General features: G+C 45.0%; 2 protein-coding genes across 4 annotated transcripts; one reads left to right on the top strand and one right to left on the bottom strand.

Annotated features, from left to right (window-relative positions):
• Positions 1 to 13,625: 13,625 nt before the first annotated feature.
• mrpl10 (mitochondrial ribosomal protein L10) lies at positions 13,626 to 27,698 on the bottom strand. Of its 3 annotated transcripts, none has more exons than XM_085966546.1 (5): positions 27,537 to 27,698; positions 22,344 to 22,513; positions 19,897 to 20,061; positions 17,720 to 17,864; positions 13,626 to 15,781 (listed from the first exon to the last, which is right to left on the bottom strand). In XM_085966546.1, the coding sequence occupies exons 2-5, from the start codon at positions 22,446 to 22,448 to the stop codon at positions 15,519 to 15,521; spliced, it is 678 nt and encodes a 225-aa protein (XP_085822672.1). In that variant the 5' UTR covers positions 22,449 to 22,513; positions 27,537 to 27,698; the 3' UTR covers positions 13,626 to 15,518. The 3 variants fall into 3 exon arrangements, with proteins under 3 accessions (XP_085822672.1, XP_085822669.1, XP_085822671.1); XM_085966543.1 differs by lacking the exon at positions 27,537 to 27,698 and adding an exon at positions 25,935 to 26,040; XM_085966545.1 differs by lacking the exon at positions 27,537 to 27,698 and adding an exon at positions 25,746 to 25,924.
• A 31,803-nt stretch (positions 27,699 to 59,501) lies between these two features.
• On the top strand, positions 59,502 to 65,645 carry LOC147101253 (uncharacterized). Its single transcript, XM_085966542.1, has 4 exons — positions 59,502 to 59,663; positions 62,628 to 62,735; positions 63,431 to 63,583; positions 65,172 to 65,645. The coding sequence occupies exons 1-4, from the start codon at positions 59,502 to 59,504 to the stop codon at positions 65,337 to 65,339; spliced, it is 591 nt and encodes a 196-aa protein (XP_085822668.1). The 3' UTR covers positions 65,340 to 65,645.
• The last annotated feature ends 3,947 nt before the right edge of the window (positions 65,646 to 69,592 follow it).

Here is a 69,592-nt window from a genome sequence, read left to right as displayed (position 1 = left end):
ACCACTTTGCAACAAGTAGGGACAATTTATTAAGTATATAAAAGCTTACTTCTACGTCATTGCGTCCTCTCTTGCTTGTAGTTCTGTCTTCTCCGCTGTAGCAATCAGTGTTCGGCTTGTCCTTGTTATACAGTCCTGAGTGCATAATCTGCTCATGCACGAGCCCTTGATTGGCTCTTCGAGCGCATGATCTGTCCATGATTGGTCCCCGTCGGCTTAGTCCTGGCCCCCGCCTAGTGGCCAACATAGAGTCTCTCCATGTGATGTTTTGCGTACACAAGTAAATTTCATTAATCACACATACGAGTTAATTTCAGTAATCACACACAGGAGTTAATCACATTAATTACACAAGCACATTTTAGCGGTTACAGACCAGATCAAACCGAGGCAAGGATAGGCAGTTTCAGGCATGTACACAGTTTGAGGTCAAGGGTTCGCTCAGAGCCTAAACTCCAACATTAAAATTGCCCCTGTACATGATTTACCCACAGAAATTGAAAACTAACATGATTTTCTTACACTGCTCTCAGTCATAAATCTCTTACATTTAATCTTACATTATGTCACCTAGTTGTAAACTCCTCAAATGCTGGAAACAGTCTTTGTCTATCTTCTCTGTTCCACCCCTTTATAATTGTAAACACTTCTATCAAATCACCCCGTCATTTCTTCAGTTCTAATTAAAACCACCTCAATTTTTCAAATCGTTCTTTGTAATTGTATTTTCAAATCTTCCCTTGACACCTCCGTCCTTACAAACTACCGCCCGATCTCCAACCTCCCTTTCCTCTCCAAAGTCCTTGAACGTGTTGTCGCCTCCCAAATCCGTGCCCATCTTTCCCGGTACTCCATGTTTGAATTCCTCCAATCAGGTTTCTGCCCCTGCCACCGTACCGAAACGGTTCTCATCAAAGCCACTTGACTTTGCCACCTCGTCCTTCTCGGCCTGTCTGCAGCCTTTGACATGGTTGACCACACCATCCTTCTCCAACGCATCTCCAACTTTGTCCAATGGGACTGCACTCGCCTGGTTCCATCCTTATCTATCTAATCGTAACCAGAGAGTCACCTGCAATGGCTTCTCTTCCTGCTCCCGCATCATTACCTCTGGTGTCCACCAAGGATCGATCCTTGGCCCCCTCCTATTTCTCATCTGCATGCTGCCCCTTGGCGACATCATCTGAAAACACATCAACAGTTTCCACATGTACACTAACGACACCCAGCTCTACCTCACCACCACCTCTCTCAACCCCTCCACGGTCTCTAAATTGTCAGACTGCTTGTCTGACATCCAGTACTGGATGAGCAGAAGTGTTCTCCAATTAAATATTGGGAAGACCGAAGCCATTGTCTTCGTTCCCCGCCACAAACTCCGTTCCCTAGCCACCGACTCCATCCCTCTCCCTAACATCTGTCTGAGGCTTATCCAGACTGTTCGCAACCTTGGTGTCATATTTGACCCTGAAATGAGCTTCTGACCACATATCCACGCCATAGCTAAAACCGCATATTTCCACCTCCGTGACATCGCCCGTCTCCACCCCTGCCTCAGCTCATCTGCTGCTGAAACCCTGATCCATGCCTTTGTTACCTCTAGACTTGACTATTCCAACACACTCCTGGCTGGCCTCCCACATTCTACCCTACGTAAACTTGAGGTCATCCAAAACTCCTGTGCCCGTGTCCTAACTCGCACCAAGTCCCGTTCACCCATCATCCCTGTGCTTGCTGACCTACATTGGCTCCCGGTTAAGCAACGCCTCGATTTTAAAATACCTATCCTTGTTTTCTAATCCCTCCATGGCCTCGCCCCTCCCTATCTCTGTAATCTCCTCCAATCCCCCCAAGGCATCTGCGCTCCTCTAATTTTGCCCTCCTCTAATTCTGCCCTCTTGAGCATCCTGATTTTAATTACCCAACCATTGGTGGACGTGCCATCAGCTGCCTAAGCCCTAAGCTCTGTAATTCCCTCCCTAAACCTCTCTACCTCCCTCTCCTCCTTTAAAATTATCCTTAAAACCTACCATTTTGATAAAGCTTTAGGTCATCTACCCTAATTCCTCCTTATGTGGCTCGGTGTCAAGTTTTGTTTTATAACACTCCTGTGAAGCGCCTTGGGACGTTTCACGATGTTAAAGGCGCTATATAAATACAAGTTGTTGTTGTTTGTATTCCCTTATACCAAGCAGCATCTTAGTAAATCTGCACTGCACCCTATCGATTGCCTCAGCATCCTTCCTATATAGTGTGGAGTGAGAGGAGCGGCTGGAGAAAAAGATAAGCCCGAGATCCTGGAGCCCGGAGGGAACGCGAATGTCAGGGAGCGAGATAAAAAAAAACGAAAGTGACGTCAGCACAAGGGAAGGAGCTGACTGGTGAGTAGCTGGTGATTTTTTAAAAAAGTCTTGAGTTAATTTCTGTTAAGTTAGTTAATAGTCTATTAAATAGAGGCATGACAGGGCACCGCAGTCCCGTGGAATGCACATCTGGTGCCATGTGGTAACTCCAGGACGCTTCCCGTGTCCTGGACAGCCACATGTGCAGGAAGTATCGTCAGCTGGAGGAGCTCGAGCTCCAGATTTCGGAGCTTGAGCAGCAGCTGGCATCACAGCGGCGCATCCGCGAGGCTGAGAGCTACGTGGATAGCACGTTTCAGGAGGTGGTCACCCCGCATCTAAAGAGTGTGCAGGCAAAGAGGGAATGGGTGATCGCCAGACAGAAAAGGAGGACCAGGCAGTCAGTGCAGGAGTCCCCTGAGTGTATCTCACTCTCTAACCAATATTCAGTTCTAAATACTGGTGAGAGCAATGGTTCCTCTGGGGAGTACAGCCAGAGCCAAGTCCACGGCACCACAGGTGGCTCAGTTGTACGGGGTGGGGGGAGGAGGAACCTGTACAGGCCGGACAGGTTGCATCTCAACAGAGCAGGGACCAATATCCTGGCGGGGATGTTTGCTAGTGCTGTTGGGGAGGGTTTAAACTAATTTGGCAGGGGGATGGGCACTGGGATGTATCATTCGAAAGGAGAAACAAGGTGCACAAAGGATTGGGAGAGACAGATAGCACTAGAGTAAGAAATAGTATGTTATTAGGTGGGGTCAGACTAAGAGAGAATACAAGAAGGTCTAAAATAGGTTTACAGTGCATGTGTGTAAATGTATGAAGTGTGGTAAATAAGGTTGGTGAGCTGCAAGCACAAATAGCCACATGGGATATGACGTCATGGTGATATTGGGTATTAAATATTCCTGGATATAAGGTGTTTAGGAAAGATAGGGAAGGAAAGAAAGGAGGTGGGATGGCAATATTGATTAAGGAGAATATTACAGTGCTGGAGAGAGAGGAAGTCCGGGAGGGGTCAAGGACAGAATCTATATGGTTCGAGTTAAGAAACAATAGAGGTGCCATTACACTACCAGGTGTATTCTATAGGCCACCAACTAGTAGGGAGGATAGAGAGGAGCAAATTTGCAGGGAAATTATAGAGAGGCGCAAGAACTATAGAGTAGTGATAATGGGAGACTTCAACTATCCTAATATAGACTGGGATAGTAATAGTGTAAAGGCAGCGAGGGGGAAGAATTTCTGAAGTGTGTTTAGGAGAACGTTCTTGATCAGTACGTTTCCGGCCCAACGAGGAAGGGGGCATTGCTGGATCTGGTTCTGGGGAATGAGGTGGGTAAGTGGAGCAAGTGTCAGTAGGGGAACATTTAGGGAACAATGGTCATAGGTATAGATTAGCTATGGAAAAGCACAAGGAGAAATCTAGAGTAACAATACTTAATAGGGGGAGGGCCAATTTCAGTGGTTTGAGAACGGATCTGGCCCGGGTAAATTGGAATCAAAGATTGGCAGGCAAAACTGTAATTGAACAATGGGTTGCCTTTAAAGAGGAGATGGTTCGGGTACAGTCGAGGTACATTCCCATGAGGGGGAAAGGTAGGGCAACCAAAGCCAGAGCTCCCTGGATGCCGAAAGAGATAGAGAGTAAGACAAAGCAGAAAAAGGGGGCGTATCACAATGTCAGGTTGAGAATACACATGAGAACCAGGCTGAATATAGAAAGTTCAGAGGGGAAGTGAAAAAGGAAATAAGAGGGGCAAAGAGAGAGTATGAGAATAGACTGGCAACTAATATAAAAGGGAATCCGAAAGTATTCTATCGGCATATAAATAGCAAATGGGTAGTAAGAGGAGGAGTGCGGCCAATTAGGGACCAAAAAGGAAACCTACGCAAGGAGGCAGAGAGCATAGCTGAGGTACTAAATGAGTACTTTGCATCTGTCTTTACCAAGGAAGAAGGTGCTACGAAAGTAATAGTGAAAGAGGAGGTAGTTGAGTTACTGGATGGGATAAAAATTGATAAAGAGGAGTATTAGAAAGGCTGGCTGTACTTAAAGTACATAAGTCACCAGGACCGGATGGGCTGCATCCTAGGACTCTGAGGGAAGTAAAAGTGGAAATTGCAGAGATACTAGCCATAATCTTCCAATCCTCCTTAGATGCGGGGGTGGTGCCAGAAGACTGGAGAATTGCAAATGTTACACCCTTGTTCAAAAATGGTGTAGTGATAAACCCAGCAACTACAGGCCAATCAGTTTAACCTCGGTGGTGGGGAAGTTTTTAGAAATGATAATCCAGGACAAAATTAACAGTCACTTGGACAAGTGTGGATTAATTAAGGAAAGCCAGCATGGATTTATTAAAGGCAAATCATGTTTAACTAACTTGATTGAGTTTTTTAATGAGTTAACAGAGAGGGTTGATGAGGGCAATGCTGTTGATGTGGTGCACATGGACTTCCAAAAGGCATTTGATAAAGTGCCACATAATAGGCTTGCCAACAAAGTTGAAGCCCATGAAATAAAAGGGACAGTGGCAACATGGATACAAAATTGGCTAAGTGACAGGAAACAGTGAGTAGTGGTGAACGGTTGTTTTTTGGACTGGAGGAAGGTACACAGTGGTGTTCCCCAGGGGTCGGTACTAGGACCACTGCTTTTTGTGATATATATTAATGACTTGGACTTGGGAGTACAGGGCACAATTTCAAAATTTGCAGATGACACAAAACTTGGAAGTATAGTGAACAGTGAGGAGGATAGCGATTGACTTCAAGAGGACATAGACAGGCTGGTGAAATGGATGGACACGTGGCAGATGAAATTTAATGCAGAAAAGTGCGAAGTGATACATTTTGATAGGGAGAACATGCAGAGGCAATATAAACTAAAGGGTACAATTCTAAAGTTATGATGAACCTTTATAAAACACTGGTTCGGCCTCAACTGGAGTATTGTGTCCAATTCTGGGCACCACACTTTAGGAAGGATGTGAAGGCTTCAGAGAGGGTTCAGAAAGATTTAGAAGAATGGTTCCAGGGATGAGGGACTTCAGTTACGTGAATAGACTGGAGAAGTTGAGGTTGTTCTCCTTGGAGCAGAGAAGGTTGAGAGGAGATTTGATAGAGGTGTTCAAAATCATGAGGGGTCTGGACAGAGGAGATAGAGAGAAACTGTTCCCATTGGTGGAAGGGTCGAGAACCAGAGGACACAGATTTAAGGTGATTGGCAAAAGAACCAAAGGTGACATGAGGAAAAACTTTTTTACGCTGTGAGTGGTTATGATCTGGAATGCACTGCATGAAAGGGTGGTGGAGGCAGATTCAATCGTGGATTCCAAAAGTGAATTGGGTAAATACCCAAAGGAAAAAAAATTGCAGGGCTACAGAGAAAGGGTGGGGGAGTGGGACTAGCTGTGGTGCTCTTGCAGAGAGCCAGCACGGGCTCGACGGGCCGAATGGCCTCCTTCTGTGCTGTAACCATTCTATAATTCTAACTGTGCACAGTATTCCAACTGTGGTCTTATTACAGTTTTATAAAGATTCACCATTACATACCAACTTTTATATTCTATATACCTCATTATAAACCCAGTGTTTCATTAACTTTTTTAAAATGATCTTATCCACTTGAGGTGCTACTTCTAAGGTTTTGTGAACCTGTGATCTGCTACATCACCCAGATTTCTCCCATTCAAAGCACGATTGTTACTTTTTTTGAAACCAAAATGTCCCACCTCACATTTTTACGGACATTCCATCTGCCACTTGTTTGCCATTTCTTATCAATATCCCCTTATCGCTTCCTTTGGTCCTCAGAATTATTTACTACCCCTCTTTTTAGTATTATCTGCAAATTTGGACACCACTCCCTCTAGCCCTATATCCAAAATCAATAAATGAAGAGTTGGTGAAAGCCCACAGTTTCTGGCAGCCTATAAGTTCCTGGATAAGTTGTACCTTCAGGACCTCACTAGGTCATCAACTTCACCAAAGTTTCCCCAGGTTGGCAGGTCTCTGGAACACTCATACTAAAACCCTTGGTCCCTGACCTCCTTTAAGACTCTCCTTGAAACCCACTACTTTGATCAAGCCTTTAGTCATCCCTCCTAAACACTCCTCCTTTGGCTCGACATTGGTCTTCCTCCAGCCTCTGTTGAACACCGTGGAACATTTTTCTACATTAAAGAGGCAATATTATTGCTGTCTGTACTTCTCAAAGCTGCCTCGCCAAGCTCTGAAACTGCGAGGCATTGCGATTACTTATGGTGCACAGCACAGCATTGAGATGAAGCACTGTCGTCATTAGTGAGACTTATCTCTTTGCCCAGTTATAACTTGTCCTTATTTTATGAAAACAAATCCCAACATTTAATTTCAAACTAAATTTAGATCTGCATTATGCACTCTTATAAAATGTAACTGTGTTGGAAACCGATGCTGAATGCTCACTAATGGAAATGAAACATTCCAATTCAGGGAATACAAAAACCTGAGAGTTAAATGTGCTTGGAGTTCATCCAGAGAATTGTAATGATTTATGATTAATATAGCAGTAAAGACACTTGACTCATTCCAATTGGAATGGAAGTCTGTAACTGGGGTTAGCACAGATTGTGAAATGCACAACTCCAGACATAGACAAATTGAGGAAGAGAGTCATGGCTCAAGTTCTGCTGTTTGCTCTCCCGATGATGAAAATTCATTAAAAAAAACTTTAAAACACCTTAATAACTAATAACACAAGAGTAAGGCTGTCCCAAAGCACTGCACAGCCAATGAAGTACTTTTGAAATGTAGTCACTGTTGTAATGTAGGGAAGCAGAGCAGCCAATTTGTGCAGATCAAGGTCCCAGAAACAGCAATTAGATAAATGATCAGAAAAATCTGTGGGTTTTTTTTTATATAGTGATGTTGGTTGCAGGATAAATGTTAGCCAGGACAGCGGGAGAATTCCCCTGCTCTTTGAATAATGCCATAGAATCTTTTATGTCCACCTGAAAGCGCAGCTGTGGCCTTGGTTTAACGTCCCATCCAAAAGACTGCATCGGCAACAGTGCAGCACTCCCTCAGTAATGCACTAAAGTGTAAACCTAGATTAGTGCTCAAGACTCTGGAGTGGGGCTTGCACCCATGACCCTCTCACTCGGACAAGGGGGCTCCCACTTTTATAAATATAATAAATACTTCCAGTGACTGGTTTACATTCCTGAAGCCCTCTATCAAACTAGACTGCCCAAACCAAAATATCAGGTGACTTAACTGTTGATATACACCAAAAGCAAACATAAGGTATTAGGACCTACGCTTAGAAGTTTTGTTCACACAAACTATGAGACACACTTTTGATGCATAAGTGGGTCTCGTAGTTGGTGTATACAATTCAGCCAACCTCCTAAACCTGGAGTTCTTAGAGCTTTTCCCATCTTATCCATCCTGTCTGCATTCAATTTCTCTAAGTCCCATGAACCAGAATCAAATTCATGAGACATTTATTCTTGTTACAGCTCGATCTTCCTGCACCCTTGCACAAAAATGAATAAATTAATTAAACCATCCAATTTACTGGTTTGCAAATTATGTTGTTAAAGGGTTTATCTCAAGTGTTAGAAGATAATCCACAACCATTTGCGATAATTACCCACCATATAAGATACTAATTAATCAATTACCTACTGAATTTGGAGTCTGACAGCCAGCTTATTACACCAACAATGAAGTTTTTAAACTTTACCCCACTCTAAGATTCTTGGACATTGGTTGCAAATAATCTTTATTGAGCTTGACCATATCTTGACAGACTCAATGTCTCAAGCAAGTCATAGAGAAACAAACAATATTACCCACTTTTCCTCTGGATAGAGAACGTAACCTTCATCAATTCTTTCGTTCTTGTCTCTCTACAAATTGCGAAGGAAAGCTTAAGGTCTTTATAGGGCTCTAGTCACGCACAGCCATCCCTAAAAGATCTGTTGATTGTTTGTGATATAGGCTACCCTCTTATCCGGGAGACTATTGACCCCTTATTCTGCCTTCCTTGTTAATGAAAGACCTCTGCTTGCTGACAAAGCTTTTTCTTGCTAAATGCCATCCATACCCTGAAGAATTCTGGGAATGAGCAACTCTGACCATTGTATTATTTCTAACTGCACTACAAGTTTACAAACTAATTATAAGTGAAAAGAAAGCAAAATCCTTAATCATATGAGAGTAAACCAAATCCTATGTGTATGAGAGAGTAGGGTATCTTGCACTAGCTGAAATAAACAATTTGCCTATAATTATAGTCTCACTCAGACTGGTGTGGGGAATGGAAACAAATATCATACAATAAAAGGTGTGTTGAAACTGAGATTAAAGTATATAATTGGGCAAAACAGAGGAAGATTTATTCTGTATCCAGTCCAGGCTGGATCTAACGTGTGAGGGTTGATGCAGTCACTGGATCTGAAAGTTGGAAAAATACTCAGTTGTGACTTGCCTTGCCATGATGAGTATAAAATTCGTCAAAAGGAAATTCTTGAGTGCTGTAGTAATAGGAGCGCAGCAATCCTAAATGTACAGGCTGGGAAGTTGAATTAATGAGTGCATTGTTCCAATATGTGGACAAGCTACAGAGAAAAGGGAAAATAAGACAGCCTGTCCTTATTAGCCCATGGCCATTTCACAGTGCTTTTGTCATGCTCACACCTTAGAGTTTCTATAAGCAAAGCTAGTCTCCTATTAAGGCAAAACCTGCATATGGACTACCACGATCAGGTTTGGCAATTACCCTGTAATCATGCTATATTGATCACTGGGAAATACATGGGATACCCTCCACCTTTGCCCATCCCTTCCAAAAGATAGAAAATAACACACCGTAAGACCAGTGTGTACAGGCTAAAAGTATTTGGTCATATTTAATTACGAGTTAAATAATTATATAGAAGCAGTTCAACATAGCAAAAAGCATGACATTTAATAAAACAATGATTCATAAATAATCAATCAATCCACAAATTAATATATTCTTTAAAGAACATGTTTCTACAGCATCTGAAAAACAACAGGTTTTCTGGATGAGTCAGGTTGGCTCCTGGTAGACCTTCAAGCTTCCATATTGTACGTGGATGGCACAAATCCCAGTTCATGTATAAAATTCAGATCCCTTGCCAGAACTAAATCAGAGCAATGACAGCTGTGATATATTCCATGATAGGATAGGTTTCAAGTTACAGCTATTTCTTTATGATGTAAACATACTGAGAGCTCAACAGATCTTATACCTTGTAAGGTGACATGTTACGGTCGGGTTACGGCTATTTTCTGCATACATTACCCTCAATAGATCAGCAGAAAGATTAGAATTAACCATTCAAGTCTGTCAATCTGCATATGTTAATATTTCAAATCAGCCATTCCAATAACCAAACAACTTTTTGACTTAATTGGTTTCCCAATAAAAGCACTGAAGCAACAACGTAAGCCCATTTAGGACAGATGTTTCAAATTAACTAGGTTTAATTGCTTGCAGTTATACGTATTTGCCACTGAACGAAAGACTTCTCTGAGTCCAACTGGCTGCAGCCATTTGTAAATTGGATTTACCTTAGCTAAAATAAATACTGAAATTGCCCCGTCACAAATGTGTCAAATTTTGTTTAATAATGTGCCTGTGAAACGTCTTGGGACGTTTTACTATGTTAAAGCCGCTATGTAAATACAAGTTGTTGCTGCCTCAAACAGCATTGCTACTTAACAGGTCACTAAATGCACTGTGCAGACACTTCCCTGAAGCAGAAAACACAGCAACCATATGTTGTACATTATTAATTTAAAAAATAGTCAATTCACATGTATTAGAAAGGCTCTGGTTGTCTTAAGAAAGAACTTACATTTTTTTAAGCACTTATGTCCCTCGGGGAACCAAAAGCACTTCACTTACAACAAATTCCTTTGACGTGCAGTCACCATTGTTAGATAAACACAGCACCATTTTGGACACAGCGAGTTCTCAAATGGCAATGAGTTGAATAACCAGTTAATCTGAAATAACAGAAATTGCTGGAAAAATTCAGCAGGCCAGGCAGCATCCGTGGAGAGAGATAGAGAGTTAACGTTTCAGGTTGAAGACCTTTCGTCAGAACTGGAAAAAAAGCAGGAAATGGAAAGCAAGTTTAGGGGCTGGGAAAAGGGGGAGGGCATTTAAGAACAAAAGGGAAGGTCAGTGATAGGATAGAAAGCAGGAGAGATTAAGAGACATTGAGAGATATTCAAGGCAAGAGGTGGTGGTAATGGGACAGGTTAAGGAACAAAGGATGGCTCTAGATGAAGTGTGAATTGCGCTGGCAGAATGAAGGACAGCTGCCATGTGGGAGGGAAGAAAAAAAGGGGCCAAACAAAAAGTGTGGATAAAAAATATATATGTGATAGGGGCCGAGGCTATGATCTGAAATTGTTGAACCCTATGTCGAGTCCAGAGGGCTGTAAAGTGCCTAATCGAAAGATGAGGTGTTCCTCGAGCTTACACTGAGCTTCCGTGGAACAATGCAAGAGGCCGAGGACGGTGAGGTCTGCGTGGGAACGGACACGGTCGAGGGCCGTGTCAACCACAGTAGAGGGGAATCCTCGGTTGAGGAACTTCTTCAAGGTGGGCATTCCTAGACTGCTTTTTTGTGATGTTGGTTGAAGGAAGAATGTTGCCCAAGACATTAGAAGAGTTCACCACTCTTCAAATAATGCTAACGTCCACCTGAATGTTTAACATCTCACATAAAGGACAGTGCCTTCTGTGATGAATAATATTGCATTTTTGGGTCTTTTCAGCCTCTCCTACTTCAGCTTCTGTATCGTTAGATTACTCTCATAGGTGAGTCATAGCTCCCTACGGTTTTAAGAATATTTTCACTGGCCCCAATATCCAGATAAGTTTCCGTTAGCATGCCCAGGTCAGTATCTTTGTTTTATTCCTTTAGCTCATAGATACCTTTGCAGGAATTTTCTTCTACCTTCAAACAGCGATAAAGCTTTACAACGACAGACCTACTTCAGGTTTTTAACAACTATGCCAATTTATTGAATAAAAGGTGAAGCATATAAAAGTAATAACATTTACAGTAGAAATACTAATCAACTCATTAAAGCAAAAATAAGAGGTCACAATTTGCACGCTAAGCTATTCTTTTGTAGGTAATTTTTATATGCAGTTCTTTCCCTTCTTATAGTCTTTTCTAACTACAGGAACTAGCTAGTCTCACTTCTTTCTCTGAAGATTTCAACTAAATCAACTCAGCTCAGCTTGTTGAACAGCTTCAGCTCATTAAATGTCCCTGGAAACAGTTGTGAGAGCTTCCTGAATAACTGTCAACCGCATTAAAAAGTCAGTCTTAATATAACTGATCAAATCATATAGTAACTGAGATCTGGCGCCTCAAGCAAGACAAAACAGCAACATTCATAATGAGCTGGTTTGTAAGCTCCTTGTGACACAGTTAAAGAAACCTCTACTTCACTTTTTCCCCCACCACAACTCCCTCAGCACTAGAAGTGTCAGCCTAGATTTTGTGTTCAAGTCTTGGAGTGGAGCTTGAATTCACAACCTTCCGACTCAGGCAAAAGTGTTAGTAAGCATGACTTGTTTCACTGGTAACTGTAGCTCCACAGATGAAACACTATAATCCCTAGCATTGTCAGTAAGAGCCTAGTATTCTTCAATTTGTGCAACATACTGTCATAACTGACTCATGTAGGAATAAATTGACTTAGAATTTACAAAATGAATTGCTGTTACTCACTATTATTGCATGATCCTGTTCCTGGGACTAGGGACAGGGTCACTGGCACGGCTTAAGCTAAGCTAGAGCCAGGCCTGGTTAGTACCTGGAGGGGTGACCATCAGGGAAGACCAGGTGCAGAAGGTCACGGAAGGAGCCCCGAGGAGGGGGCGGTTGGTGAGAAGGTCACGGAAGGAGCCCCAGGAGGGGCGGCTGGTGAGCAGGCCCAGGCGTTGGGCTGAAGATTGTCGGAATGGTGGAAATGGAATGGCGGCGCGCACAGACGCAGCGGCTTTGCTTCTCCCAGGACGGTGCTATTTACGTTTAATGTTAATGTTATTTGTACTGGACTCATGGGAGCTTGCAAGATTACATTTCGTTGTTCATGTACTTGTGCATTGTACAATGACAATAAAGTTGAATTATTATTATTATTATGATGAAGAATCCAGTCCATAAATTATGCTTTCATTGAGGGGTCTGGAGAGTGCTAAATTTTAGATATTAGCGCTTCACCTCTGGGACACAAGTTCAAATCCAGTCCACACTGACAGAACGAAAGCCCTGTCTGCTGGCTGTAAAGGTACAACGCCAAATGAGTTCCAGTTCCTAGTGGACAGCATAAAGCTGCCCATAATTCAGCGCAAATTGGCAGTCTCACTTGTAAAGGCCACAGGACGGCCAGTGTGGGAAATGAGTGCACACAATTGCAGTAGGGCTGCACCGGAGGTCAGTGCTGAGGCACACTTTGAAGCAGGGTAAAGCAAATTTACTCCGTATCTAGCCATGCTAAAACGGACCTTGGAGTGCCTAATGCTGACTCAATGATTGCCTGAAATGGGCAAGTTTAAAAAAAAAAATTATTCATTCTTGGGATGTAGCCATCGCTGGCAGGGCCCTAGTTGCCCTCGAGAAGGTGGTGGTGCGACGCCTTCTCGAACCACTGCAGTCCGTGTGGTGCTTATTATACTTCTTTGTAGTGGTTTGATACAACTGAGGGGCTTGCTAGGCCATTTCAGAGGGCAGTCAAGAGTCAACCACTTTGCTGTGGGTCTGGAGTCACATATAGGCCAGACCGAGTAAAGACAGCAGATTTCCTTCCCTAAAGGACATTAATGAACCAGTTGGGTTAACAACAATCTGACAGCTTCATGGTCACCTTTACAAATACTAACATTTTATTCCAGATTCATTTAATTGTTTCTTTATATATATAAAAAAAAACTGAATTCAAATTCACAAACTGCCATGGTGTAATTTGATCTCAAGTATACTAGTCCAGGCCTCTGGATTACTAGTCCAGTAACATAACCACTACACTACCGTACCCGTAATGCCCTAGGACGAGCATTGCTGGCCTTGAGTACAAAATTCACAGGGGAAAAATAACTAAGTTTTGATTTTGCATGCTAAGGAGCAACTTAAATATGTAGATATTTTTACACAGCCTCGACAAACAAGTACGGCATTGTAAATGCTTAAAAGGAAAAATGCACTGTTCCATAAAAACAGAAACGGAAGCACATTTAAAAGCAGCACTTTATTGCGTAGGTTTTGAAATACACAGTGGTAATTCAATTATTGTCGCTGTTCTATTAAACTCAATCTATTCAGCAAATCTACATTCATTTATTATTTCCCCTGGCTGTCCCAGACATGAATGCACGTTAATCACACCCGTCAGCTGCAGATGTTCAGAGCAACATGAGCCGTGTGCAACGTCTCCACAATATTGCAAGTTATTGCAGAAAGCGACACTTACTTAGAGAGTCAACTTATTCCCCCGGAATGCTTTTCTACAGTTGACCATTACTTTGGAGCAAGGCCCTTCAGGAGACAGCGATTAGGGCTTGTCCATTCTTTGCCTTTACTTTTTCCCTCCCTTCCCTTAAGGCAGTGACTCGCGCTGTGGTACAGTTCCACAGTGTGGTAAACCACTGTTTGTATACTGTTTGCATTCCATTGTGTACATGCCTGGACATGCCTCGGCTGACTCCTCCCACAAGTCCTAGTATAAAGGTGGCTGCTCCCCAGCCCTTTGTATTTCTGGACCGGTCGACCACTCGAGGCAGACCTCCATTCTTTTGTTAATAAAAGCCTTTAGTTACTCTTCTAACTCTCAGTCTTTTATGAGTAATTGATAGCACATCACACAGGCACCACTGTTCCACCAATACTTTGCCCAAGTGGTCATTCTTCTTGTGTAAGCCAAGACAGAGAGTCAGCAGGCTAGTGGATCACCATCTTTACCCGACATCCACACATATACACTGTCGAGCATGAGTTAACAGATAGCAATTACCAGCAAGGATCGGAGCATAATTTTTCCCCTCTCTAGCCCGAGGGGGGGGTGCGGGGGAGTAGAAATTCAGCTCAATTATAGCAACTCTACTGAAATCAGCAAACTCAGCATGGAGGAAGAATTAAATTTCTGTCTACTTTTTGATTGGTAAAACCAAAATGAACACAAGAGTCCACTGTACAGAATAGAACTCTCTTTTCCCTGCAGTACACAGTCTTGTATACTATTTAAACCTCCTGGGCATTGCCCTACAGATTCCTCTTCCAAAATTCTGAAAAGAGTCAGTCACCCCAGACCCATCATGGATTGCAGTCACAGTGTGCAACACATTTAACAGTATTTGAAGATGGTTATATTCTCTAGGTTCTACAATATTCTAATAGGGCCATGAAAAATGCAAGTGTCATTTCAGAATGCGTGTGTTAAAACAAGCTGGTCCAGTACATTTGCATTGCCAGTGTTCCAACAGGATCATATCTTAGAAACAGAAAATGCTGGAAATACACAGGAATTCTGCCAGCCTCTGAAAGAGAGGTAACGTTCCATTATAAAATTCAAAACATTAACATTCTCTTTCCTTTCTGGTTCAGGTACATTTCCAACACTTTCAATTTCAGGTATCCAGGCGACTGCTTTTCCTTTTTATCCCACAGCAAGGTAACCTAGGAGACTAAAGCTAGCATAGTCGGTCAATCCTAATTGTTGAGCCAAACTTCACAATTGGTCCTCGTTGAATTGGACTGGTGCACCGATCGAACTGTACCTGCAAAATTAACATAAGCGGATGGAAGATCATTTGTATTTAACTGTTTGTAGTATTATAATTTTCCGAGGTTCAAAATTTGCCTTTTGTTCATAAATTCTGGGAACTGCTTTAATTTATATCCATGCAGAAGTTCAGTCTCATTTACAATGACACAGACACTGTAAAAGCAATACATTCGGGAAGAGGGAGACGTGTGCTGGAAAAACTGTTGCTTCCCCAATAATTAAACAATCCTTTACATCTTGTGTTTTATTTCCTCTTCAATCCAGTTATGTGGGGAGATGGAGCGGGAACCCCACGAACAGAGAGAAAGGTATTTTGTCACAGGAAATGGCCAAATACCAGCAGCCCTAAGATCCTTCGCTCCCCTGCGTTTCCTTCTGCTCGAGGTTCTCTGTCTCTTTCGGCCCAGTGACAGCTTCATTCTGCTGTCTCAAGTATTGCTCTAGTAAGGCAGCGAGGCGCACGGGGCCAGTCTGCAGGAGCTGGCACGTCTGAGACGTCATAAGAGTCAGGCCGCCTACAACCTCCCCACGGATGATCTGCATTCCTGGGAGCCTGGAGTAGTTAACCACTCCCTGTCTGCTGAAGAGTGCATCGTCGATACAAGCACCTGCACAGGAAACAGACAGCACAATCAACAGGGACGAATCGCAACGTACTATTTACAGCACAGAAACTGGTCTATGCCGGTGTTTATGCTCCACACGAGCTTCCTCCCACCTTACTTCATCTCACCCCATCACCATATCTAAAGACGGCACCTCCGACAGTGCAGCACTCCCTCAGTACTGCACTGGTGTGTCAGCCTGGATTGTATGCTCAAGTCACTGGAGTGGGACTTGAACCCGTCGGGGAACATAGGGTCTAATGAGAGGGAGGAACTGAATGGAATCAGTATTTGTAGGGAAATTGACGGGATTGAAGGCCAATAAATCCCCAGGGCCTGATAATCTACATCCTAGGGTACTTAAGGAAGTGGCCCTAGAAATAATAGATGCATTGCTGGTCATCTTCCAAAATTCTATAGACTCTGGAACAGTTCCCATGGATTGGAGGGTAGCTAATGTAACCCCACTATTTAAAAAAGGTGGTAGAGAGAAAATGGGGAATTATAGACCGGTAAGCCTGGGATGGCAGGAATGACGTATGAAGAGAGATTGGGTCGATTGGACTTGTATTCGCTAGAGTTTAGAAGAATGAGAGGGGACCTCATTGAAACTTATAAAATTCTAACAGGACTAGACAGACTAAATGCAGGAAGGATGCTCCCGATGGCGGGGGAGTCCAGAACCAGGGGTCACAGTCTAAGGATAAGGGGTAAGCCATTTAGGACAGAGATGAGGAGGAATTTCTTCACCCAGGGAGTGGTGAACCTGTGGAATTCTCTACCACAGAAGGCTGTGGAGGTCAACTTATTAAATATATTCAAGAAGGAGTTAGATATATTTCTTAAGGCTAAAGGGATCAAGGGATATGGGGAGAAAGCAGGGACAGGGTGCTGAATTTGGATGATCAGCCATGATCTCATTAAATGGCGGAGCAGGCTCGAGGGGCCGAATGGCCGACTCCTGCTCCTATCTTCTATGTTTCTATGTTAACCCACGACCTTCTGACTATCACGCGAGAGTGCTACCAACTGAGCCATGGCTTTCAGTTGAATCTTAGCACCCTGGCACTTGTATTAGGAACATAGGAATTGCTAGGCAAAAAGAAAATCTAGTACGCCTTCTATGTCCTGGCAGTCTTATGATACACTAAAGGAGTTGTTGGGAATCAATCTCGATCAATGAGTCTACAACAGACCCGGACATGAGGCAAGGAAAACCCCCAGTGGTGGAGAGCTTTGGGAACCATCGGCCCAAAGTCACCATTTTCCTCCCAAGCATGCTACACTTACCACGTCATGTCTTAAATTACTCATACACTGTATCCCAAAATGGTACTTTCTGAAAGAAATCTATCCAAGTTACATTTAGCTTAATCAATACTAACTACTTCCACTGTCTCCTGAGGGAGTCTGTTCCACAGATTGACCACTCACTCACTGAAATATTGTTTCTGCAAACTATGTTCAACAGAGATGATGAGCAGCAAGCCAGCAATAAAATCAGAATGAATGTTTAAATGTATTTTATGCCCAAACACCAATAATTCCCTTTTACTGTGTGTGGGTGTGTGACCAGAGGGTAAAGACATGACAAACAGTGGCGGTCAATAATAAAGAATATTAAAAAAGAGCTGTAACCCTCTACAATGAAACAGGTTTTTGGTGGGATCCACTAATCTAGAAGGTAATCTGAGTTTCACAACTATTTGCATTAAATGTAAGCATGAAATTTATGAATGAGTTTCTTGAATACAATGTCATCTTCAGTCTAGTGATGAAAAACTGTTAGACTAAAGCTCCCGGCTCTGTGAAAGAGAAGGTGCAAGTTAATGAAAGGTGTGATTAAGTTGATGAATCAGACACAACTGGACATGACAAATAACCACGGCAGGAGGTTCCGATTTGAACCGAGCTCGGCCATTGCTCTAAAGCAGCTCTTACCCAGTAAACTGATCCGAGTTGTACTGCGCACGGTCTGCAGCAGCTCTTTCGCTTTGGGCTCCTTACTCACAATAATGATATTGTGGCCAATAAACAAGGGCAGCAGGTTCTTGTACTTGGTGTCTGCTACATATGAACGCAGAATCTGGGAGAGAGAAATAATCAGTGACATTACAAGATGTCAACATGCCATCAATAAGACTTGCATTTATATAGTGCCTTGTAACATTAAAATACCACATATTGACGTGACTTAAACAGTCAATACAGGTAGACTATCCTTTATCCGAAAACCTCGGGACCAGCCGTGTTTCGGTTTTCGGAAAATTTCGGATGGTGGGTCGGCGGGGGGGGGGTTGGCGGGGGTCGGGGTCGGCGGGGGGGGTTGGGGTCGACGTCGGCGGGGGTCCGCAGTCGTGGCTTGTCCGTCACTGCTAGCCTGGAATGCAATGAAGTTCCGCATTTCCACCAACAGGTCGTCGTGCTCGGTCGGAACAGGGGCCGGCACCGCCGCGGGCTCAGAGCTCTCGTTGCTTTCGAGCCTTTGGAAGAGAGTCAGGTGGTTCCGTGGGGGGGGGTCGTGCGCACGACTTACGCTGACCCTCTGCTCAGCGTAAGTCGGCGGGGGTCCGCGGGGGGGGGGGGGGGGGGGGGTCCGCGGGGGTCGGGGTCCGCGGGGGGTCGTGCGCATGACTTACGCTGACCCTCTGCTCAGCGTAAGTCGTGCGCCACTCTGGTCATGTCGTGCGCACGACTCACACTGACCGAAAAAACCTTCGGTTTTTAGAGGGTTTCAGTTTTCGGAAGTTCGGATAAAGGGTAGTCTACCTGTATCTACAAACAGCAATGTGATGCACGGCCAGTTTTACTGTTCTTAGTGTCAGCCTTGGCTCAGTGGTAACAATGTTAACTCTAAATCAGAAGGTTACGGGTTCAAGTTCCACTCCAGAGACACGAGCATATAATCTAGGCCGACACTTCAGTGCTGCACTGTTGAAGGTGCCGTCTTTCAGAAAAGACGTTCGCTCTTTCAGGCAGACATAAAAGATCCCATGGCACTATTTGAAGAAGTGCACGGTATTCTGGCCAACATTTATTCCTCAACCAACACCACAGATTATCTGGTCATTTATCCCAATGCTGTTCGTGGGGAGCTTGCTGTGTACAAATTGACAACCAAGTTTGCCTACAAAACATTGGCCCCATTTCAATCGTACACTCAGGCTTCATAACCTCAATCAAAGCTGCAAGTGAATCCTGATCAGCACCATAAACTGAATATAGGTCTTATCTCATCATCTCTATTTAAACTTTATATCTAATATTACATAAGAGAATTGAAACTATCTAAAATATATTAAAAACCTTGCATCTGCAAGAACTTCTTGTAATATTGTCCCATAATAAATTCTTACATTCACATTTATAATGGATGTAAACTTGTCCGGCTGTAATTACACCTCTCCAGTGGAAGCACTGCAGCACCACTGCTGGCAAGGGGGTGCAATTACAGCGTGACAAGTTTACATAGACTGTTTCCATTATAAATGTGGACATAGGAATTTATAATGGAAATATCAAAGTGACAGAATGCATAACTTTGAAATGGGTACGGAATCACATCTGTGCACCCTGGATCGATTATCCCCCCTGTCTCTAACCCAGCTCCACCCGAAAGCTACACTTGTTGTGACGCTCCATGAGCAATGCCACTGGAGGTCGACCAGTAGATTTTTAATTTTAAAACTTTGAATGGGAACTAATTTTCTTTTTGGTTTGTTGTCTGCCCACATCTTCTCAAGGGTACAGTGCCACAGACATTGGCAACTGTTCCCTTTACCTCATTCAAATACTATTCTTCACACGAACTCAGACTACAAGTGTAGATGGCATTAGTACCAAGTCTTCACCCATCTACACACGTGTGATTTTCAGTCCAGGCTACTAGCTTGGGTCACACACGGACAACATCCACTAGGCAAGATAACAGAGAGCTACCGATACTTGTGGAGACTCCAAGAAGAGTTGGCGCCTTCTGGAGAAGAGGGAGAATAGTCGCGGGAATCCCTGGGAGTAAAAATAGAGTAGCTAGGAAACAAACACTACTAACCAGGCTGGGGTAATGCCATGAACGGTCAGTTCTAGAATGATATATAGGATGCAAAGTAAACACAAACCTGGTTAGGGAAGAACTTCAGGCGAATATCGTGTTTCAGTAATCGATGTCGAAGAAGCCTCAGCTCCTCAGAAGTGATGGAGTTGTTCTGGAAAACTGCCACCATTTTATTCTCTCTGAATGTTATTTCCACTTCGCGCCATAGAAGCTTTTCTAAACTAGTTGGCTAATGAAGAGATTTATACAAACATTTATACACTGCGCCTTATCAACTAACAGAAAACAGTGAAATGCTATTACATGCACAGAAGAGGTAAACGCTCTGGTTAACAACCAGCAGTAGATTGTATTATAGAATCACAGAATTATACAGCACAGAAGGCCATTCGGCCCATCGTGCCTGTGCCGGCTCTTTGAAAGAGCTGTCCAATTAGTCCCATTCCCCTGTTCTTTCCCCACAGCCCTGCTATTTTTATTCCTTTTCAAGTATTTATCCAATTCCCTTTTGAAAGTTACTATTGAATCTGTATCCACCGCCCCTTCAGGCAGTGCATTCCAGATCAAGCAGGTACCCACCACCCCCCTCGCCTGAAAGTGGCAACTGTTGCCAAGGTACAGTTCCATGAGTACTGATTGGCCACTTGTACCTTCCCAGGGAGCAAGTGTTGGCAGACTTTTCGACCTGGAGGAGCATCACAGCCAAGCCCTAACCTGTCCTCCTGCGATATTTGCTGTCATGCCTCTTCCACCAGGGTTACTGGATAGGGATCAGAAATGGGAAACCCTGGCTGGCCTGTCCCCTCTCTTTGCCAAGGGCACTGAGGTCAATTGCTGTACTCCGACTGCCTGCCCCAACCGAGACCAGCAAACTCAACTTCCGCCCGAGACTGAACATGGAATCTTGCTGGTCCCTGTGGCTCAGTGCCACACTGGACAGACAATTTATCAACTGCATCCATAAATTAGGATTTTATCAGGTTTTCATTGACACCGAATCGACTGTTATCTGCAAACTACTGTTGCAGTACCTAGATTTTGCTACTTGAGGTTGCGACCACATTTATGTGGCTCACAAGCGGCCTCTGGTGGTGTAAATCAAGTACTGCAGCAGCATAAACACAGCATCCCACAGTATTGTGTGGCCTCCTTTTGTTTCTCTGTCCAGTTCTAAAGGAATACATTCCCAAAAAGTTTTCTGTGGAAGGAAGTATTATTTTTTCAATTCTAATGAAAAAGATTGAGGGCAAGGAAACCCAGATTGCCCAAATGCAAAGCCTAACAAGTTGACAGTTTTACACATCTTTCCACAGATTATGCAGAATGCGACTTGCTCCAGTCCTACTCGGGCTCACTCACTAATCTATTACATTGATGCTTCTGTTTCTGCTGCTTTAAATTCACTGACTATACCTTCCACTTCTACCATTGCTAGCAGTCTGCATGTCCTCAGGACGTCCCATGGGATCTTTTACGCTAACCTGAGAGAGCAGGCTAGGCCTTGGTTTAACGTCTCATCCTAAAGACAGCATCTCCGACAGTGCAGCACTCCTTCAGTACTGCACTGAAGTGTCGGCCTAGGTTATCGGCTCCAATGGAATGGGGCTTGAACCCACGACCTTCTGACTCAGCCAAGACCGACATCATAGTAACCGTGCTTAAAGTGCACCCCTACCTTTTGTATCTTGGGGGGGGGGGGGGGCGGGGGGAGAGACAAGAAGATAATGTGTTATTCGCGAAGATTTATTGTAACCCCCCCTTCATAAAAGGAACCGTTTAACAGAATTGAATATTATGAGTAGACACGTTAATATATGGACCCCAATAGTTTCTATGTTGCTGGGTCTATGGAACAGTCATCTGTGGGATCCAGTGAGTCAGTGCTGAATCTTAGCTTGCAAATACATCAGAGTACTATCTAGAAGTTTAATTATAGTTAGGTGTCTGTGGGAAATTTCATCATTTTATGTTTGGAAGTTGTGCCTGTGATTCGTCACCTCGCTAAACAGAGAGCCCACAATAGTGTAGGTTGTGTGCAGCATACAAAAGGAAGAGGTTAGATGGGCCGAAAAGCCTTTCCTTAAACTGTATTTCATTAATTCTTTAAAGCTAATAAAAACAATTGTGTCTGTATGAATGAGAGTTCCATAAGAAAGCAAGCAACTGCAAAGGTCTCGTCCCCACAACTCCCTTCTCTGTATCGATTATTTTGCTTCTGGTGAGCGTAGCAAGTATCTGTGCCCCTACTATCTGTGAGCAACGGCACAGGAGATCTAGCAATAACAGTAATGCTTTCCTGGTGAGCTCTTTATCAAGAATCGAGTGCAATGGTGGGCAGACCTGCACATACCTTTAGTAGGTCCCTGCCAAGAAAATCCACATCAAGTAGATAAATCTTCACCCCATTAAAAAAAATACACTGCCTGATTCAGGCTCTCTCCCCATGCTACACACAGTGGAGGGAAAAAATGTCAATTAAAGCACAAAGCCACGCTCACTAAATGTCTTCACCTCTTGGACTTCCCACGTCCACGGTTTTATGCATCTTTCTGGGACGGCAGGCTTTGGAGGGATGTATTGTGTGACAGCCAGCAGCTTCTGACGCAGGAAGTGCATGGGTTTGCGGTGGCGAGTGACGGCCTTGGATCCATGGCGCACAATCTGTTGGGGTGGAAACCACCCTTCAAAAAGAAACACTTGGGGTTTAGTGAACACCTCAGGCCCTTAAGAAGCCAAGCATTTGCAATTCAAACAATTAAAAAAAAGGTGCTCTTTGAGCAGTTCACTGCAGCACACAAAGGGTCATCGACCCGAAGCATTAACTCTGTTTCTCTCTCCACAGATGTTGCCTGACCTGCGGAGTATTTCCAGCATTTCCTGTTTTTATCACTGCAGCACCTGCTCATTGAGACACTAACCTCAGTCATCCAATACTGGGGCTGATCTTAAGCTGCAACCAAGAGCTTCCTCACAGGGAGAGAAGGAAAACTTAGGGAGAAGTCATTTCTTGGGTCCCACCTTCTAACCTATTTCAGAACAGTATTTTCATAGGCTTCAGAGTGAGCAACTGGCCATGCTCTTGGCTACAGAAGATGGTGTTATGGAGAGATCAGGAAAGGGAGAAAACATCTCACCTTTCAGAAATATTTTTAAGTACCGACATAGATCATTTCCAAAAGGATAAGATGGCGAAGGCACATAATGACCAAAGTCTACTTTTTTTCTTTTGAAAAAGTCTGAAGACATTTACCTTTAAAACAAAAAGTGTGCAGGATGCTATGCTCAGAGAAGTCTTTCCTCAAAGTCACTCCTAACGGCACCAATTCACACAGGTCCATGGGCACACAAAAGTAGCCATTCTCCACAGAAGAACAGTGAAAGTCAGCAGGCTATTTGATCTCAATGTGCATCACAGCCAAATGTGACCCCGTTCTCTCTCAGTGTCCACAAGTGCACTTGCCAGCTGGAGTCAGAAGTGGGAAACCAGTCTATTTTAACTCCTTCCCTAAGGACAGTGAAGACAATGTTCTTAGCACCAGCAGTCTGGCTGAGATTCGATAATTTAGCAGAGACCAGAGTTCAACATAGGAATTTCCTCTTCTAGATAGCGGAGCACCACAACAAGTAGTGCGATCAGCCATAGTTTTAAAATTCAAATTATGTCACAATTGCCACCTCAACCTTTATCCAGAGAGTGGTTAGAATGTGGAACTTACAACCACAAGGAGTAGTTGAGGCGAATAGCAAAGATGCATTTAAGGGGAAGCTAAGCACGAGGGAGAATTTTTTTCCCCAATTTGCTCCTGGGATGCGGGCGTCGCTGGCAAGGCCAGCATTTATTGCCCATCCCTAATTGCCCTTGAGAAGGTGGTGGTGAGCCGCCTTCTTGAACCACTGCAGTCTGTGTGGTGAAGGTACTCCCACAGTGCTGTTAGGGAGGGAGTTCCGGGATTTTGACCCGGCGATGACGAAGGAACGGCGACATATTTCCAAGTCAGGATGGTGTGTGACTTGGAGGTGATGGTGTTCCCATGCACCTGCTGCCCTTGTCCTTCTAGGTGGAAGAGGTTGCGGGTTTGGGAGGTGCTGCCGAAGAAGCGAGTTGCTGCAGTGCATCTTGTAGATGGTACACACTGCAGACACAGTGCACCGGTGGTGGAGGGAGTGAATGTTTAAGGTGGTGGATGGGGTGCCAATCAAGTGGGCTGCTTTGTGCTGGATGGTGTCGAACTTCTTGAGTGTTGTTGGAGCTGCACTCATCCAGGCAAGTGGAGAGTATTCCATCACACTCCTGACTTGTACCTTGCAGATGGTGGAAAGGCTTTGGGGAGTCAGGAGGTGAGACACTCGCTGCAGAATACCCAGCTTCTGACCCGCTCTTGTAGCCACAGTATGTGTGTGGCTGGTCCAGTTAAATTTCTGGTGAATGGTGACCCCCCCAGGATGTTGACGGTGGGGGATTCGGCGATGGTAATGCCATTGAATGTCAACGGGAAGTGGTTAGAATGTTACTCATCAGCCCAAGCCTGAATGTTGTCCAGGTCTTGCTGCATGCGGGCACGGACTGCCTCATTATCTGAGGAGTTGCGAATGGAACTGCACACCCTGCAATCATCAGTAAACATCCCCACTTCTGACCTCACGTTGGGAAGGTCATTGATGAAGCAGCTGAAAATGGTTAGGCCTAGGATACTGCCCTGAGGAACTCCTGCAGCGATGTCCTGGGGCTGTGATGATGGCCTCCAACAACCACCTTCCTTTGTGCTAGGTATGACTCCAGCCAGTGGAAAATTTCCCCCGATTACCGTTGACTTCCAATTTTATTAGGGCTCCTTGATGCCACACTCGGTCAAATGCTGCCTTGATGTCAAGGGCAGTCATCTCACTTCTGGAATTCAGCTTTTCTGTCTATGTTTGGACCGAGACTGTAATAAGGTCTGGAGCCAAGTGATCCTGGGGAACCCAAAATGTATAGGCAGCCACCACTTATAGGGTTAGATGAAGAAGGGGTGGGTGGAGGCTCCTGTGGAGCATTAACTCTGGCCTAGTTCTGTGCTGTACATTCTATGTAATCTCACCAAAACTATCAGTTAGCAGGGACTTAATTTCTTCAATAGTCAGACCTTTACTTGCAACTCCAATCCAAAATACTTTATTTAATTTCCAAAATCAATACTTGATTCACAGAAATCAGATACTGCATTTTAAATTTAAAGTTCAGTCTGTGATCAATTGTAGAACAGCAGCATTAGCCCTTGGAGACAGAGCTTTGACCCAGTCTGCAGCCAATGTAACTTTATTAAATCTTGAACGGTCTTGAGATTTACTTACAATACAAGTCATATTCCTCTTGCTCAAAATTTCACTATTATAGATTTCAGAAATCATATTTGACCTTTTTGAATGGGTTTCACTTGCTTTGAATTCATTAAAGTACCCGACTGCATTCTGCAGCGGAGGAAATCTCACGTCATCTCCTCTCCCACATTTTCTTTCCTATTAGTGGAATAAGGTTCATCCTTATTTGTATTTTTTAGGATGCCGCCTGAAATCCTACTGAACTAATACAACATCAGTCTGTTCATCATTGCATCAAATGAAAACTGTTTGGAAAAACCCTGCAAACGACAGGATGCTACAAGAATGAATGAAGTTCGGCTGAACGGCTTTCCTCATCCCTATTTATCGTGCTCATTACTTTTCTCAATAGCAACGGGAAAATTTGGAAATACTCAACAGAGCAGATGCATCTAAAAAGGGAAAAACAGTAAATGTTTTGATCTGAATACTTTAGGGCAGCGCCACAACAGACTGATCCCAAAACATTAACCTTTTTTTCCCCCCCCAGATGCTTCACATTTTTTAATTTCAGATTTCCAACAGTTTTTCTTTCCAATCTCTTCAGGTTCACACCTCAGGTTAGGAGCTTGTTTCAGGACCATTTGCTAACCACTCACACGTCTTCGTACATGGAAGGCCTGAGCCCGGGTAAAAGGGGGCGCGGTTCCCTCCGCCCACCCCCAGGTCCCGGGCCGCTCAGTGTCCCAGCGGAGGGGAGGCAGTGCCGGCCCTCGGGCTCTCTCTGATCCCGATCACTCTCACCTCTGCAGCTCAACAACCGCCCGCACAGCGCCGCCATCTTCACCAGCACCCCGCAGCAAACCGACACGCCATTCGTCACAATCTGAGGCCAGCGTCCAATCAGAAACAAGTGCAGAACCGACCAATCCGAATGCTGAGCGCCAGTCCTATAGCTAATTGGCTGCAGGGTGCGGGAGTGTGACCAATCAGAATAAAAACACCGAACAGCCAATCACAATCCCCCGAAAGCCCGCCCCGCCCCCTTCAGTGCCAAGCCACAGTGCCCCCCACTGGACGGGAGGGAGGGCTGCAAAATGACCTCAGCCTCACTGTACCAGGAGGGGTTGGGTTGCCAATCCTCCAGGACTGTCCTGGAGTCTCCAGGAATTAAAGATTAATCTCCTAGAAAAATGACAGGATCATTAAAAAATTTTTTTTTTTAATTAGCTATAATAATATTGGCGATGGGGGGAAGGAAAGGCTGTATGATTGGACATGGCGTTTGAAGGCAGCAGGTCATGTGATAAAACCTCCAGGTTGAAATGTGGAATGCGAGTCAATTCAGTGATACTTGATTCCAGTAAGGAGTCAGCCCTTTTGGGGTGGAATTAGAAGAGGATAAAAAGAATAACTATCATGGTGCAGGGAAATATGCAAAATGTGTTATAGATGACTGCAAAACGCAAGGGCTGAAAAGGGACAACAGTTTTTAAATTGTCAGCTTGGCTGAATGATAGCGCTCTGCCAAAACAGATTTACCGATCATTTATCTCATTGCTGTTTGTGGCACTTTGCACAAATTGGCTGCTGATTAGTGGGTTCAAGCCCCGTGAGGACTTGGGCACACGACTGAAGCTGACACTTCAGTGCACTACTGAGGGAGTGCTACATTGCTGGAGGTGCCGTTTTTCAGATGAGATGTTGAACTGAGACCCCGTTTATCTGTTCAGTTGAACACAGAAGATCCGATGGTACTTTGAAAAAGAGCAGGGGAGTTCTCCTGGTATTGTGGCCAACATTCACCTCTTAACCAACAGCACTAAAACAGACCAACTGGTCATTTATCTCATTGCTGTTTGTGGAACCCTTCTGTGTAACTGGAGGGTGGCTTCAGTTCTGCTGCTATTAAGCTGGAGGAAGTTTTGGTTTCTAGGGCATAATGTTGGAGAGTGTGACAACAATCTCTTGGGTGAGGTACCAGAGGGCTTCGCACTTACTCTGGCAAGGCGGCAATGTCTTCAGGAGAGGAGCAGAGGAAAGCAAAATTGGCAGAGAAAAATCGACAAGGAAAAATAAAAATCATCAGGTGAAATTTAGAGGGTAGACACAGAGTTCAATGTTACTAAAGAAACTGGAAAAGTGGGAAAATCAAAAAGAGACCCACTCAAATGACCATTCTTTATCTGTGAGCTTAGACAGCAATGTTCCCGCTAAGCTATGCAGCTGCCTGGAGGTCCCGCACAGGCTGCTTCCTGGCTTCTGAATGGGAGAATTTGCACAAGTGCGAAATTTTGAATGGGCCTGTTAAAGGACAACAAAAAAATTAGTGGGAACATTTGCCAGACAGTGAATGTCAGAAAGATACCCAACTGAGTAAAGCATCACAGCAGAAACTGACCTCACCTGCTGTCCATACATGTGCACTTTCCAGCAGGTGTCAGTGAGTAGGGATCAAGCTTGCTGATTGTTCCACTCCCTAGGCCGGGGTGCGGAGGTCAGTTGTTACGGTCCCATCAATGCCCTGGCTGAGATCGGTGGACTCCGCACAGACCAGGTCGCAATCCTGAGAGCGTTTCGGTTGAAGGCTCGGTGCCACACCAGGCAAGACACTTATCCACCAAGCCACTGAGAGATCAGACATTTATTGGCTATCAGAGGGAAGCCAAGCATTTGAACTAAGAAATTGGAGGTTAATACAATAGCAAAATACTGCGGATGCTGGAAATCTGAAATAGCAACAGAAAACGCTGGAAAAACTCAGTAGGCCAGGCAGCATCCATGGAGAGAGAAACAGAGTTAACGTTTCAGGTCTGGGGCTTGCTGAGTTTTTCCAGCGTTTTCTGTTGTTATTTAAGAAATTGGAGGTTTTGATTTTTCCTCATTCTTTTACTTGCTTCAGTTGGCCTGTAGGTGGTGCTGTTAACTGAAAGATGCTGCAGTCAGTAGATGGCATCAATCCTGCTCGAGTTTGAGAAAGCATGGAATGAGAAAAGGCCATTGAGCCCATCAAACCCACTCCTTCCACAGGCCATGATCACAAGATAATTAATTATGAGGGAGTCCATCCAGTTCATCCATCCAGAATGATCCTAAAGTCTGGCACAGCCACGATGGGATGAATGGCCTCCTTCTGTGCTGTATCATTCTATGATTCTATGAAAGTCCACTCATTGCAGCATCCAATCAGTTCTTAAATGATTCCAAGATTTTTGCTTCCATAACTCTCCATCCAGGAGTCCATTCCATGTGTTGATCAGTCTTTGTGCAAAGATCTCCTGATATCAGTTCCAAATGTGCCCATTGCTATTTTAAACCAGTGATTCATTGTGTTATTCTGTCAGTTTAAAGTAATTTTCTGGATTTTCCTTTTTCCATACAGTTTCTAACATTGTTTGCCTCGTTAAGATCACTTTTCAGATGTTTCCTTTCAAGGATGGAAAGCCCAATTTTCTACAGTATCTTCATATACCTGAGACCTCTAAGACGGGGGAGCAACCTCCTAGCTTTTCTCCACACTGCATGTAAGTGCTTGTTGCCTCCCTGTGTCTCAGTGACCATAACTGGGCACAGTATTCAAGGTATGATCTGATCAGAGAACTATACAGCTTGATCATAACTTTGTCTGACTTGTACTCTACTGTTTTGACTATAGAATTCAAAATTCAATTGGTTTTGTTGATTGATGCTTTACATTGAACATACATACATAAGACATAAGACATAGGAGCAGGAGTAGGTCATTTAGCCCCTTGAGCCTGCTCCGCCATTCAATATCATGGCTGATCTGATCTTGGCCTCAACTCCACTTCCCTGCCCGCTCCCCATAACCCTTCACTCCTTTACCATTCAAAAATCTGTCTATCTCCACCTTAAATATATTCAATGACTCCGCCTCCACAGCTCTCTGGGGTAGAGAATTCCAAAGATTCACAACCCTCTGAGAGAAGAAATTCCTCCTCATTTCCGTTTTAAATGGGTGCCCCCTTATTCTGAAACTATGCCCCCTAGTTCTAGATTTCCCCACGAGGGGAATCATCCTCTCTGCATCTACCCTGTCAAGCCCCTTCAGAATCTTATATGTTTTAATAAGATTCCCTCTCATTCTTCTAAACTCCAATGAGTATAGGCCCAACCTGCTCAACCTTTCTTCATAAGACAACCCCTTCATCCCAGGAATCAACCTCGTGAACCTTCTCTGAACTGCCTCCAATGCAAGTATATCCTTCCTTAAATAAGGAGACCAAAACTGTACGCAGTACTCCAGGTGTGGTCTCACCAACGCCCTGTACAGTTGTAACAGGACTTCCTTACTTTTATACTCCATCCCCTTTGCAATAAAGGCCAACATTCCATTTGCCTTCCTAATTACTTGCTGTACCTGCATGCTAACTTTTTCTGATTCATGTACAAGGACCCCCAGATCCCTCTGTACTTCAGCATTTTGTAATCTCTCCCCATTTAAATAATAATTTGCTTTTTTATTTTTCCTACCAAAGTGGAGAACCTCGCATTTTCCCACATTATACTCCATCTGCCAGATTTTTGCCCACTCACTGAGCCTATCTATATCCCTTTGGAGATTCTTTGCATCCTCCACACAATTTGCTTTCCCACCTATCTTTGTATCATCAGCAAATTTGGTTACATTACACTCGGTCCCTTCATCCAAGTCATTAATATAGATTGTAAATAGTTGGTTGGGCATTTTGAGCTCTAAGTGGACTAAGAGTCATAGGGTCTTCGACAACTCAATCCTTTAGCTATGACGAAGGATTATACCCAAGATGCTAATCTATTTTATCTCTTTACAGATGAAGACTGACCTGCTGGCTCTGAGAGAGATATCAAAAACTAATTACACAACTTTAGAAACGTTTTTGATGTCCTTCTTGAGACCAAAAAAATACTAGGTTCAACTTTTGGCCTGTGGTGAGTGAACTGATCTTAAACAAAGACTGACAATTGCTGGAAGTACAGGCCAGTCTTCATCTGTAAAGAGAAAAAACATAGATTCGCATCTTGGGTTTCGCCTTTCATCACAGCTAAGGGATTGAGTTGTAAAAGACTGAGGACTCGTTGCCCATTAAGTTCTGGGGAGGGTGGGAGAGGGTAAGGGGGCAAGAGTTTGTCTTACAATGTTTAGCTGGCTGGGTGAATTAACTCGGAATTTCAGCGCGTCTCTCATTATTGATGAATTTTCACAATATTACAGCTAACGGAGGAATGCATTGAAGAATTGGTTGTAGCCCTACATTCAGGCTGCCCTTTATTCAACCCGATCCCATGTCTTCAGATGACGTTGCCAAGGAGCAGCACGTAGATGAGGAAGTGGTAGGGGCGGGGAGGATGGATAGTTGGGGGACAGCAAAGGTAACAGTGCGGGGGTGGGAATAAAGCCACTGCTGGAGATGCTGCTGCAATGGAGGAGAGGCGTTGGAAGAGATTGGTGTGGTCGACCATGTCGAAGAGTGCAGAGAGATCGAGGAGGAATAGTGCAACATGGTTACAGTCACAGAGGATCTTATTTGTGAGTTGGATTAGGGCTGTTTCATTGCTGTGGTCGGGGCGAAAATCTGCTTATGGAGATTGAGACATGCAGTTGTGGGAAAGATGGACATGAATTTGAGGCAATAATACACTTAAGGACTTTGGAGAGGAAAGGGTAGTTGGAGATGGGCTGTAGTTTAGGACAGAGGGGTCAAGGGTAGGTTTTTTGAGAAGGGATGGTTGATGACGATGGTTTTGAAAAGGGAGTACCTGAACAGAGGGACTGTTTACAATGTCAGCAAGCTGCAGATGTTCAGTGTCCAGGATCACACATGAATAATGGCCATTTGGTCAAGGTACCAGAGGATGCCCGCCGTTCCTTCAGGAGAAGAGAAAAGGAAAGGGGAGAAAATTGGTGAGGAAAAGTAAGGGGATACAGGCAGTTGCTTTATTTAGAGAGACGTTGTTGCTCTTTTAGTGGGATGAGTATTCTGACAGCTCTTGCAAACATTCAAAACGGTGTTCAACAGAGTCCAGGAAAAAATATATTCTGCTAAAAAACAAGAACAAGCTAAACACTAATGAGACACCATGGATGAATAAAGACACAAGGGAAAAATTGAGGGTAAGGAAAGAGGCGGACGCTAAGTACATGGACAGCAGGGGAGAGCATGATGAGGGAGAATACAAAGAGATTAGGCAAGAAGTCAAGAAACAATTAGGAAGGCAAAGGGGAACTATGACATTAAATTATCAAGGAACATAAAACAAAATAGCAAAATATTCTACAGGCACATAAATAAAAAAGGGAAAATCGGGATGGGAATAGGCTCACTAAGGGATGGATAGGATAAAATCACAGGCTGTCATAGCGAAATGGCAGAAGTATTAAATAATTACTTATTTATTCGCAAGCTTACATTTCGTTGTACTGCACTTGTGCACTAACAATGACAATAAAGTTGATTATTATTATTATTATTATTATTATTAATAATTACTTTGCTTCAGTATTTACCAGGGAGACAGATCAGTTGGACATGACATCAGAAGATGAGATTAGAAATGATAAAACCACAATAAAAATTAAAATAGGAGAAATATTAAATAAACTAATCAAACTCAAAGAGGATGAAACCCCTGTTCTGGACAGATTACATCAGCACATTTTAAAAGAATCTAGGGAAGAGATAACAGAGGCACTATTACACATATTTAATAATTAGTTGGAAAAAGGTGTAGTGCCAGAGGACTGATGGATAGCTAACATTATACTTATATTTAAGAAGGGAGATAGAACACGTCCAGGGAACTAAAGACCAGTCAGCTTAATGTCGGTGGTAGGAAAAATAATGGAATCCTTACTAAAGGAGAAAACCGAAAAACATCTAAAAATCAAAAATGTAATGATGAATAGTCAGCATGGATTTCAATAGGGAAAGTCTTGCTTGACCAACCTCATTGAATTCTTTGAAGAGATAACAGAGAGTAGACAAGGGTAATGTATATGATGTAATTTATCTAGATTTCCAAAAGGCCTTCGATAAGGTGCCACATAATAGACTAAAGAATGTCAGAGCATGCTGAGTCGGGCGACAAGTAGCAGAATGGATAGCTAGCTGGCTACAAGACAGAAAGCAGAGAGTAGGGATAAAAGGTAGCTATTCAGTGGCAGAAGGTGGGTCCCCAAAGGATTAGTGCTGGGACTGCTGTTGTTCACAATTTAATTTAACAATTTACACTTTGGAATCAAAAACACAGTTTCTAAATTTGTGGATGACACCAAATTTGGCGGGGGGGCGGGGGGGGGGGGCGTGTAGTCAATTATGAGGAGGACAGCAACAAATTACAAGACGACATTAATAAACTTGAAGAATGGGCATGTAATTGGCAAATTAATTCCAATACAGATAAATGTGAGGTATTACATTTTGTTAAGAAAAATAAGGAGGTCACATATTACTTGGAAAATAATAATCTAAATGGGGTAAAGGAGCAAAGGGATCTTGGAGTACAAATACACAAGTCACTGAAAGTAGTGACACAGGTTAATAAGGCCAGTAAAAAAAAGCAAACCAAGCACTAGGGTTTATTTCTAGAGGGATAGAATTGAAAATGATAGAAGTTATGCTAAACTGTGCAGTTCCGGTCACCAGATTATAAAAAGGATATAGAGACACTAGAGAGGCTGCAAAAAAGATTTACAAGGATGATACCAGAAATGCGAGGTTATACCTATCAGGAAAGGATGAACAGGCTGGGTCTCTCTTCTCTTGAAAAGAGAAGGCTGAGGGGTGACCTAATAGAGGTCTTTAAAATTATGAAAGGTTTTGATAAGAGTGGATACAGAGAGAATGTTTCCACTTGTGGGGAAGAGCAAATCTAGAGGCCATCAATATAAGATAGTCACCAAGAAATCCAATAGGGAATTCAGTACAAAATTCTTTATCCAGAGAGTGGTGAGAATGTGGAACTCGCTACCACAGGGAGTAGTTGAGGCGAATAGTATAGATGCATTTAAGGGAAGGCTAAATAAGCATATGAGGGAGAAGGGAATAGAGGGTTATGCTGATAGATTTAGATGAGGAAGGATGGGAGGAGGCTCGAGTGGAGCATAAATGCCGTCATGGACTGGTTGGGCCGAATGGCCTGTTTATGTGCTGTAGACTCTATGTAACTACAGCTACCTGCTGGGAGCACAAGATTGCGAATCATCCCTATGATCCATTACTCCCTCATTTCTGTTTACTTCATGTTATACATTTCTCATGTATATTTATGAAATATTTATTTATTCTTGATACACTGGATGTATTATTTATCTAATATCACAACAACAACAACTTGTATTTATATAACGCCTTTAATGTCCCAAGGCGCTGCACAGGTGTATTAAAAGACAAAAAATTTGACACCGAGCCACATAAGGATAAATTAGGGCAGGTGACTAAAAGCTTGGTCAAAGAGGTAGGTTTTAAGGTGGGTCTTAAAGGAGGAAAGAGAGGTAGTGAGGTGGAGAGGTTTAGGCAGGGAATTCCAGAGCTTAGGGCCTAGGCAACAGAAGGCACGGCCACCAAAGGTTGAGCGATTATAATCAGGGATGCTCAAGAGGGCAGAATTAGAGGAGCGCAGATATCTCGGGGTGTTGTGGAGCTGAAGGAGATTACAGAGATAGGGAGGAGCGAGGCCATGGAGGGATCTGAAAAGAAGGATGAGAATTTTGAAATCACAAGTCATAGACACCGTGAATTTCAATTTCAATTTTTTATTTGTCACATAACCAAATAAAACAAGTGAAATCCAGTCAGTGAAATGCTTTTTTCTTAACGAGCCAAGCGCACCAATCAGCAAAGGACACTTAGCTGCCTGGTACGCACGGAGCCCGCAAGGACGGCAGCCATCTCCATCGGCGCCTTCACAATAGGGTCCGCTCTCGCCTCGCTCCGCCTTTCCCGCACTCCTGCCCGACAATCTTCAGCCGCCGTGGTACCGACGTCCCGGGGCCTGCTTCTCCCTGGCTCTCCTTCCACCCGGTCTGACCTCCGAGCCTCCCGCGGTGTCCGACCTTCCAGGGCCTGCTTTTCCCGACCTCGGTACGCTGGCCGCATTCCCTCCTACCGGTTCGACCTCAGAGCCTCCCGACGAGGAGCTGCTGGCCGCCGTGCTACAGCGGGTCATCGTGGCCTCCATCGCTGCTTCTGCTGACTCACCGCCGACTCTTTCTTTCTAGAGGGTCTCTTTTTGCCTGAATACCATTCAATAAAGAACCAATGAAAAACCAAAGGTAGCATTGCCATGAAACCAAGATACAGCCAGTCATATAGCTCTGGTGAGTCCTCACATTTACCACAAATCTTCAGAGCATCTGTTCTTTCCCCTCTTGGGCATACCCCACAGTCTCCATATCGCAGCTGACTACCACTTAGGCTTTCTGTTATTTGCTTTCCACAGTATAATCCATGCAAGGAGACCAATACTATTATTTACTTATTTTCTCCCAAGAGAGGTTGACTCACTGTTTTCAAATCTCATTCAGCTTGGCTGGGTTTTTATTTTAACTTCCGAATTCCCTGGAAGTTAAAATAAAATCGAGAAGCAGGATAATGCTGGAGGAAGTGAGTCAGAAAATCTTGGAAGAATTTACACACACACACCCCACAGGGAAAGGGAAAACCAGAGGCTTAATGATAGTGAAACTCACAATGAGGAGCTAAGATGAGTTAGTTAGCTAACGTACTGGTCACATGGTATTTGTATGTTGGAGGGGGACAGGAATGGAGCTCCACTGTAATGCTACCCATACTTCTGTTTAGGTTCATGTGTGGAACAATAGTCACTTGGATGAGCTATCGGAGCGCTGCCAATACCCCAGCAAGGGTTAGGGGTAGGATTTTCAACCCATTTAGTGCTGGAAAAATGGTCACTAGGCTCCAAATTTTGTGTGGAGATTTCTCGCGCCCAAGTGCAGCCTACGCCATTTTGAGTCGGACGCATTTTAGTTGCTCAGGGCGCCAGCCCGAAACTGGCAGATGCCTGATACATATATGTAAATGAGGGTCATGCGCCGGTTTCAGGACCCTACTGCCATTGTCAGCTTCCTCAACGCTGGATTCACCCATTCTAAAACCCGGCCACAAATTCCTGGCCGGGAAGAGTCTGGAGGGACGCCGTACCAGTACTATGTAAAGGGATCCTCAGCTGCAATTAGATAAGTACTTGGTTAGCCATTTTAGACTGCTGCTGGCTCTTGTGCCTACTTCAGGCTGTGTTGGCTGCTGTAGCTGACTATACAATTTGTGGCAAGTTTTTTTTTTGGAGCCGGGAGACAGTTTCTGTGCGGGGGCTTCTGCACAAACTTCCTCTGGCTACATGGGTGTTGTTGCTTGGTCTGCCATTATGACTGGAGGACCAGCAGCAGCGAGCAAGAGTGGAGAGACCTGCAGCTGCGCCGCCAGTTAAGCGAGGAGCACTGTGTCTGGTGGCTACGCTTCACCAGGGAGGCTGCGACAGAACTATGCCATCTATTGCAGCATGACCTTCCGCCCAGCATCAGGTCGCACACTCCATTGCCTGTGGCTCCAAAGGTGACTGTGGCCCTAAATTTCACAAGGTCACTCCAAGCTGCAACAGGTGACGTGAAGAACATAAGGCAATTTGCGATGCATGCCTGCATCAAGCGGGTCACTGATGTACTCTCCGCAAAGCAAATGAGTTCATCTCCTTCCCTATAAAGAAAAGACTTGCATTTATATAGTGCCTTTTACGACCACCGGACGTCTCAAAGTGCTTTACAGCCAATGAAGTACTTTTGGAGTGTAGTCACTGTTGTAATGTGGGAAACGCAGCAGCAAATTTGCTCACAGTAAGCTCCCACAAACAGCAATATGATAATGACCAGATAATTTTTTTTTTTGTTATGTTAGCTGAGGGATAAATATTGGCCAGGACACCGGGGACAACGCCCCTGCTCTTCTTCGAAATAGTGCCGTGGGATCTTTTACATCCACCTGAGAGAGCAGACGGGGCCTCGGTTTAACATCTCATCCGAAAGACGGCACCTCCAACAGTGCAGCACTCCCTCAGCACTGCACTGGAGTGTCAGCCTAGATTTATGTGCTCAAGTCCCTGGAGTGGGACTTGAACCCACAACCTTCTGACTCAGAGGCAGCAAAGCAGGAAGGCAGGGCTCTGCGTTTGTCCAGGATCGTAGACTTCCCCCAGGTGTAGGACATTAATGACTGCACCCACATAGCCTTGTGTGCTCCATATCAAGACCCTGGAGTATATCTGAAGAGGAAGGCCTTTCACTCATGGAGCACGCAGCTGCTGTGCAACTAAAGGCAGCGCATTCATGCTCGTCAGCACTCGGTTTCCTGCCAGTTGTCTTGATGCTTTCATCTTGCGCCAGTCCTCAGTTCTTCCCTCTTTTCCACCCAGGCTGGCTGTTTGGGCACAAGGGGTATCGCCTGAACACATGGCTCATGACACCCGTCAGGAACCCGCGCAAAGACGCAGAGGAGTAACACAATCAGAGCCACAACTCTACCAGGGCTCTGATTGAGCAGACCATCAGCATCCTGAAACAGAGGTTCCACTGCAAAGATCGGTCTGGAGGCATGGTGCAATGTAGCAATGAAAGAGCCTCCAAATTCGCTGTAGTCTGCTGCACGCTCCGTAACTTTACCCTGCAAAGAGAGCAACCCTTGGAGCCACCTGTGGAGGAAGAGGCAGAGGTGTCACAGCAAGAAGAACAGCAGGACACCTAGGATGCGAGGAGGATCAAGGGCCACCTATCCTGCCGGGTGACAGAGCTGTACCCCAGCAGATCATTAAGGAATACTTTGGCTGAATCATAAGAACATAAGAAGTAGGAGCAGGAGTGGCCATACGGCCCCTCGGGCCTGCTCCGCCATTCAATAGGATCATGGCTCATCCGAACTTAGACTCACGTCCACTTCCCTGCCCGCTCCCCATAACCCTTAATTCCCTTATCAGCTAGGAAACTGTCTATCTCCGTTTTAAATTTATTTAATGTCGCAGCTTCCACAGCTCTCTGAGGTAGCAAATTCCATAGATTTACTACCCTCTGAGTGAAGAAGTTTCTCCTCATCTCAGTTTTGAAACGGCAGCCCCTTATTCTAAGATTATGCCCCCTAGTTCTAGTCTCACCCATCAGTGGAAACATCCTCCCCGCATCCACCCGATCAAGCCCCCTCACAATCTTATCTGTTTCGATAAGATCGCCTCTCATTCTTCTGAATTCCAATGAGTAGAGTTCCAACCTACTCAACCTTTCCTCATAAGTCAACCCCCTCATCTCCGGAATCAACCGAGTGAACCTTCTCTGAACTGCCTCGAGAGCAAGTATATCTTTTCTTAAATATGGAAACCAAAACTGTACGCAGTATTCCAGGTGTGGCCTCACCAGTACCCTGTACAACTGAAGCAAGACTTCCCTGCTTTTATACTCCATCCCCCTTGCAATAAAAGCCAAGATTCCATTGGCCTTCCTGATCACCTGCTGTACCTGCATACTAACCTTCTGTGTTTCATGCACCAGGACCCCCAGATCCCTTTCTACTGTAGCACTTTGCAGTTTCTTTCCATTTAGATAATAACTTGCTCTTTGATTTTTTCTGCCAAAGTGCATAACCTCACACTTTCCAACATTATATTCCATCTGCCAAATTTCTGCCCACTCACTTAGCCTGTCTATGTCCTTTTGCAGGTTTTTTATGTCCTCCTCACTCACTGCTTTCCCTCCCATCTTTGTATCATCGGCAAACTTGGATACGTTGCACTTGGTCCCCTCTTCCAAATCGTTAATATAGATTGTAAAGAGTTGGGGTCCCAGCACTGACCCCTGCGGAACACCACTAGTTACTGATTGCCAACCCGAGAATGAACCATTTATCCCAACTCTCTGTTTTCTGTTAGATAGCCAATCTTCCAGCCATGCCAGTATATTACCCCCAATCCCGTGATTTTTTATCTTGTGCAGTAATCTTTTGTGTGGCACCTTGTCAAATGCCTTTTGGAAGTCCAAATACACTACATCCACTGGTTCCCCTTTATCCACCCTGTTTGTTACGTCCTCAAAGAATTCGAGCAAATTTGTCAAACATGACTTCCCCTTCATAAAACCATGCTGACTCTGTCCGATTAAATTATGCTTATCCAAATGTCCTGTTACTGCTTCCTTAATAATGGACTCCAACATTTTACCAACCACAGATGTTAGGCTAACTGGTCTATAGTTTCCAGCCTTTTGTCTACCTCCCTTTTTAAATAAGGGCGTTGTATTAGCAGTTTTCCAATCTGCTGGGACCTTTCCTGAATCCAGGGAGTTTTGGAAAATTACCACCAATGCATCCGCAATCCCTACCGCTACTTCTCTCAAGACCCTAGGATGTAAGCCATCAGGTCCAGGGGATTTATCCGCCTTAAGTCCCATTATCTTACCGAGTACCATCTCCTTAGTGATTTTAATCCCCCCCTATAGCCCCCTGTTTGTCCAGTGTTGGGATATTTTTAGTGTCCTCTACTGTAAAGACTGATACAAAATATTTGTTCAGCGTATTTGCCATCTCCATGTTCCCCACTACTAATTTCCTGGGCTCGTCCTCTAAGGGACCAACATTCACTTTAGCCACCCTTTTTCTTTTTACATAACTGTAGAAACTCTTGCTATCTGTTTTTATATTTTTTGCTAGTTTACTTTCATAATCTATCTTCCCTTTCTTAATCAATCTTTTAGTTATTCTTTGCTGGCTTTTAAATGCTTCCCAATCTTCTATCCTCCCACTAGATTTGGCTACTTTATATGCCCTTGTTTTCAGTCGGATACTATCCTTTATTACTTTACTTAGCCACGGATGGCTGTCTTTTCTTTTACGCCCCTTTTTCCTCAGTGGAATATATTTTTCTTGAAAGTTGTGAAATATCTTCTTGAATGTACACCACTACTCCTGTACCATCTTACACCTTAATCTATTTTCCCAGTCCACTTTAGTCAACTCTGCTCTCATACCTTCATAGTCTCCTTTATTTAAGCTTAGTACGCTGGTTTGCGATCCAACTCTCTCACCCTCCAACTGAATTTGGAATTCAACCATGTTATGGTCACTCATTCCAAGGGGATCCTTTACTAGGACATTTTTTATTAATCCTGTCATGCCTCCTACCATCACACCCAGTCCTTCCACTCTACAGATAAATGCCCTCAACCTAAACACCAGCACGGGCATTCCTATCACATCCCCTGGTCTGGTCAACAAACATTAATTCAAAGAAACTAGAGAGTTAGTGTGTGACCTGCAGAAGGGTTATGAAGATGTTTGTGTCAGGGTAGCATAGTTTGGATGGTGCATGAAAGAAGCCACAGGCGTGGGGAGGTGAGGGGAGTGATTGTGAAGACAGTGGAAGGTGCAGAGTGTGCGAATAGCAGCAGAAGGAGGTTCAGTGAAGTGTGGTACTGTGATTGGAGGACAGTGAGGGGCAGCAGGGCAGGGAAGGCTCGCGAGTGCTGAGGTGACAGATGATCTAGGATTGAGCAGATTGTAAGAGAGATGTGAGTAGGAGTCTTAGTTTAGCAGTTCTGGTCAAATCATTGTGTTGTTTGGGCATTGCTGCCAGGTTCTTGGTGCTCCAAGTATTCACCTGCTCAGCCACCTCTGCCCACTGTTGCCAGGCTATTTGATTTGGCACCCTTTTCTTGGCTGGAAACAGGACCTCCTTCCTCCTGCTGACCCCCTCGACAAGGACTTCATAGAATCAAAGACTAGTCCAGCACAGAAGGAGGCCATTCGGTCCATCGAGTCTGTGCCGGCTCTTTCGAAGGACCATCCTGTTAGTCCCACTCCCCCGCTCTTTCCCCATAATCCCTGCAATTGTTTCTCCTTCAAGTATTTAGCCAATTGCCTTTTGAAGGCTACTCTTGAATCTTTATCCACCATCCTATCAGGCAGTGCATTCCAAATCCGAACCACTTGCTGTGTAAAAAAGTTTTTCCTCATGCTGCTTCTGGTTTTTTTTGCCAATCACCTTAAATCTGTGCCCTCTGGTTACTGACCCTTCAGCCACTGGAAACAGTTTCTTTTTAATTTACTCTGTCTAAATCCTTCATGACTTTTATGGCATTGTCTGAAATGGAAGGGCCCTCACATTGGCTGTCTGCTTCAATTTTGGAGTCTCAAGCATGCAGCACAGGCCTTTAAGAGGTGAAGGCTGCCTTTAAATAGCTTCACTCCCGCCTAAATTCCCTCCCCATCTTCCCCAATGGTTGAGCTGCCAAAAGCCAGTGCGAGAAGAGCCGAAAGCTCGCCCATCATGCGGACATGAGCCATTGAACCCAACAATGGTTCTTAAGATCATAAGATTTAGGAGCAGGAGAAGGCCATTTGGCCCCTTCGAGCCTGCTCTGCCATTCAATAAGATCATGGCTGATCTTCCACCTCAACTCCACTTTCCTGCCCAATCTCCATATCCCTTGATTCTCCTAGAGTCCCAAAAATCAAAGTAAATCACTGCGCACAACCAGGTGAGGAATGTCAATGAAATTAAAAATGTTACATTCCTTCCAACACCTGATCTCATTTTCTACCCCGGTTATGTGTGTCTGGTCAGCTTTGCCTCTGACTCCTGAGTGGTTCGAATCGCTCCCACTCCCTTGGTTCTAGACTTTGGACTTATTTGGGGGTTGTAATGAAATTGCAACAGACAACTGAGTTGGTGAAAAGAACTTGGATTTTTATTTGAGACTGGAAAATATACACAACACAATAATCTTATCACTTTAAAAGGGGGAACACTTCAGAATATACAAGGGAGAAGGACAATAGACAAAATACTTCACCCCTCCTAATCCCACTACACTAACTAGGTTGGATTCCAGAGGACATGGGAAATGCTCACCAAACGACTTTCTTGACAGTTGTAGAGGTTCACGATTTCGGGGTTCTCCTAGGTCTGGCGGTTGGGGCCTGCCGTACCCCGGACGTGGTAGAAGACTTCACCTGCGTTGGGTTTTCAGTCTTCGCGTGTCCGCTGATGCGGTCGGGTGCGTATTTGGATCTATCGGGTAAGTACCCAATTTCCTTTGGTTAGGTATAGGGTTTCGAGTCTTTTTCATCAAATCTTACCCAGGGGTAAGTCAGGATAGCTTGTAGAGTGGAAACAAACTTGCAAATCTTCGGTTTCTTCCAGGTTGGTGTCTTGTTGGTCGCGGTGGCCCAATATTACCTCATTGTTGGTAATATTGTTAGTTGTTGGTTTCTTGGGGCCCTTGGTTGCCGCGATTCCTTTCTCCTTCTGTTCCGTTCTCCTTTCCTCAATCTCCGATTCTCCGACTGTGTGTGTGGTGATGATGATGATGAGTACCCGTGTTAACTGAAAAAGCAGGCCTCAATTATACCGTTTGAGGCCTTGCTTATCTGCCCGCCAAATCTTCTCTGGCCCATTGTTAATTTTGGCGGGCTCGTTAACTTTAATAGTTTTAAAATTCTTTAACGAGTTCCCATCTGGTCCCATCTACTTTTAATTGACTTAAGTTGGTGTAAACTAGTTTCGAGATGGTTCGTTGAAACTTAAATTAGTGTTTAATGGCTGTTTAAACTTTGGTCCGATTAGTGAGTTTTGTCTTTTCCTGCTGGGGTCAGGGTCCCTTTTGTTGATCAGTGGCATGTACTGCATTATGCATATTCTTGATGGCTCTGTAATTTTGGCGGGAACTGTCCTTCCGTAGGCCTATTGTCATTTATGTGGAATGACTGAGACAGTCCAGAACATTCCCAGACAGTATGGCCTATGCCAATACTCAAACTGTTTGTTTTACAGAGGCTCATCCCAACCCCTTTGTTGCAGCCTTCCACAGGCCTGGACATGTTCTTTTTAAAATAACCAAAATCCTGGGGTTTTAACTTTAAGCCCCTTTTTGGCCCAATATTCTTTAAAACAGTCCAAAATCTCTTCTTTTCTTGGTTTGAGGGAATCTGTAGGATTTTGCGAACCTTACAAACTCCTGAATACTGTCCAGTGACTCCTGCTGGAAAGTGTGTATCGACGTCTGTGAAAATCAAATGGGATTCAACAGTGATCCCCTCTGGATAAATAACGTGGCATTCACTGACCAAGTGCCAACCATAGTAATACCTAGTGTTATAAATCTCATCATCATAAACTACTCATGAGATAACACTGGACGGCCAGCTGGTGGCGCCGTCCAAGGAGTATAAATACTCGGGCGTGGGCCCAGCTTGCTCAGGGACATTTTGTAAGACAGGAACTAGTGAAGTACAACTAGACCTCCATGTTCTGAAACAAGTTGATTAAAGCTTTGCTTTATACTCAAACCAAGTGCGTAGTGAGTTTTATTACGTCACCTAGTCCCTGCTAAAATAATTCCTTTAATCATAATTTAATTCTTTTTTAAATGGCGTATTGCCTCGGTAACATATGCACTTGTACATTTCTGTTTATGCAACTTATTACAATTAAATGTGCTATGTGAGGCTGCGGAATGCAGTACTGAAGCAGAGACCATGTCAACATTTAAGAATCGGTTAGATAACTGGTTGTAGCAAAGGGGGACTAAAGGGATAGGGGAACAGAGCAGGTAAATATGATTAGGATTACTGATCTCATGGAGGTTAAACACAGACACGTTGGGTCAAATGGCCTGTTTCCATATTGTAATTTCTATATAACTGTTCCCAACAACTCACCACCTTTGCACTGTGATGTCTGTATTAACAACATACATGGCACAATATGACAGCTCAACTGTCCATGTGCCTGAAAAATTGATTCCCCTCCCCACACCCCTCAAATAAAATACACGCTACGCAGAAATAGAAATAGGTTTGACAGCACGACTGCATTCTGAATGCTGTTTCCATGTTCGCGCCTCTTGCCCACATCATCCAGTGGGTGCTGTGGTTGCCTTGCCCACTTCAGGGCCTTCGGCAATGATGGGACAGGGCATTCCTTCCTCAGTTAAACCACAATTGCATAATATCTGGAAAGACCGTCTGTCATCCAGTGACTCAGTCCAGTTTATAACAGACTGTACATCCCATGCTACCACGAGGATTACATAAACAAATAAAACAGAAATTCCCCAGAATTGTAGTTTTCCCTGTTTTTGTTGTTGTGGGGGAGGGAAATGCCTGGGGCCTGGCTTTCGTTTTCACCATAAGGGCCTCAAGTCCACTTGGGGAAAAAAAAACTGAAGTTAATATATATATTTTAAATGAGACTATTGTACCTTAATTCCTCCAGAGATTCCTTGTAAAAAAAAAGTTTATTTTTACATAGTCAAACGAATATAACCCCATATAACCAAACCATCCCAAATGCATCCAGATCAGTTTGGTTGGCACAGTAATGAGCCAATTTACTGTTCGTTACCTCTTACGTGGGGAACAGGTCAAGCTACAGTCCACCCACACCTCCCAGTCACAAATGTCAGACCCAGTGGGTTCATGGACCTGAACTGTATATTAGAAAAAAAAATTTGTTTCTTTTTAAAGGCAATTGCTATTTTTAAGAACGCATTCACAGTCAATGTGGCAAAGTATACTTGGGATGTAGACGACCCTGGAAATTGATTCCAGGGGGTGGCGGTGATGTTATTGTGCATTGCCCACTGCGTTCTTGTCCAGTGAGTTCTGGTTGTATCACCTGGGCTTTGACGTGTATCTTATTCAGGTGGAGCTCCATGTGACCAGATGCTCAGTGCATGATCTAGTGTGTGCTGACCAAATGCTGGCAGTGAGCCAGAAATTGGGGATCTTGATTTACAGAAAGATAATTCTGATTCTGCCTCAGAGATAACATGACTTTCTAGACTGCGCTATCGTCCAGCATGTGTCAGCCTTGGCTCAGTTGGTAGCACACTTGTCTCTGAGTCAGAAGGTTGTAGGTTCAAGTCCCACTCCAGAGACTTAAGCACAAAATCTAGGCTGACACTTCCAGTGCAGCACTGTGAGAGGTGCCGTTCGTCAGATGAGATTTTAAACCGAGGCCCCATCTGCCCTCTCAGGTGGGACAGGTCCCTGGCGGATTTATTTTGTGCCCAGCTGTATTACTACCACTTCCTCAGCCAATATATGGAAGGTGACTCTTCCGACACCCTCCGCCACTTTAACAGTTTCCAGTTTCCCGGCCCCAACCGCCTCCTTTGCACTATGGACGTACAATCCCTCTACACCTCCATCCCCCACCAGGACGGCCCGAGGGTGCTCCGCTTCTTCCTTGAACAGAGGCCCAACCAGTCCCCATCCACCACCACCCTCCTCCGCCTGGCTGAACTTGTTCTCACATTGAACAACTTCTCCTTTGACTCCACTCATTTCCTCCAAATCAAAGGTGTTGCTATGGGTACCCGCATGGGTCCTAGCTATGCCTGCCTTTTCGTGGGATATGTGGAACACACTTTGTTCCAGTCCTACTCGGGTCCCCTCCCTCACCTCTTTTTCCGGTACATTGATGACTGTATCGGTGCCGTCTCCTGCTCTTGCCCTGAACTAGAATATTTCATTCACTTTGCTTCCAATTTCCACCCTTCCCTCACCTTCACATGGTCCATCTCCGACTCTTCCCTTCCCTTCCTTGACTTCTCCGTCTCCATCTCTGGGGATAGGTTATTGACAAACATTCATTACAAGCCCACTGACTCCCACAGCTACCTGGACTACACTTCCTCCCACCCCGCCTCCTGTAAGGACTCTATTCCATTCTCCCAGTTTCTCCGTCTCCGCCGCATCTGCTCTGACGTTGCCACCTTCCATACAGTGCTTCCGACATGTCTTCTTTTTTCCTCAACCGAGGATTCCCCTCTACTGTGGTTGACACTGCCCTCGACCGTGTCCGTTCCATCTCCCGCACTTCTGCCCTCACCCCTGCCCCTCCCTCCTGGAACCACGATAGAGTTCCCTTGTCCTCACCTTTCACCCCACCAACCTCCACATTCAACGGATCATCTTCCGCCACCTCCAGCGTGACCCCACCACCAAATGCATCTTCCCCTCACCTCCCCTTTCAGCATTCCGTAGGGACTGCTCCCTCCGCGACACCCTGATCCACTCCTCTACCACCCCCAGCACCCCTTCCCCTTCACCCGTCATCTTCCCATGCAAGCGTAGGAGGTGCAACACATGCTCTTATACCTCCCCCCTTCCCACTGTCTAGGACCCCAAACAGGTGACACAGCGATTTACTTGTACTTCTTGCAATCTAGTATACCGTATGTGGTAAACCACTGTTAACCCTGTACATGTTTGTGTGGTAAACCACTGTTAACTCTGTACAAGTCCGGGCATGTCTCCACCCCTGGCTCCACCCCTAAGCCCGGGTATAAAGGTGACTCACCACCCTTCCCCCGGGAGCTCTTAGGATGGATTCACTAGCAGAGGCATGCTCCAGTTCTTAGTCAATAAAAGCCTACTTCATATAAGTCCATCTCGTAGTCTTTGGTGTTGTTGATAGCGCATCAATTTTATTGACTAATTTTCGACATGGAGCAAATCTTGAAGCCGGAACGTTTAGACCTGGATCCTCAAGCAGCAGATGCAGCCAATAACTTTGAACACTGGCTGAGCTGTTTCGAAGCCTTCCTGGAGGCCTCCAGCACTACCGTCACTACAGATGACGCGAAACGGCTTGTCTTGAACTCACGGGTGAGCCACCGAGTCTACTCGATCATCCGAGACGCCACTACTTACGCGGTCGCCATCGCGACGCTAAAGGAACAATACGTGAGGCCTGTTAACGAGGTCTACGCCAGACACATCCTGGCTACCCGAAAACAGTGCCCCGGGGAATCGGGCGCCGAATATTTACTGGCACTGAGAGTCCTCGGCCGGGACTGTAATTGCAAAGCGGTGGCGGCCAAGGAATGCACGGAAGATCTGATCCGAGACGCCTACGTAGCCGGCATCAGGTCCAACTATACTCGGCAGAGGCTGCTGGAACAGAGGGGGCTCGACCTGCAGAAGACGGTGGCCCTCGCTAACTCGCTAGACGTGGCCCTCCAGAACATGGACGCCTACCCCCCTGACCGGATGGCCACGTGAATGCCACGGGAGCAGCCATCTTGGGACCCGGTAAGGCCACAAGCCGCCAGCAGCCCAACTACAGCTGCAATGACCAGAGGCCAGAAATGCTACTTCTGCGGCCAGGCCAAGCACCCCAGACAGCAATGCCCAGCAAAGGACGCGACCTGCTCCAAATGCGGCAAGAAAGGCCACTATGCGAAAGTGTGCAGGGCGAAATCGACCTCCAATTCCAGCAGCGCCGCGTGTGAACCGTACAGGCCGCCATTTTGGACCCCACCAACCACGTGTGAGCCGTGCGGGCCGCCATTTTGGGCACCACCAGCCGAGGGGGAGCCGCCATCTTGGACACCATTCCGGGACCAGGCCCCCGGCGCGGGCGAATACTACAGCGACCCACCGACCTCGACGATGGCCTCCATCACCCTGGACCAATCTAGGCCACATCAACTAGCCAGGTCCATGATGAACGTAAAGGTAAATGGCCATGCCACAAATTGCCTTTTCGACTGCGGAAGCACGGAGAGCTTCGTCCACCCCGACACGGTGCGACGCTACTCCCTATCGGTTATGCACACACGCCACCAGGTCTTTATGGCCTCAAAGTCCCATACGGCGGACGTCGGCGGCTACTGTGTAGCGACTCTGACAGTGAACGGCGTGGAGTACAGAGAGTTTAAATTCCTCGTCCTGCCACAGCTCTGCGCTCCCGTACTGCTAGGATTAGACTTCCAGTGCCATCTGGAGAGCGTCACGATGGCATATGGCGGGCCCCTGCCCCCATTTACAGTCTGCAGCCGGCAGAATTTAAACACGGCGCCGCGCAAAGTATGCAGCCTGTCCACCCTGAAGGTCAAACCCCCCCCCGTTGTTCGCTAACCTCGCCAAAGACTGCAAGCCAATTGCTACTAAAAGCAGGCGGTACAGTGCCGGGGATAGGAGCTTTATTAAATCAGAAGTAGAAAGACTCCTGAGGGAAGGGATTATCGAGGGCAGCACCAGCCCATGGCAAGCCCAAGTGGTGGTAGTAAAGACCGGCGAAAAACAGCGCCTGGTTATTGATTACAGCCAGACGATCAATCGATACACGCAATTAGACGCATACCCACTTCCCCGCATATCTGACATGGTCAACCAGATAGCACAATATCGGGTATTCTCGACGATTGATCTGAAGTCGGCATACCACCAGCTCCCCATCAAGCCTGAGGACCGCCAGTACACGGCCTTCGAGGCTGACGGTCGCCTCTACCACTTCCTCCGAGTCCCCTTCGGCGTCACCAACGGGGTCTCGGTCTTCCAAAGGGAGATGGACCGGATTGTTGACCAGAACGCACTGCAGGCCACCTTCCCCTATCTAGACAACGTCACCATCTGCGGCCATGACCGGCAGGACCACGACGCCAACCTAGAAAAATTCCTCCGTACGGCCCAACGGCTGAATCTGACATACAACAGAGAAAAATGTATGTTCCGCACCGCGCGCCTCGCTATTCTTGGCTGCGTGGTGGAAAACGGAGTCATCGGCCCCGACCCCGACCGAATGCACCCCCTCCTGGAACTACCCCCCCCCCCACTGCCTAAAAGCCCTGAAGAGATGCCTAGGGTTCTTCTCTTACTACGCCCAGTGGGTGCCCAACTATGCGGACAAAGCCCGGCCCCTCATCAAGTCAACCTCCTTCCCCCTGACGGCAGAGGCCCGTGCGGCCTTCACCCTCATAAAAGAGGACATTGCGAAGGCCACAATGCACACAGTGGATGAGTCCATCCCTTTCCAAACGGAGAGCGATGCATCCGACTTCGCCCTAGCCGCAACCCTTAACCAGGCGGGGAGACCCGTGGCCTTCTTTTCATGGACCCTCCAGGGCCCCGAAATTCGACACTCCTCAGTCGAGAAGGAGGCCCAGGCGATAGTGGAGGCTGTACGGCACTGGAGGCATTACCTAGCCGGTAAACGTTTCACCCTGCTCACTGACCAACGGTCAGTAGCATTTATGTTTAACAACAGACAAAGGGGGAAAATCAAAAATGATAAGATATTGCGGTGGAGGATCGAGTTATCCACCTACAACTACGATATCTTATACCGGCCCGGGAAACTTAATGAGCCCCCAGACGCCCTATCCCGTGGGACATGTGCCAACGCACAAGTCAATAGGCTACGGACCCTCCACAATGATCTCTGCCACCCGGGGGTCACCAGGTTCTTCCACTTTATTAAAGCTCGCAACCTGCCTTACTCCATCGAGGAGGTCAGGACCATGACCAGGAACTGCCAGGTCTGCGCCGAATGCAAACCGCATTTTTATAGGCCAGACAGGGCACACCTGATTAAAGCCACCTGCCCCTTCGAACGTCTCAGCGTCGATTTCAAGGGGCCCCTTCCCTCCTCTGACCGCAACACGTACTTCCTCAATATTATTGATGAGTACTCCCGTTTCCCCTTCGCCATCCCCTGCCCGGACATGACCAGCGCCACAGTCATCAGGTGCCTCAACGACCTGTTCGCCATATTTGGCTTCCCCAATTACATCCACAGCGACAGGGGCTCGTCGTTCATGAGCGATGAGCTGCGCCAGTACCTGCTCGAGAAGGGCATAGCCACGAGCAGGACTACCAGCTACAACCCCTGGGGTAACGGACAGGTAGAGAGGGAGAACGCAACGGTGTGGAAGACCGCTATGCTCGCCCTAAAATCCAAGGGCCTCCCAATCTCCCGCTGGCAAGATGTCCTCCCCGATGCGCTCCACTCCATACGATCACTGCTCTGTACTGCCACAAATGCCACCCCTCACGCGAAGATGTTCGTCTTCCCCAGGAAATCCACCTCGGGGACATCACTACCGCCATGGCTGACGTCTCCGGGACCCGTCCTGCTCAGGAAACACGTGAGGAGCCATAAGACGGACCCCCTGGTCGAAAAGGTTCACCTCCTCCACGCCAACCCACAGTACGCCTACGTGGCGTATCCGGACGGGCGGGAGGACACAGTCTCAATTCGAGACCTCGCACCCTCAGGTACCACCCGAAACACCATCGATCACCATCCACTACCTCCACCGACCACCACTACCCACGACGCACCACCGGGGTGTCTACCACGAACTGACGACATGCCGGTGCCATCCCTACCCCGAGAGGACGACACGCCAGTGTTCCGTCCCACGCGAGAAGCGGCCGCGGGCAAAGAACCGCCGCAACTGGCACCACGAAGATCATTACGGCAGACAAGACCCCCAGAGAGACTTTCGTATACGAACTTTTGAAACACTTCACCCCGCCGGACTCTTTTTTAAACGAGGGGTGAATGTGGTAAACCACTGTTAACCCTGTACATGTCTGTGTGGTAAGCCACTGTTAACTCTGTACAAGCCCGGGCATGTCTCCACCCCTGGCTCCACCCCTAAGCCCGGGTATAAAGGTGACTCACCACCCTTCCCCCGGGAGCTCTTAGGATGGATTCACTAGCAGAGGCATGCTCCAGTTCTTAGTCAATAAAAGCCTACTTCATATAAGTCCATCTCGTAGTCTTTGGTGTTGTTGATAGCGCATCACCGTATTCGCTGCTCACAATGTGGTCTCCTCTACATTGGGGAGACCAAACGCAGATTGGGCAACCACTTTGTGGAACACCTCCGTTCAGTCCATAAGGGGGACCCCGAGCTCCCAGTGGCCTGTCACTTTAATTCACCGCTCCATTCCCACTCAGACCTCACCATCATCGGCCTCTTGCATTGTTCCACAGAAGCTCAGCATAAGCTCGAGGAACAGCACCTCATCTTTCGATTAGGTACTCTACAGCCCTCTGGACTCAACATAGAGTTCAACAATTTCAGATCATAACCTCGGCCCCTATCATATTATATATATATATATATATATTTTTTTTTTTATCCACACTTTTTGTTTGGCCTTTTTTTCTTCCCTCCCACATAGCAGCTGTCCTTCATTCTGCCAGTGCAATTCACACTTTATCTAGAGCCATCCTTTGTTCCTTAACCTGTCCCATTACCACCTCCTCTTGCCTTGAATATCTCTTCATGTCTCTCAATGTCTCTTAATCTCTCCTGCTTTCTATCCTATCACTGACCTTCCCTTTTGTTCTTTCATCCCCTCCCCCTTTTCCCAGCCCCTAAACTTGCTTTAAAATCTATTCCATTTCCTGCTTTTTTCCATGACGAAAGGTCTTCGACCTGAAACGTTAACTCTGTTTCTCTCTCCACGGATGCTGCCTGGCCTGCTGAGTTTTTCCAGCGTTTTGTGTTGTTATTATGGAAGGTGGAAGCAGGCCCCGAGAATCGATGGTAATGACCCTGAGGTCCTCTCATGGAAAGAGAGTGCATTGTAGTGTCGTCCTCTCCCTCCATTCTGGCTCCTCTTTCCTTGCTTTCTAGGTCACTGCCAAGGTCTATATGGCAACCGCTGTGCAGATCTTTGGGACGCTTCATTCACTGCCCAGCTGCCTATCTGGGACTGCATCAGCGGCCCCACTGCGGCACCGCCAGGAATTGGCAGCTGGGCAATGGCGGGCTCCATCTTGGTGCCAGGAATCCCTCCGGGAGCCCACCTGTCATACCTGATGAACCCCAACCCATACTTTAAGTCAACACATCACGATATGTGCAAAAGAGAAAGTAAACTCTCTCAAACTTAAAAAAAAATTCCAATCTTTCTAAAGATTTTTAAATTTCCAAATGGAAAGGTCAGCTGTTTGTCATGAGATTCTGATTGCTCTTAAATGATGTTCTTCTTAATCCGCCCACCATTCTCCTGAAAGACTGTATTTTTTTTCCCCTTCATTTGATTAAATCTCAAAAGGAGAAGCAATCAAGTTTGTTGTGACTGTGACCTACTACCACAATATTGTAAATCCCCAGAGAGATTCAGAGAACGTTGATTTTATAATTTTTAATTGTTTCTTCTCCTTCTGTGTAATGGTAATCATGTGGTATAATCTACGAAACAAAATCTTTGTGTTCATTTTCCAAAGCTGCCACTTCAAAATCCCTGCAATTATTAATAATACAATGATCCTCGCATTTATATAGCACTTTATCATGTCAAAATAACTTAAAGCATTTCACACAATATTTAGGGAAGCGGGAGTTTGCCTGATGAATGGCTAACAGTCATCCTTCACCCAACACCAAGGCCATTCCTCTCATTTACCGTTTGTGGGAGATTGCTGTATTTGCCTTCATAACTGCACTTCAAAAAAGTTGTTAATTTGTAATAATACTGAATGGAATGTGAATAGAAATCTAGTGAGAAGAGTACCAAGGGCTATGGAGCAAAGGCGGATAAATGGAGTTGAGGTTCAGATCAGCCATGATCTAATTGATTGGCTGAACAGGCTTGAGCTGAATAGCCTGCTCCTGTTCCTATGAAAATCCATTTTGTTTGCTGGTTAGAAATGTGCCCTATTTTGATGCAAGTCAGTGTTACAAATAACCACAGCTTCATATATTATTTTCCTGTTTTTCCTCCTCCTCTCCTGGAGACATGTAGCTGATGCTGGGCTATGGTCCCACAGGCCTCAGCGCTTCCCCAGTACTACATCTAAGTGACTAGTCTGCATCTGTAAATCTAGAGCATCAACCAAAGGCGACACGAGGAAAACCTTTTGTACGTGAGTGGTTATGATCTGGAATGCACTGCCTGAAAGGGTGGTGGAGGCAGATTCAATCATGGCTTTCAAAAGGGAATTGGATAAGTACCTGAAGGGAAAAAAAATTGCAGGGCTACGGGGAAAGGGCAGGGGAGTGGGACTAGCTGAAGTGCACTTGCAGAGAGCCGGCACAGGCTTGACAGGCCGAATGGCCTCCTTCTGTGCTGTAACCATTTTATGATTCAACAAGTTATTTGACCATGGAAGAACTCAAAGCTGAGCTTGCTCTTTTCCTTACCCAACATCCGCACACGCACACTTTACATCAATTCAGAAACAGAAACCCCAGCTTATCGGCCCCTTGCTAGCCCAGGGACACTGATGTGCAGTTGTGATTAGCTAACTCATCACAGGTGTGAAACTGAACCTGGGACCCTCTGATCTGTACTCACTCAGCCATCATAGCACCTATACCACCTATGTTTATCTGCGTTGCCATATGTGTCACTCTTGCCAATCGCAAAGGTTATCTAGATATTTCCCTGATGTTAACAGCTTTGCACTTGGGGAATCACATGTAACCCACATCCTTCCACTTTATGGCACCTCGAACCACCCCTTAATTTTAACAAGCTGGCAATAAAAATATCCAAAATAGCTTTTAAAGCAAGCCATCTTATTTCTGAAAATACAAAGCTAAGAACTCACGAAGGAAAGTCACCTTTTAAAGCATTCTATAAACGTTAGACAAGCATATCCACTGTGGAGCAAAGACCCATGGACCAAAAAGGCCACAGGATCGATCGGCAGTTTGTGCTGAGCTATCTGAGGACACCCAACACCTACGGAACTGCATCGAGCAAGAGTCGGTATCTTCATAGCAGGAGGGAAGAAAAACTGGCATGGTAATAAATACCATCAATGCAAAATATTTTTAAAACATCTTTATAGTGCTCTCGGTGATATCTTGGTTTGGATCTCCATCCTGTCCATGAATTGCATCATCAGACCAAATATTCCCAGTATTTTATATACTAATACTAGCTGGGGAGCCCCGCGTTGCGAGGGCAATTTTGGGGCGCGAGGGCAATTTTGGGGCGTTTGGTCTCCCTGCCCCTGTGTGTCCCCCCTCTCCCTGTTATGTCCTCTCCCTGTCCTATCCCTCCCTCCCTCCCCTCCCCTCTCTCCCTCCCTCCCCTCTCCTCTCTCCCTCCCTCCCCTCTCTCCCTCCCTCCCCTCCCCTCTCTCCCTCCCTCCCCTCCCCTCTCTCCCTCCCTCCCCTCCCCTCTCTCCCTCCCTCCCCTCCCCTCTCTCCCTCCCCTCCCCTGTCTCCCTCTCCCCCCCCCCACCCCTCCCCCACTCCCCCGCTCCCCCACTCCCCTCTGTCCCTCTCTCCGGCCCCTCCCCCTGCCTAGCGAGCCCCGCGTTGCGAGGGCAATTTTGGGGCGTTTGGTCTCCCTGCCCCTGTGTGTCCCCCCTCTCCCTGTCATGTCCTCTCCCTGTCCTATCCCTCCCTCCCCGCTCTCCCTCCCCTCCCCTCCCCGCTCTCCCTCCCCTCCCCGCTCTCCCTCCCCTCCCCTCCCCGCTCTCCCTCCCCTCCCCTCCCCGCTCTCCCTCCCCTCCCCTCCCTCCCCTCCCCTCCCCTCCCTCCCCTCCCCTCCCTCCCCTCCTCCCCTCCCTCCTCTCCCTCCCCTCCCCTCTCTCCCTCCCCTCCCCTCCCCTGTCTCCCTCTCCCCCCCCCACCCCCACTCCCCTCTCTCCGGCCCCTCCCCCTGCCTAGCGCCTGAGGTCCGGTGCCGTTGCTGAGGTCCCCCGCGTATCGCGCGGCTGATGGACGGCCGCTGCGGGCGGGCGGGCAGCGCATGCGCGGTGAGTGCGGGCGGCGCATGCGCGGTGAGTGCGGGCGGCGCATGCGCGGTCAGTGCGAGCGGCCAGCGGGAGCCGGCAAGGCCGTTAGCGAGCGGGAAACTTCGGGCGGCGCGCCCGCGCTCCGTCCGCGACACCTGAGAGGGGGAAGTAGAGAGAGACAGAGAGGGAAGAGGAGAAGGAGAGAGAGGGAAGAGGAGAGAGGGAAGAGGAGAAGGAGAGAGAGGGAAGAGGAGAGAGGGAAGAGGAGAAGGAGAGAGAGAGAGAGAAATTTTTTCAGCTTCAGGCCCCGAGTCCCCCCTGCGCGAGGGTGAGGAGGAGGGGGGGGGGTTGCTAAACACAATATAAAACTCAAATAAATTGTTAATTAATTGCCTAACACATAATTGAAATATTTACCTTAGTTCCCTAACACACAGAAAGTGTGGGGGAAAAAATCGTGGAAAATCAAGATGGCGGCCACTCACCTCGGTTCAGAAGGATAAGGCCCGCCCACACACGCACCGATTGGTCGACCGGTCAGGTCACCGAAGCATAGGATTGGTCAATCGTCGAGTCACTCGACACTCAACTGTAGGAAGACCTCGACGTCACACGGTCGCTAATGAGATGCTAATGAGCGGAACGCTGAACGTTTTTGGGATACCACGGGCGGGATTTTTGTCCGGCCGAAACGTAAATACGCCTATGACCGGTCCGGAATCGCAAGCTTTCTTTTGAGGCGACGCGCGCGTCGGTACGCTCTGTAACTTTCAAACGTATAGAGACCAGGCGGACAGACAGACAGACAGACATCGGGACAGACAGAAGAGCCGCTTTATATATATAGATGTCTAATAAATAAATGGCAGTTGCCACTCCTGAAGTATAGTACAGTCACGCTCACTCCCATCTAATGGGTGGATGTCCCAATTGAGTACAAAAAACTTCTCAAACTTATATGTACAGTTGCCTGTATTAGAACTTTACCACTAAAGGAACAAACTCACTAATTTAGTGGGTGAAAACCTTCTAAAACCTTAAATACATAATTGCAGAGGAAACCTGAATTGCCTGGGCAAACTGAAAATCATTCCTGCAATTCAATTTTTTGTTAATTTCTGAAATGAGAACAAGAAAATGTGTCCTCACATAGATCGTGGTTAATGGAAATAAAATCAGATAAAAGGGGCATTGGAACCAGCTGAGGACAAGGTTTCAGAAGAGCTTCCCAAACCCAATTCATCTAATAAACTGGAAGGGAATGTTTACTTGAGTGTCAAATCTTCCTGCAATGCAGTTCCAATCATTATACATTTTTTAACAGGCTTCTGTAGAAAATGGCCAAAAGCATCCTTTAGCAACCTTCATGTAAAATTGCAATGAATAAAAATAAAAATTAGATGAAAAACAATACAGCTCTTCATGTTCAACAGATACATCCATTGGACTGTCAGAAATACCAAATCAGGAAACCTGAACTCCCAGGCTTCTTTCTGGACTGGTAATATATAAAAAACCAATTTATTTTTCCCTTTGGTTTCCTTTTTCTATCCCTCCTCATGGTGACGACTCCTATTTCTTTTCTTCCAGCCCGCTGATTCCTTCCCACTCACTGAAGCTACAGATTCCATTACTTGCACCACCCAAACCACTGCAGTGATGGTGTAGCTCTCATTCCCAAGTCCAACCTTGGTCTCTTCCCCCTAATCCTCTGGCACTTTCTCTTCCTTTGAGCACTTCACCATCTTTCATCCCTCCCGCCTCACCACCTTTCATCCCTCCCGCCTCTCCTGTAAAATCCTTTTTGGCACCGCCTTCCAAAACTCCAGGCCGATTTACTTCACTGAGAGCTCCCATCTTCTCTCCTCCCTTATGTTCTATAATGAGTGTCTCCTCATCCTTGGTGGCTTCAACCTAGACTTAAGCTCCCCTAGCCACCCTCTCCTTCAATTCTCTACCCTCCTATCCTCTCTCAATCTCACCTTTCACATTAACTCCACCCATACCCACAGTAATGGCTATCCTCTCAATCATATCATCTCTCATGTCTTCTCCACTCCTAAGGTCTTGATCACCAAAAAGGCTAGCTCTAATCACTTCTGTGCCTCCTCCACCCATATCCCTCTAACCCTCCCACAACTCGTCATCAGCCCATGGAAAAAACTCACCAGCTCCCTCGCTAATTTACTCTCGAACCCTCTCTGCTGACCCTCTATCCATCATGACATCTTGATTTGCTTAACTGTTCCCTTGCTTCTGCCTTTGATACCAACCAAATCACTCACCATCTCTTATCCTGCCATTCCCCTGGTATTGCCTCGATCTTTGTGCTCTCAAGTCTAAGAGCTGGAAACTTGAGTGCACATGGGGCACAGCTGGTCTTGCTATTTATTGCCAGATTTGCCAAACATTACTGTGTCTCAGTCTGTGCACTCAGAAACCTCTATTCCTCCAGGATCATACTGGAGGGAACCCGTTTCAGCTCTGATTCCCTGTTGCTTGTCTTCTCACCTCCTCAAACCTCTGTCCCCCACCCCTGCTCCTTCACCTCCAACACCAAATGCAAGGACCTCATGAACCTTTTTGACTGTAAGATTGAGAGTATCCATGCAGCTGCCTCTGCCCCTTCTTCTCCTTCCTTTCCTTCCTTGCTCCCATCCTTCCCTCATCTCCCACCCAATCCAGCTCTGGTCCCGATACTCTGCAGTTTCACCCCCACTTCCCGCATGCCCTCTCTAACTTAAGTCTTCTCTGAGACCTATTTCCTGCTCCCTTGATCTCCTCCCATTCAACTCCTCAATACTCAACTTCCTCTCCTGGCCCCCATACTAGCTGAGATAGTTATTGGCTCCCTTTCCTCAGGCATTATCCCTCTCCCTTTCAAAACTGTCATCACCCCCCTTCAAAAATCCACCTTCAACCCATCTGTGTGGTCTAACTACCGCCCCAGCTCTAATATCTCTTTCCCCTCTTATGTCCTTACATGTGTCCTCCCTCAGAGTTCCATATCCATCTACGCCAAAAACCATATTTGAATTCTTCCAATCTGGATTCTGTCCTTCTCACAGCATCAAGACAGCTCTAGCCAAAGAAACAAACAACTTGGTAACTGTGATGCATTATGCTTCCCTGTCTGTCCAGACCTCCCCATAGCATTTGACATGGTCAACCACACCATCCTCCTGCATCACTTCTCAGTTGTTCAGTCCCAAGAAACACGGTAGAAAAACAGAAACCAGCCAGCAGCAGAGAACAGCGGGCACTTGCTGGAAAATAGGGAGGTGATGAATGGAAAAGTGAAGACAAAGTAACAGGAAAATAACTTTTTATTAAAACCAATTATTGTATTTTTGTTCTTTTTGGAAAATTCTACTCCTGCTTTTCCAAACATAGCTTGTGCATCTCCAAAGTTGGATTCTCTCTACACCTCCCACAACAAAACCTTCAGAGTCCCCTAAGAATCTACTGTATCTTTTATCTCCTTGTCCTCTTCAACTAAATGCTGCCCATCGGTGATATCTTCTACAGGAATAGGCTCAGCTTCTATATGTGTGCTCATCTACCTCTCCATCACCTCTCAGAACGACATGATCCTCTCTAGAAACGTACAGCACATTCGGCCCATCACACCCGTGCTAACTCTCTGAAAGACCCATCTACTTGATCCCACTCCCTTTGCAATTTTTTTGCTCAAATATTTATCCACTTCCCTTTGAAAAGCTTTAACGGATTCTACTTCGACCACTGTTTGTGGAACGACAATCTATTTCCTAACAACTACCTGCATAAACAACTTCTCCTAACCTCGCTCTTTGTTCTTTTGGTAATGATCTTACATTTCTGTACTTTAGCTACTGACTCACCAACCAATGGAAATAGTTTTTTCCTAGTTTACCGTATCAAAACCCCTCATAATTTTGAACACCTCTATCAGATCGCTGTTAATCTTCTTTGTTCTACAGAAGAGCCCCAGTTTCTTTCGTCTCTCCCTATTTTTGTGTTGCTTGAACATATTGATATTGTATCCCTATAACCAGTTGCAGATCATTTATATATATATTGAGAAGAGAATGGTGCCAACATTGATCCCTGAGAGAGATGGCTATTACATACCTCCCGTCTGACAAATATCCATTAACCACTACTATCTATTAGTATCAGCATCTAGGATGCATTTTTCCACTTTGAGTTCAACAATTTTTTTCAGAACTTCTTTCTTCGCTATAATTATCCTAATATCTTCATCTCTTTCCCTTCATTCCCACTATCCATTATTGGTCCTTTAACCAACTTCCTATCTATTCTGCCACATTCTCTTAATGATATATGCCTTAATTTTATCAACAAGACTCCCATGTAGCACTTTGAAAATCCATGCTGGTTGTCATTACCCATGTCTTTTCAGGTTCGTGTTAATTTAATCCCACATTATGGCCTCTGGAAGCCGACCACTATTGGTGTTCAGCTGACTATAGTTACCCTATTTATTCCTTTCTCCCCTTTTGAACAGTGATGCTACATTGGCAGTCCTCCAGTTCTCTGCCATACCTGCCATATGCAAGGATGTTTGAATGATTAAAGTCAAAGCTTCTGCTATTTCCGCTCTGATTTCCTCAGCAATCTAGGAAACACTTGTTTACTTAGAGTTCAACCATTTTTTCAGAATTTCTTCCTTCTCTATAATTATCCCAATTGCTTCATCTCCTTCTCTTCAATCCTTTCATTCCCATCACTACACTTTTCTAAAACTAAGGCAGAACACTCATTTAAGTATCTCCACCATCCCTTCATCATAAGATTTCCTTTCTTCATCTCTACCTTTAAACTATTATTTTACTTATATATTATAAAATTCTTTACAATCTCTCTTTATTACCTGACAGTCTTTCTTCATACCTCCTCAGCCTTTCTAATCTGTTTTTACTTTCTCACTAAATTTTCCACCGTCTTCTTGATTTATTTTATGTTATTAGCCCTACATTCATCATGTTCCACTTTTTAAAGTCTTGTTCTCGTGTGAACCTGTCTAGTTTGTACCCTAAGTGTTTGAATGTTTTGTACTATTTTGTCTCCCAATTCACCCCCCCTATTTTATCTGGGCTAGTTCCATTTTTACTTAAATGAAATGAGCTTTTTCTTCTATCAAATACCTTTGATTACTCCCTTTGCAATTTTTATATATTGAATCTAATTATCTTATGGTCCCTGTTTCCTGGGTTTCCCACTTACATTTTCTAATTGTCTCATTTCCTTAAAGCTGCCTCCTTCATTGAGAAATAGCTGACTTAGTCATCTATACGTTGCCTTTGAGGTACTATATAAATGCAGCATATTTATTTATCAGCATTGAACCTCCTACACTTCCACTTGTTAATCTGCCCACAACAGAGCAGGTCATCTACTGACAAGTGAAGATCTTCTCAATATGAATGCTATCTTTGGTAAGTATGAGTTTCAGCTATCTGTAAGGGCCGGGTTATTAATAATCGGCTTTTTTTCCTCCCCAAAAAAACTTTTATTAGTAGTTATAGCATCTGCTTCCTCATTGGCCTGCTGTGTGATGACGTGATGACATTAGGAGACGGAAAGAGATTCGAGGATACAGTTCCAGGCAAACGATGGAGGGTGGGAGACGGGGAGGAATTGAGCAGGAAAAAAAAGTGGAGAGCTAAGGAGAGGGAGAGGGAGAGGGAGAGGGAGCGGGAAGAGAGAACATCAACCGTTAAGAAAAACAACTTAGATCTCACCCCAGGGGCTGGTACACGTTGCTAAGCGTTGCCTGGTCCAAGCGTCTCCTCGGCGCCTCTGGCGCGAGTGCAATTACCCGAGTTGTCCTGTAACCACAGCCTCGCTCTTTCCTCGCCAGCTCTCTGGATGCTACTGTCGCTGATCAAAGGCGGTCTCTGGGCGGCTCCAACCTTGTCCTTGGAGATTTCAGGCGACCAAGCGCCGCCCGAGTTCCGGGACGGACTGGAAAGAAACAAGAACTTTGTGCTTCAAATCTGGAATACCGTCCAAAATCTGCTGGAGGTGCACGTGAGTAAAACAAGAGGGTCAATTGCAGCCCTGTTACTTTCACTCTCCCAAGCCCTGGGCTGTTCCAGTGTCTCAACACCTGTCGCTAACTGGATACTGAATGCAAAGCAGCAAAGATAAATTAGATTTTGGGACACTCTGAGGACAAACAAGAAGCAATTTCCACCCCCCCCCCGAAATTCTTGTAAACTATATTTCAATATCTCAATTTGATCTGGCCAATTTCTGGTTTAGCAACTCCTGTTCAGGATAGTAAATTTGATTTCGGTTTTAAACCGGACTGAATGCGGTGCATTTCCTGATCAGGCGCCGCCAGGAGTCATTCAGTTACCCCGGTTATCCCCGACAGCACTGAAATATAAGGAGTTGTTAATCATAGTTCCGATTTCAAATTGGCGGCATTCGGTCAAAGCAGAGCGCACCAAAAATCATAAACAGTCGTCGATTTTTGGTTAAATAGAAAAAGCAGATATTGCAGTCAACGGTCTTAATTTGTGATCAGTTATTTGAAAGAAAGACTTGCATTTATATAGCGCCTTTCACGACCACCAGTCCTCTCAAAGCGCTTTACAGCCAAAGAAGTACTTTGTGAAGTGTAGTCACTGTTGTAATGTGGGAAACCCGGCAGCCAATTTTCGAACAGCAATGTGATAATGACCAGATAGTGATCTTGTTTGAGGGATAATTATTGGCCCCAGGAGACTCGGGATAACTCCCCTGCTCTTCTGAAATAGCGCCATGGGATCTTTTACGTCCACCTGAGAGAGCAGACGGGGCCTCAGTTTCACGTCTCATCTGAAAGACGGCACCTCCGACAGTGCCGCACTCCCTCAGCACTGCGCTGGAGTGTCAGCCTAGATTTTTGTGCTCAAGTCCCTGGAGTGGATATGACTTTGATATCACATGAAAGGCCAGACTCTTCCTGAAGTCACATCACTTTTCCGGCAAAGCATTTTGATTCAGTAACATTTAACTGCACTGGTAAAATGTACTGATGGATCAAAGAAACAAAACGTAGAGACAGGTGAGCTCTCATTTGGGCGTATCCGTTTGAAATGGTCTTCCTTTATAGTAGAGTTAAGTCACCAAAGGTTACTTTGATGTCAGTTGTAGTGGACACAGTTAGTCTTGAGTTAACTGATCCAAACTAGGATCATTGTCAAGGTGCTTCTGCACTGCTTGGCTAAAGAACGGAAGAATAGCACCCAGTGTTCCTGTTTCTGCTTCCCCAGTAGTGCCTAATAGAAATTGCATGTGTGTGTGTGTGTGTGTGTGTGTGTGTAGATGTCAGAAGTCACACAACACCAGGTTATAGTCCAACAGCTTTATTTGAAATCACAAGCTTTCGGAGCGCTGCTCCTTCTTCGCTCCGAAAGCTTGTGATTTCAAATAAAGCTGTTGGACTATAACCTGGTGTTGTGTGACTTCTTACATTTGTCCACCCCAGTCCAACTCCGGCATCTCCACACCATGTGTAGATGTCATTTGAGGACAGCATCAGGCTGCCAGTGATGCTTCTCATGGTTAATAGCTCCAAGCAAATGACCACTTGTGGAATTGTACCCCAGCAATGAGGAAATACTAAGGGAACTAAGGGATATGGGGATAGAGCAGGAAGGTGGAGTTGAGGTAGACGATCAGCCATGATCTCATTGAATGGCGGAGCAGGCTCGAGGGGCTGAATGGTCTACTCTTGCTCCTGTTTCTTATGTTCTTAAATGTTATCAAAAAGAAAAAAATCTTGATGCACTGATTGGGAGTATCTGCTTATTTCCATTCGGTGATGTGGAAAAAAGGATGTTTTTACTGGCTACCCTTTGGCTCAATGAGACCCACTCATTGTTGGCTGAACATGTCCTAACCTGAAGTTATTGTGGACGATCGGGAAAACCTTCTCAGAAGTTCAGCCCTAGATACTCCAGTTTCAGTGCAGTGGCCCCATTTCCATTGCAAAACACCTGCAAGGCACCTTCACTGCTGTCCAAAACATCTTTATTACATGTTTTGGACACAGACTGTAGCAGGCTGCCTATCTGCTACTCTGTAGTAAATACCATCAGAGTAGCAGCAACGGAGCTGTCAGGAATCATCTTAAGACAATCACTCATGCAGGGGTATGGTTCATGAGTGCTGGCAATCCTCCCTCAACCTTGTGGCCATTCATGTGTGTGCCTGGAAGCATCACAGCCCAGCTGATCTTGTCTTCAGTCAATGTTCATACACAGCGATGGGCCACTGATCCATTTCCTCCCAGCCCAGGAAACCGATGGCATTTGTTGCATCCCACTCCTCAGCTGAGCTCAGCTAATTCAGCTTAGACTAGAGAGATAAATGGAGACCATCGCGGTCTCTATAGCTCAGTTTCACCCACATGTTGCATTTGCCCACAGAACCATCCCAATGAGATGTCAGTTTAATATTGTAAACTCTTAAGTAGCAGTAACTATACTGTCAGCTCCATCACACTGTAGATCCAGGCATTCGCAGAAGCCAGAGTGAATGAGCTTAAGAAGTGAACAAGCGGAATGACTGTTGTGCCAAGAGTTCAGATAAATTGGGTTAATCAAAGTTTTATAGGGAGTGAGCCTTGGCTCAGTGGTAGCATTCCCTTCTCCTGAGTCAGAAAGTTACAGGTTCGAGCCCCACTCCAGACATCCCTGGTGAGCGGAGACGCGAGTTCTGATCTCTGAATACTGGGCTGTAGCGTTACTCCTGTTTGGCGGGAGTGAATCCCTCTGGCCACCCCTCACCTCCCGCCCCCAATTACATCCAGTTAGTTCTCCTGGTAGCGAATTGTGAGTCAAGCTAACAACCTGTCCACATTAAAAAGGGATTTCAACATCGAAACAACCCAGAGCAGAGATCTGCTGGATGTAAAGCAGTGGAGGAAATGGGTTGCCCCATACGGAAGAGAAGTACTGTAGTAGGTTTTGTAGCTGACTTGCCTTTTCTTTCCTGTCACAGAGATCAGAGTATCCATACCTGTATGAAGATCAACTGGGCTTGCTGGCAGAATCCCAAAACCTTATGTCCGTTCAAATGAGCAGGTGCACTGTGACTGCCTTCCAGCTGGTGAGTTGTATTCGGGTGATTCTATTTGTAGCAGTCGAGGGATTAGTGTTACACACCAATAAATAAGTTGGCTTTATTTTATCTGATTGTATTCAACTGCTTGAGCCTACTCAAATTTAAACATTTCAGTGTATACATATTGGTGCAATGTGATACCTGGAAGGGGGGGGGGGTGCATATTTTCCTCTTGCAACAAGATAAATTCCAACTTGCCATGAATACTGTTACAGGAAATCCACCAGTTTTAGCAAATACATTTAATTTGTTCACATTTTTTGCTCACAGCTTTTTCACTGAAAGTGAAAAATATAGATCCCAGGATTTTTAGCTGATTATTAACTAATAGACTCTGTGCATTTGTTTTATTTGATACAATACAGATTTCTCTGGCAAAGAGTTAGCACAGACACGATGGGCCAAATGGCTTTCTTCTGTGCTGTAAGCATCAGAGGCTCTATTTAGCTTCTTTATATAATATATACACTTTGAGCGTATTGCTATAATAAACGCCCAACAAGGAGATACAAGGCTGGGCTGCTGCACAGTTGGTTATAGAGTAGCATAGGTAGGGGTCTGACAACAGGCTGCCTGCAGGCCCACTTGGAACAGGGGAGCCTGTACACTAAGGGGATACATAAGAGGAGAAAAATAATTCCATACAAAATCAACGGCAATAATGCTAACTCTTGCTCCAGGAAACTTGCCTGATTAACATGACGGCCGTGCTACAACAGTACCACAGTTACCTGACATCGCACATTGGGGGAAAGCATTTGGGGGAAAAGCTGCAGAAAGTGGAAGACCTGTGCTCTGATCTCCACAACCTCAGACTGAACATTGAGGAGCTGGTGAGTACTTTCTGTGCGTGCTTTTATTTCCATCCGTTGGATCAAACTTATTTGGACAATCCGAGATATTGCCGCCTTCCTGCTGTTACACAGGTCACTAAATACAGCATAGTTCATGTCAGATAACTCACCTCTAGAAGCATGTGATAATGCGGTGAAGCATCCACTTATTGTCAGAAACTGCAATAACAAAGCTTATGTGGTTGGCATTACTGAAAGCTGAGGATGTGTTACTGCCTACATACATATACTAGCGTGTACTATTCGACATAATCTATATAAAAAGACTTGTACGTTTCTTGCAAAGTTCAACAGGAAATTGACCAACAGCACCCATGATTCTTTATCAGGTGATTCAAACTAGTGACATTTTGTTTATCATATGACTTACAGCAGTGTTGTTGTACCTTGTGACTATTACATTTCATTGGATGTTATAAGAAAAAAACATAAATAAAAACAGACCATGTTGGAAATGGAGATCAGATTGATCAGCTTCCGAAATGGAATGGGTAACTGATGAAAGGCCACATATGTTAACCCGAGTATCTATTTCTAAGAAATAACAACAGAAAACGCTGGAAAAACTCAGCAGGCCAGGCAGCATCCGTGGAGAGAGAAACGGAGTTAACGTTTCAGGTCGAAGACCCTTCGTCAGAACTGGAAAAAAAGCAGGAAAAGGGATAGATCTTCGACCTGAAACGTTAACTCTGTTTCTCTCTCCACGGATGTTGCCTGGCCTGCTCAGTTTTCCCAGCGTTTTCTGTTGCTATTTCGGATTTCCAGCATCCGCAGAATTTTGCTATCGTATCTATTTCTAAGGTTGATCGACCCTCCCATGCATTTGCCAGTGTTATCTGCTTCTTTCAGATTGCTAGCAATTCTTTCATTCATTTCAGTGGAAGGCAAATCAGCTGGGTTCTGTTACCAGCGTGTGATCCTCCCTGCTAGAATTTCCTTTCTGCCCAGGTGATGCTTAAAGACCAAAATCTACTCCCAAGATCTTCTAGTCAAAGGCAAAGTCAAAACTAAAGACTAGCAGGCAGAACTGGGGTACTTAATCCCTGGGATATTCATCCCATACAATCTCTTTAATGTAAAGTCATGTCTTTTGAAGCACTCAAAGTGTTAACAGTCTTCACACTCTGGTAGACAATGACCTGCAACAACACTGTGGGCTTTGCATTTTCCCCTCAGGCAGGCTGTTTTCATAAATGTCCACAGCTACAAATTACATATCCATTTGTCAAAAGTACGTCCATTAACATTTTAAACCTGCTGCTCTCATCAAATTTATCTTAACTGATTCTTGATCAGTTAAGGAATTTCTACTCTTGCTTCCGGCTTCCCATTTTGTATCTGGTAAAAAGAGAGGAGACCACATCTTAAACCATAGCTATTTGAAATAATATATTTTAAATTCCTGTTTTTTTTTTATCAGAGACTTATCTTTATTTACTAGTGTAAAATCACACTCATAGCGAACATGCAGATGATCTATTTTTTATTGTCAGAGTCTGAAAATATAAGCACTGCAATTCTGTAAGAAATGAAAATAATTGACCTGAATTTGTTTTTTTTTAAACAGATGCATTTTTTAGATATCACCCCAGCACCATCTAGAATTGAACAAAATCAGCTGAACTTTGGGAATGACTTTCTGGAACAAGTGTATGAGCGGCGTTTACTGAAAAAACTGAAAAAGTTAATGGAAAATATTTCCCGTGTTTTCAGTTATGTTTTAGCTGGAATGTAATGATGGCAGATGAGGCAAACGCACATCACTCTGGTTTAATCCCATGGCTGATGTGTGACAAAAACAGGCATATACACTTTGGAATTAATTACATTGAAAAGAGGACTTGCTATGACCAATATTTGGTAGAAAATCCTAGATATATTATTTATAAGCACAGAGGAAACCTTTACTTCCTCTGATTTTTAAATTATGCAATGAGAAAATAATGCAAGAAATATTTATAGAGTAGGAAATCTCTTGGGGACGTCTTAATGTGGGTTAAAAAAATGTGCAGGGCTGGGAATGAGGAAAAAAAGTCAAAAGTTGGGGGGGGTGGTGGTGGGAAGATTCAGGGGGGATAGGGGCTAGGAATGAGGAGAAACTACAAGTAAGGGAGAGGTGGGAGGCAGAGCAGTTGGAAGGGGAACCAAACTGTCAGTTTGCCAGCAAAGATAAGAGGTCTAGTGTGATGTGGGAGCTTGGAGGTCCACCAAAAATCAGAGGTGGCCTGAAAGTCAAATATGAGGGTCTTCTGACTGCTGAATTCCCTCAATAGGTGTCAACTGAGATTTGTGTGCTCACATCCTGGAGTGGGGCTTCAACCTACCACTTTCTGATTTGGAGGTAAGAGCACTACTAATGAGGCTGACACTGAAATCAAATTTGGTTCTCCATAATGTCCAGTTTTTAAACTTGAATATCCATCCAAATATTCTCCAATGCTCCCCTTGCAAAGGAAACTAGCTTGGTTTTTGACATAGTGAAAGTCTGATTCATTTGTTAAAAATGGAAAGAAAAAACTTGCTTTTCTCTCTATGCTAAGTTGTATAAAATTTGATTCCACTCCTGACGCCTTGAGGAGTCAGAAGGGCATATAAATAGGCCTGCACTTCCTGTTTGTTGCAAGATAGGACTTCCACTCGCTGCTATGACCCTGCTTGTAACCCTGACCCCATTTCCTGGGTCAGGGCTCATCACTGAGAGGGATCCCACTGCTGCCATGGCAGAAAATTCTCCCAGTGCTGCAGTGAGGCCGCCGTTGCGGCATTTCAGCAGGCAGAAGGGATTTAAGGAGGGGGGGGGGGGGGGGGGAAGAGCCCCAAAGAATTTATTTGAGGCTTCGGCTGAGTTCGAGGCCTAAAAAGATTAGTATTTGGGGCTTGTATTGGAGGCAGAGGAGACCACCACTAGTCTCTCTGCCTCCAAATTTGGGTGGGATAGCAGTGGAAAATCCAGTCCATAATCTCCACGCACCCTATGCTCCATAATTTAGATGAGACTAGAACTATTTAGCAGAGAAAAAAGTCACATTGTGCCAATCCAATACAGGATCAATCCACAGGTTGGTAAGGAGAATGGTGTTCTGGGAATATTGGGATAGTCAAATTATTGAAAAGGACAGCAATTATTGCTCTATAAGCACAACACATCTCAGGGTATTTATTTCTGTTATTAAAGTTATTATATGTCAAGATAAATTATTTTATTGATATTTATTTGATATATTTTGTAACACGGATAGATTCAGTCTTTAAAATTTGCACTATTTTCTAAGTAAAGTCCTATATTTTTCACAACCTTGCATTGCTTGTGGTTATTTCTTTGTATCATTGACATTACTCAGCAACTAGTGAAACACTGCAGGAGGCTTGGGAACCTGTGTGCACAGGTGCTAAGTAAAGTGAGGAATAAACTGCTGTAAGATGAAATATTTTTTCTGTCATTGTCCACCACAGTCGCTGGGTAATCAAAACTAGAGTCAAGCTGGTACCAGACTGAGTTCCAAAGTTAAACCATGCAGCACTCTCATATTAACAAGAAAATAACCTGTGAAGAAAGGGGAAATAAAGCTGGCAATCAAGAGAGAATTCAGAGCGAGACACAATGAGCTGTGGCATTATTGTGCATTAAAAATTAGTGATTTCAAAACAACAAATTGCATTTGTATGACATTTAGAAACAGAATTGCATTTATATAGTGTCTTTTATGATTTCAGGATGTCCCAAAGTGCTTTACTGCCAATTAACTACTTTTAAAGTGTAGTCACTGTTGTAATGTAGGAAACACGGCAGCAAATTTGCACACAGCAAGCTCACACAAACAGCAATCAGTCAATGACAAATCATCTTTTTTTAGGGATTTTGGTTGAGGGCTAAGTATTGGCCAGGACACCGGGGATAGTGCCATGGGATTTTTACGTCCACCGGAGAGGGCAGACGGGGCCTCGGTTTACCATCTTGTCTGAAGACTGCGCCTCCAACAGTGCAGCATTCCCTCAGTAGTACAGCAAAAAATGCACCACGGTGCTTCACATTGGTCGGATCAGAGCAGGAGCAGGGTGAAGATTTTGGGGGAGCTGGTCAAAGATACGATCAAAGAGGTAGTTTTATGCAGGAAATTCTCGGCCTATGTTCCAGGTTTATCTTTTCTGTACCATTTACTATAACCATGATCACTACATTATGACACACATTGTCACATCATAAATTGTGGTCTTGTGATTTCAGTCGACTGAAACACAGTGCCATCTACAAATATCTAGTGGTATTTTTTTTGTCTGTGAACAATCCTGGCTCTCTTTTTATGAGTTTCATTTCCTCATTTAGAGGGGATCACATTCATGAAAAATGTTTGGTGAATCTCTATCGCTGCAATAGCTTATCCCAATTGAGCCATTTAACTTCGCCAACTTTGGCATTTTACTTCATCTGCTATGCAATCAATAGGTTTTTGCATAATTTGCTTCACTGAAATATTGCTTTCTGTTTGGTTGCAGTTTCTTTCACCACTTCCTGTCGACCTCAGTAACATTTGGTCAATTTTTCCTGCATGCCCTTCCTCCTCGTAGCTTTCTTCATATAATTAACAAAGCCATTCTGCGCTTCTCACGCAATGGTTCCCTTCTCATAACTAGTAGTTTGAATGTTTGCCTTTTTACAGGTTGGCCACATTTGCAGCTGTCTATACCTTAATAAATTCACACTATCCTTTAAAACATTTGATAAGCAGGATATTATCTGTAGACCATTAGGAGAACATCTAATAAATCATCATTGATCCAACCCCCAGGTAATTGAGTAGAATCCCACTGAACATCATTAGCCATTGTTGGTCACATTTTAACCTTCTGATGTCCTTGGATGAAAGGATGTGTTGAATATCCTTATCCAAAATCCAGGTTAAGTTTTACATGCTGGGCAAGTTTAGGAGTTTACACCGCCACTGGTGGCATACACCATTGACAAGGCAGCCCTATGATGCCTTGACTCACTAAATAATGAGTAGTTAGCAATTATGAATTTAGCTCTTGTTTGTTGCAATAAATGTGTCAATTTTGTTTTATTTGATTTATTGAAGTGGCAAGAAAGAGTTGGATTTGCACCTTTGGCTTGTAGGATCCTAACTTTTGCCTTGATCTTAAAAGTCGAAAGTGAAAACCAAGCACCCTTCTTGCTGAAAGCAGCAGTGAGAATGTTCCACGCCTTTCTGCTCCCCTTAACCCCTGCACTTGATATCAAAGCTTCCACAGCAACAGAATAAATTGGGGGGCACAAAGTGTTAAAACATTTTTTAAATCTCTACATGCTCAAACCCTCTCCCCACTTTCAGAAAGCTCTGGTACCGTCCAGACAAGTGAAAAGTATCAAAGCGGAAAGGCTTCAACCACTTTGGAAGCTGTGGTTTTTCGTGGAGCAGTTTGAATGACAATAAGGCTGCGTTTAAATATTTTTCAACGCTATTTTTGTCCTTCTGTTAAACCCGATAACAGGAAGAGAGCACAACTCTTGAATGTACAGAGCTACTTGAAAGACCCCTCGATATTTCAGAAGAGTGACAATCTGAGGAAGAAACAACCATTTTACAACACAGCAATCATACATCTTGCGTGACTGCTGACTGACAAATTGGATAATAAATCGATACACTGAACTTCTTACAGCTTGATTTACTGTGTTATGTAAATTATTTAGTTTCATTGCTGGCTTACCTTTTGTTTGCTGATATCAGTCCCATATGCCAAAAGAATGGTAACTTTATCCAGTCATGTATGAAAACCATTTCAGAGGCTTTGCATTAGATGTGGGCGCAAAGAGGAAAATTCTGTCACCCTTACTTAGAGGGACATAATATATATACATATATAAAATGCACAAATAAATTGACTCCAAAAAATAAACAGAACCCTGACTAAATCATTGAAAATAACATTAATTTGCATTCCTGTACAATATTAACAATAACAACAAACTATGTGCTTGCATGACTGGTG

Source organism: Somniosus microcephalus, chromosome 24 (genome assembly GCF_052327205.1).
Source record: "Somniosus microcephalus isolate GS21.2 chromosome 24, FLI_Smic_1.0, whole genome shotgun sequence".
Taxonomy (NCBI): Eukaryota; Metazoa; Chordata; class Chondrichthyes; order Squaliformes; family Somniosidae; genus Somniosus; species Somniosus microcephalus.
Note: the sequence above shows the minus strand (reverse complement) of the source record. Positions and strands in the feature narration are given on the sequence as shown.

Coding starts and splice junctions, on each gene's coding strand:
- mrpl10 (XM_085966543.1), bottom strand. CDS start 25,971: ATGGCGGCGCTGTGCGGGCGGTTGTTGAGCTGCAGAG. Junction 22,514..25,934: donor GCGGTTGTTGAGCTGCAGAG/GTGAGAGTGATC, acceptor TTCTTTTTGAAG/GGTGGTTTCCACCCCAACAG. Junction 17,865..19,896: donor TGAAGTTCTTCCCTAACCAG/GTTTGTGTTTAC, acceptor TCTCTCTCCCAG/ATTCTGCGTTCATATGTAGC.
- LOC147101253 (XM_085966542.1), top strand. CDS start 59,502: ATGCTACTGTCGCTGATCAAAGGCGGTCTCTGGGCGGCTCCAACCTTG. Junction 59,664..62,627: donor AAAATCTGCTGGAGGTGCAC/GTGAGTAAAACA, acceptor TTCCTGTCACAG/AGATCAGAGTATCCATACCT. Junction 63,584..65,171: donor GACTGAACATTGAGGAGCTG/GTGAGTACTTTC, acceptor TTTTTTAAACAG/ATGCATTTTTTAGATATCAC.